The 67,014-nt window shown below is 44.7% G+C and overlaps 1 protein-coding gene across 1 annotated transcript; it reads right to left on the bottom strand.

Moving 5' to 3' along the window:
• Window positions 1-37,701: 37,701 nt before the first annotated feature.
• CKB (creatine kinase B) lies at window positions 37,702-64,479 on the bottom strand. Its single transcript, XM_030214256.1, has 8 exons — window positions 64,373-64,479; window positions 62,704-62,918; window positions 61,364-61,518; window positions 60,624-60,756; window positions 60,240-60,411; window positions 43,900-44,023; window positions 40,378-40,567; window positions 37,702-38,069 (listed from the first exon to the last, which is right to left on the bottom strand). Exons 2-8 carry the CDS (start codon window positions 62,894-62,896, stop codon window positions 37,891-37,893), a joined length of 1,146 nt encoding a protein of 381 aa, XP_030070116.1. The 5' UTR covers window positions 62,897-62,918; window positions 64,373-64,479; the 3' UTR covers window positions 37,702-37,890.
• Window positions 64,480-67,014: the final 2,535 nt, after the last annotated feature.

Below are 67,014 nucleotides of genomic sequence, written 5' to 3'. Positions count from 1 at the left end.
TTCATAATAATAATAATACACATGTCACAAAACACACCCAAATCTCCTGTATTTGTTACAGGTAAAAGACTTCAGCTTTTATGATTTTAATTTTAGCTTTATGTTCTCAGTATATTACACTCCAAGCAGTGTTTGGAAAGTAAAATATAGATAGCAAATTTAAGTTAAGGGTGACATCTAGTGGCTGGTTTGAGAGTCCAGTTGTAGGGTTGTGAAAGAAGGCTGTGTGTGTTCCCAAGCTAAGGCCTCTCACTGCATGGCCGAAATAGATACGAGGGAGATGTTTTAACAGGACACTTATGTCAAAGTTGGAAAAAAGACAGCTATATGCCTTTATAAAATGGCTAACCAGAGCCATAGAGATCTGTCTCTTCTCCCCAGGCTCTGTGCTTTGTCCACCAGCCAACAGGAGGAGTCAGTGCGCAGGGATTATTGGAAGCTCCGACATTTCAAGGGGAGCTTAATGTATTTGCTTGTCTAGTATCCACCAAAGGATTAATCTTGCCCTGAACAAAAGCAATGCTTATAGAGGCTTTGGTAAGACATCTGCCCGAAGGGAAGTCACTATATTATACGCAATGAAGGTTTATTGGATATATATTGCTATAATTATGAGAAAAAGTAGACTTGAGTTTGTACAACTTCCATGTTTGTCACATGTGTTGTCAAGCATGATGTGTCATGTTTAACTCCAGTAAGTTGAGTCCACATTGTAGTATACCTTTGAGGTCACTCGCTTCAGGCCCGGCTTTCACATATTTTGAGCTATCTGTAGTGCTGCAACAGGCCAGCTACTGGAGTGTCTGGAGAGAATGAGATCACTCATCAGGGCCAGCTGGGTCAGGTTTCTCCTCTCCCGTCCCATCCCCCAGCACTTTAGAAAACCTTGCCCCCTGTGGAAGCCACACATCTCTGAAAGCTCATCATTGGCAGGGGTAGTTAAGCTGGCAGCAGTGTTGCCAGGTGGAAAATTTTTTTCCCACCCAAACGAGCCCAAATCCAGCCCAAAACCCGCCCAAACTCAAACCCCGCCCCTGACACCCCCACCCCCGCGTCATCGCCCCCGCTGTCATCAACCCCGCCCCCGCCGTCACCGGCCCCGCCTCCCCCGTCACCGGCCCCGCCCAACACGTCACTAACCCTCCCCAAAACGTCACTAACCCCGCCCAAAATGTCACTAACCCCGCCCCCTGCGGCCGAAAAAACCGCCCGAAAAACCGCGGAAAAGAAAAAAAAGAAGCCCAAAAAACCGCGACCCGCCGCGGGCAAAATTTTCCCGCGGTGGGTCGCGGAAAACCGCCCAATTGGGCGGTAAAACCGCCCACCTGGCAACACTGGCTGGCAGATAAGTGTGGGACCTGTCAGCCTGTGGCATGCTGGAGGCTTGCTGTGGCCCTGCCTACTCCATAACTGGAGATCTGCATCAGAGTATGTGAGGAGACACTGGCCTCCAGTGCAACCTAGGCTGAAAGGTCCTGTGTTTTCTTTCCCTCAAAGCTGTCCTGTGGCAAAGTAGAACTAGCAAGGAAGGTGGAGACTATGGGATGGGGAAGAGGGGGCAGGAAAATGCTAGACTGTAGCAGCAAAGGGGGAGGGGGAAGGAGAAGGGTGAAGAGACATGCTGGGCAACAGTGTACAGGGGGTTTCTGGACTATTGAAGGGGCTGAGCAGAAATGCCAAGGGAAAGTAATTCTTGAGAAGAGACTTTAAGTCCTACCCTGCCCTCTAGCTCTGTCCCCACCAACACTTCAACCCCACCACGGTCATTCCAGAAAATACCTTCTTTACACCAGTGACAACAGGCATGGACAAAAACTAAATAACCATTTTCCCTAGGCTTCCTGTCACCTTCTTTCTTCTTTGACCTTAGCTTCCCTATCAGTCACTTTCCTTGTCAAATATTATACTAGGCCCTAGATTACCAGCTACTACTGGGAAACTGGAACAAGCTGGACTGGTACAGAAGGAACTACACCCTTAACAGAATCCTTTTACTTCTGTCACACATGCAGAACATAGACAGACCCTTATCCAATACAGAATAAGAAACCATAAGTTAGAAAGAAACAGACACAAACTGAAATGGAAATCTCTAAGAAAGTCAGACATTATGGGGGTCTTTTACGAAAGCTTAGCTTGAGTTATCTGCAGCAGGGCCCATTAGAATAAAATGGACCCTGCTGCAGATAACTTGAGCTAAGTGTTAGTAAAAGACCCCTTATAAGTATGGTACCAGTAAATAAGAAACAAAAATGCATTTCCTTCTATATGTTACAAAATACAAAAATAGAAAGATGCATTTTCCCCAAATTGACACATCCCTGTTCCTAATTTAAAATTAACATTTTTTTTCCTACTTTTGTCATGTCCTTCTATTTTTGTAGCAATCCAGCAAAGGCTAATGTGAATAATACAGCAGTCACTTCACTGGCTTCCGATCAGGTACCGCATACAGTTCAAGCTTCTCCTACTAACCTACAAATGCACTCGATCTGCAGCCCCTCCTTACCTCTCTACCCTCATCTCCCCTTACGTTCCTACCCGCAACCTCCGCTCTCAAGCCAAATCCCTCCCTTCAGTACCCTTCTCCACCACTGCCAACTCCAGGCTCCGCCCTTTCTGCCTTGCCTCACCCCATGCTTGGAATAAACTCCCTGAGCCCATTCGCCAGGCCCCCTCCCTGCCCATCTTCAAATCCTTGCTCAAAGCCCACCTCTTCAATGTCGCCTTCGGCACCTAACCACCACACCTCTACTCAAGAAATCTAGACTGCCCCAACTTGACATTTCGTCCTTTAGATTGTAAGCTCCTTCGAGCAGGGACTGTCCTTCTTTGTTAAACTGTACAGCGCTGCGTAACCCTAGTAGCGCTCTAGAAATGTTAAGTAGTAGTAGTAGGTATTAATTCCAGAAAACACAATAAGCAGCTCCTGCTATTATAATTTCAACATATATTTATATAAAGATGTATTTATGAAACATTTGAGGTAGTACTTCACTGGGAGACACGTTTCACCACTAGATTAGTGGTTTCAAGAAACTCCACCTTTTCTCTTCATCATTGGTCCAATTTTTTTAACAATTATATAGAAATATTTATATATTCTTGATATACAAGATATGAGTACTTATCTGAATAGATGGTTTCAGGGGACTTAAAAATTAGTCTCAGGGGAAACTGTGCCAACATGTGTTTCGCTCAATGCTTTCTCAAGGCAAGCCCCTAAAACAAGAAAATCAAATAAAAAGTCTCCAAAAAATTAGAATACATCACACCAAAAGATGTTCCTTATAGTTCAGGATTCCGTCAAGATTTACAATGGAGAGTTTTATAGATGCAGTGCTCATTGGGTGGAAGGGTGGAAATCTTGAAGAAATAATCCTGAACTGTAAGAAACTTTTCTATGTAGATAACTTAATCGTGTTTAATCTTGAACACTGTTATTCTACAAATCAGTTAAGTTTCTCATTGTGCTTCTTTGTCCCATTATTTTCTATTATATTGTTTTTACTCGCATTGTATTTTCTAGGAAATTGTCCTACTTCTTTTTATTCTAAAGCCACTTTGATCTACTCTTGGCTTGAGCAGCATATAAGTAACAAATGTAACGTAAAAATAAAATTGTCAAAAGAGGGGAGCTCAGAGGGACCCCACAAAATAAATGTCAGGGACGTTACTTTCATTTCATGAAGCCACAGAAAATCTGCACACCAACTAAGAATCAGGCCATCAATCCGCATAAGGGGTTCTTTTACAAAGGCCAGCTGAAAAATGGCTTGCAGTAGCGTAGGCGCGGGTTTTGGGCACGCGCTGATCCATTTTTTAGCGTGCCTGTAAAAAAGGCCCTTTAAACATTTTTGTTGAAAATGGACGTGCGGCAAAATGAAAATTGCTGCGCGTCCATTTTGGGTCTGAGACATTACCGCCAGCCATTAACCTAGTGGTAAAGACTTATGCGGTAACCAGGCGGTAATGACCTACGCGTGCCTGAAAATAAAAAAATATTTTTCAGACACGTGTATCACACGCGTACCAAAAATTAAATTATCGCAAGAGCCACATGATAGTCGGGTGGTAACTCCATTTTGGCATGTGTTGGGCACACTTAGATGCTTACATGGCTTACTAAAAGGGCCCCTTAATTCTGCAAGCAGAATATCATGCTTTATCAGGCTAAATGCAGCGGTAAGATCCAGCTGCATCACAAAACCCTGTTGTCGCTTATCTAAATGAATTGCTAATTCCAGTAGGAGGTGGGGGGGGGGGGGGGGGCAAAAGGGTTTCTGTGCTGTGTTGACTCCAGAAGTCAGATTGGGCAGAATCTAAGAGCTCAAATTTCATAATGTTGCTGAAGTTTGTCTGCTACAACTGCTTCTGACACTTTTGCCACAATAGGAATCGTAATCTGTGCCTCGGGCCTATAGTTGATACAACAACAAGGGTCAGTCTCCTGAGATTTCTACAGTGGTGTGACTAGACTATCTCCAAAATCTTAGGGTACCAACCTTCCTTAAATAATGAATGTACCATCCTGGTCAACCACAGTAAGATCTCCTCTGGAGACAATTTCCTTTCCCAAATGTTTTTAATGAGCTGTGCAATTTTAGATGAAGAAACTACATCAAAAATATCCCAAAGGCAGCCAACCAATACTGAAGTTATATCCTCCTCTGCCAATGCATATTCTCCCAGCATAGCCTCTGAAGGCCAACATTTAGCCACCTCCTCCTGTGAACTGGCAGCTGCCACAATCACCCTGTCCTCAAAATGTGCAAAATCATCAGCCCTCAAAGCCCCTTGCTGTGAATCTGCTAGGGAAGATGTTTTTGCCGTCCACTGCTCAACCAACTTAAATAAACCTCTAGACAGGTTCTCATCTTTCAAATGTTTTTGCCAAGAACCCTCTGCCTTTTGAGAGATAACATGAAGCTGAAGGCATGAGGATGCATGGAGTAACAGCGATGTCTGCAGAGTATATTTTTGTGTTAGTTGGAGCGTGAAAACATGTGCACTGCTTGTGAAGGATCAATGTTGTACACACACGAGAGATGACAGTTCCAGAGAAACGTCATGCATTATATTTTAAGTGAATGGATAGATGTGGACTGGAAAGAAAATTTTTTAAAAATGCAGAAATGTATCTGAAATAAGTGAGATGGTAAAAGTAAGATTTGAACAAGTAGAAGAGTAATGGGAGAGGATTGAGGGGTCCTTTTACTAAGGTGCCCTGAAAAATGGCCTGCGGTAGTGTAGGTGTGGGTTTGGAGCATGCGCAGAATCCTTTTTCAGCGCACCTGTAAATAATGGCCTCTCTTATTTTTGCCAAAAATGGACATGTGGCAAAATGAAAATTGCCGTGCGTCCATTGTGGGTCTGAGACCTTACTGCCAGCCATTGACCTCGTGGTAACTGAGTGGTAATGACCTACATGCGCCAAATGCCACTTGGCGTACGTCCGATATGTGTGGCAGAAAATACTAATTATTTTTCGGCCGTGCGGCAAAAATGAAATTACCACAAGAGCCACGTGGTAACTCCATTTTGGCGCGCGTAGTCATGCGGCTTAGTAAAAGGGCTCCTGAATTTCTTAGGACTATTTCTTCCAATATGTAGTGTTGGATCACTTGGTAGACCACTTGGTGAGGAAGTAAGGTCTTTCATGGGAAATGCAGGGAATGATTGGATAATAAATTTCTCATACAGGTCTTCTGAATGTAACTCATGGGGACCCAAATATTTGTTCTGGGGTAATTTTACAGTTTTGAGAGGATTCTGTTGCAAAAATTGTAAAATGTGTAGTGTCTGTTGGCTGCTGATACTAAAACGATGTTGCATGGACTTATTCAAAATAAATATTCCAGATCATAAAAAACATGTTTGGAAACTTAATCTTTGTGGGAATAATGTCTGAGTCTAAAAATTAAAAGCTGAGACTCTGAATGTGAATGGAATGAATCTCCCCAACAGAAAAGAATTTGTGTTAATAAGGAGAATTGTGACAGTAGTATTATGAAAAGGAAGGGAGAGGGTCATGAAAAGTGACTATGAGCATAGGAGCTGGCTCTGTGGGTGCTTGGGCACCCCCCAATATTGAGAAAATTCCTTGTATGTATTCAGGGAGGGGTTTTTAGCACACCCAATCATTTTGAAAAGTACAGAACCAAGATGGCTGCTGACCTGTGTGCTGACAAGCTCTTCACTCACCTGTGGTGGTGAAGCAGAAGGGCCAATTTCAGGGTGTTTTGTCTTCAACTCCTGCCCCATGGACCTTGCAGATGGTGCAGACTAACATCTCCTTGCATGTGGTATCTTATCAGCATGCCAATAGTGATTAAACCACTCACAGAGGCTGAGCTGGGAGAGGGTGTTTCCTTCAGCAGCTGAGATTCTTCTTTGTCTAGTCAGGGCTGTCGAGCTCCCCCAATGGAGCAGGCCTCACGGATTAGTGCACTTAGGCTTCAGACCGGTTTAATCCGTACTGATCAGGTTAATTCCCCAGTCATAGGGCTGAACCTGAGCCTTGGAATATCACTCCCAGCTGGGTTCGTCAATGCCAATGGACAGGAAGGCATTTGCACTACGAGTCCTGGAGCAATAGCTCAGAGAGCAAAGGCGTCAAACTTTGGAGCAACTCCAGTAAGTAAACCTAAAAATGGATGCCGTATGAGACACTCTAGTGGGGCTGGAGGCATCCCTGATGAAACATGCGGATAACGTTCTAGCCCCCATGTTGTCAGTGCAGGCTCAGAAGGAGAAATTTCAGAGTGAAAACAACAGAAGACTCTTTAACTAAGCATATGGACAGTGTTGAGAAATGTGAATCTATTTTGTTGAAGTACTTGGAAGGAATAAAGAAAAGACAGGAAATCTTTGAAAATTATACTAAAAGGCTGAATCTGAGATCTGTTAACCATATGGATCTGGGGAAAAAAAAAAGCTATCACCTTTAGATATGCTGAAGAAATATTGTTTGGAGATGTTGAAAATTCCAAATGAGACTATGCCATCTATTACCAGAGTCTTTTGTATTCCAATTGGAGGCCAGGCTCAAAGTAGGGCGTTTGAATGTAACAGCACTGTTAGAAGATTCAAATCTAGAAGTATCTAGCTGAGGGACCCTCCTGGTGACATATGACCTGGACCACGATAAAATCTGGATGTTCGAACTATTTTTAAGTTTAGAAATGAGTTTTTTCTGGGGTCAAGAATATTTGTTTTTCCAGATATTTCCAAAGTCTCTCATGAAAGACGCTAGTCTTGCCTAGCTATGAGACAGAAGGTTATTTCTTCTAGATTTCCAAGCTTGTATATAATTAATTATACTAACACTCAACATTATTATATATATATAATGCTTTAATCATGTTAACATACATAGTAACATAGTAGATGACGGCAGAAAAAGACCTGCACGGTCCATCCAGTCTGCCCAAGAAGATAAATTCATGTGCTACTTTTTTATTTGTACTGTCCTCTTCAGGGCACAGACCATATAAGTCTGACCAGCCCTATCCCTGCCTCCCAACCACCAACCCCGCCTCCCACCACCAGCTCTGGCACAGACCGTATAAGTCTGCCCAGCACTATCCCTGCCTCCCACCACCGGCTCTGGTACAGACTGTATAAGTCTGCCCAGCACTAGCTCCGCCTCCCAACCACCAGCTCTGCCACCCATGTTCAATTGAAGAATGTCCTTTATCCTAATATCCTATTTCTGTTGCATCCATAGTTTTGGGTGGAGAAGAGGGTTAAGGATCAAGAGGTCCTTTTACTAAGGTGTGCTAAATAAGATGCCCATTATATTCCTAAATCTGTTGGCACACCTTATTTATTTATTTGGATTTATTTACCACCTGTTTGAAGGAATTCACTCAAGGCGGCGTACAATAAGAAGACATCAAACATGAGCAATAGACAATTACAGCAATAAAAATATTCAAATAACAATACAAAGTACGGCATAGCATACTTAGTAAAAGGACCTCATAGGGAACTTGAGCTTTCCTATTGTTTAATTTCCTTATTTTGTTTTTGAAGTTCTTCCCAGATTTACTGTGTTCTGCCTCCCTCTATTGGGGTCTTCTACAAGCTAGTTTTCCTGATTGGAAGTTTTGAGGAGTCTCTCCTCTTTTGTATTGTAGTATTGCCCTATATATATATATATTTTGTTATATTACCTTAACAAGAAGGGGATTTATTTCTTGTATTGTTAATTTAAAATTGCATAAACGTAAACAAAAAAAAAAAGGAAGAAAATAAAAATGGCTATTTGGTAGCAGTAGAAGAAAGAATTAAGGGGTTGTCTTGCTTTAAAAACAAATCTTCAGACATAAACTGATTTCTCAGATGTGGATACTAAAAAAAAAAAGTGGATTATGTATGTCCCATCTCTGGACACAGTAGAAAAATATCATACACATGCACACACACACACATTTTGTAAGTATATTTAGTAAATGACATTTATATCCCACATTATCCCAGACAAGTTTGAGTTCAATGTGGCTTTACAATAAACAGTATTGGATACATAACAAAGAATAATGCATAAGAAGGTAATTTGTTGTAAGAATCCACTTTTACAACACAGTATTATAAACATACTGGGATAACTATGGATGTTTAACATTTAGAAAACCTATTATGAATTTAGAAATTGCACATGAAGCAAAGAGAAAGTTAGTGGTAAATAGAGTAATAACCAATTCAGGTAATAATTAATTGTTTGAGATATGGTTGTTCTTTGCGAGGGTTTGTTTGAATAGGAACGATTTGAGGATTTTGCGGAATCTAGTATATTCCTGTATATTTCTTATTTTGGGTGGTAAGGAGTTTGTTCCAACGGTAGATTCTTCCGAATTCGGTTTAGCAAATGCAATATTTCTTCTTTATGAGATTACCTATTAAAGGGAGAGGGAGGGACTCGGGGGGGGGCCCTTTATTAAGCCGCGGTAGGGCTAACGTGGGTAGCGCACGCCAAATCAACACTACTGCCAGGGTAGCGCGGGCGCCAGAATGTAATTTTGAAGTTGGCGCACGGGGTTTCCAACGGTAGAAAATAATTTCCTATTTTCTATCGTGGGGGGGGGGGGGGGCGTTCCTGGCGGTGGAGGAGTGGCCTAGTGGTTAAGGTGGTGGACTTTGGTCCTGGGGAGCTGAGGAACTGAGTTCAATTCCCACTTCAGGCACAGGCAGCTCCTTGTGACTCTGGGCAAGTCACTTAACCCTCCATTGCCCCATGTAAGCCGCATTGAGCCTGCCATGAGTGGGAAAGCGCAGGGTACAAATGTAACAAAATAGATACTATTGGAGATTCTACATGGAATGTTGCTATTCCACTAGCAACATTCCATATAGAAGGCTGCGCAGGCTTCTGTTTCTGTGAGTCTGACGTCCTGCACATACGTGCAGGACGTCAGACTCACAGAAGCAGAAGCCTGCACGGCCACATTGGTGATCTGCAAGGGCTGACTTCTACATGGAATGTTGCTAGTGGAATAGCAACATTCCATGTAGAATCTCAAATAGTAGCAACAGTGGAGGAGTGGCCTAGTGGTTAGGGCGGTGGATTTTGGTCCTGAGGAACTGAGCTCAATTCCCACTTCAGGCACAGGCAGCTCCTTGTGACTCTGGGCAAGTCACTTAACCCTCCTTTGCCCCATGTAAGCCGCTTTGAGCCTGCCATGAGTGGGAAAGCGCGGGGTACAAATGTAACAAAAATAAATTAAATAATCGGCAATGTGGCCATATTGGCATGCACTGTCTGATTACTGCACAAATAGCATATGAGCCATTTCCGCCAAGTAATTAGGTGGCGTTAAAGGCTCAGGCAGGAAATAGCAACGTGCTACTTTTCATATTAGCACACGGCCATTTACTGCCCCATTTTTTAAAAAAAGGCCTTTTTCCAAGCAGCAGTAAAAAAAAAAAAATGGCCCAGCATGTGCCAATTTCACGCATCCAAACTAGCGTAGGTCACTTTTTACTGTAGCTTAGTTAAAAGGCCCATCGATTTGCTGTTAAGTCCGTGGCCTTTTTGTATGTTTTCACTTTTAGATTCCTGCAAAACTGCAAATGGCTGTGCAATTCAAACATGACTCAGCACCTTTAAATAGCAAATTGCTCAAGCAATCGCATTTGAGCTTTTGTGCATTCTAATTGCCAGTTTAATACACTAAATTTTGTGTTTGTGAAGCTGATTGCACAACTTATACATAGGGGGGTCCTATTAAGTGAATGTGGTAAGATTTTGCAGCTACCACACATTAATTGCCAAAATTAAAAGAGGTCTTCCAGTTACCTCATGTTAACTGAGGACGGTGTTCCCAGTAGCTTTGTATCAATAATGCAGAGGAGGAGTCATTACTAATGCATTAATTGCATTGCAGGTCGTGCAGTGCATTTAGCTATAGTACACCTATTGAGGTGAACTTAACTGTGAGCTGGTTTATAATGAACCCTGTTCTAAACTTATTGTCCTTTATCTATGACTAGCCGTTAAGCCCGTAACAATGGGCTAGTTTTTTTGTTTTCCTATGGCCTCCCCCACACCCCCCCCCCCCCCCGTCCACCAACCCTGCTCTCTCCCCAGCGTCTGTTTCCCTCAGTTCCGCCCCCTCCTTCCCTCCCTCCTCCTCCTCCGATTTCCACGCCCATGTCCAAGCCCTCCTCTATTGGGCTGTACTGCTGGTGGAGGTGGGGCTTGGATTTCTACACTCTCAGCGTTCCGACTCTACTGCGCATTTGCAGGTGAGTCGGTCACTTCCCGTTTATATGTTTGATATGGTGAAAGCTAGCTTAGAATTGGTTACAGTCCCAGGACCTGGAAACAATTTAAAACTCATCCTTTGTTGGATGAGAGGGGGAGGAAACATTGTCCGGCCCATGCTTTTTCTTCAAACTTTCATCCTGTATCTAACCAATCATTTCTGGCTAAAATAGTGGAGAAAACTGTGGCAAAATCAACTGGTAGATTTCCTGTTTAAGACAAATGTCTCCTCTTCTAAATAATCTGGCTTCAGAAAGGTATAGCTCCAAAACTGCACTAGTGGGAATGGTCATTGAGAGTGGCATCCATATGGATAAAGGTAGAGAAGTGCTGCTCACTCTATTGCATGTGTCTGCTGATTTTGGTCTTGTAGACTACACTCCCCTTCTTGATATGCTTAGAAATGTTGGCCTTGTTGGTGTGGCTCTCCAATGATTCACTTCCTATCTTACCCAGTGTATCATTCTATCCTAATCTGAGGAAGGGGGTGTTAGCTCCCAAGAAGCTAGTTCAGAAATGTGTTAAGTTAGATGAAGAAAAATATATTGCCTTATTTATAAGTCTTGTATTAACATTTTCTGTGAAACCAAGATGGCCGCTGCTGTGTGAGATACATGAGGACTTGCTCTGACCTTTTTCACCTTTTCCTCTGGAATCAAACCACCCATTCAACCTGCTTGTCAGGTGATTTTTCTCCAGTTGTAGCAGGCAGAAATCACGGTGTATGCAAGTGCTGTTCTGGGTGAACCAGCTGCTCAGGCACAAGAGAAGAGCCCGAGCCATGGGAGCAAGGTTTCGCTTAGTCCCATGGAATCTGTTATTCCCCCACCTCCAAAGAAAGACTCTCAGTTGAGGTCCTAGGGGCGTGCTGCAGTTGTTGGCATTCTCTCCAGGTGTGAGTGGGCCATGCTCTGAGACTCCCCCTGGTGTAATGTCATCACAGAGGCTCTTGTGTGCCCTGTTGGCAGGGGTGAAGCTGGAGGATCAGGTTGCATCTCCCGCAGAGATTTTGCCACCATTGATCAAGCCAGTAGCAATAACCCTGGAATCAATCTGGCTATTGCTGGAAGCTCTCTAAAATGTTTCTTCGAAGATCCTTCCAGTGGTCTCACAGAGTGTGGGTAAGATCCAGGTTTTGGAGGCGAAAACTGCAGCTTTGGATACTAAGGCTGGGAATTTAGAGCTTCAAATACAGCAGAATAAAACTACTCAAGTCACTGTGTTACAGGATTAGACGGTTCTTTGTCGACAGATTGAGAACTTTGAGAGGTATATTAAATTACTGAATCTGAGACTGTTGAATTTTCCACAAGTGATTACATTTACTCCTAAAGATATATTTTATAAATTCTTAAAGGAGGTGTTTAATTATGAAGAAGTGGCTCTACCACCCTTGAATAAGATATACTTTATTTTTGCACTTTCTAAGAAGTTCTCTGGAAAAACCTGATCAAGGAGACTTATCTTCTAATATTCTAGAGACGTCTACTGAAGAGAGAATTTCTCGGGCAACCTTTTTGTTGTCCTTTGTTATTTTGGGGTTGTTTTTTTTGTTTGTTTTGTGTTTTTTTGCAGGATAAGGAAGCTTTGTTACATTTATTCTTTCTGATGAAGGACTGCAACTTTATGGAGGGTAAAATTCTTATTTTTCCTGATGTTTTTAAATAGATCCAGTTGAGGCATAAAAAGTTTCTGGCTGTTCGTCGGAAGATGCTTGATTTAGGTGCAACTTTTCAATTGCAGTTTCCGTGCAAATGCCTTATTTCTTTGAATAATGTTAAATACGTTTTCTTTGACCCTGTTCAGAGGCAGTTCTATTTAGAGGAGAAAGGGTTTTGATATCATTGCATACAGGTTGTATGTATTAAAGGCCCTGTTTACTAAGCAGCGTTATAGGCGCGTTAATGTTTTTAACATACATTAACCATGTATGTGCCTACAATATACCTATAGGAGCCTACAAGGTTAGCGCACATGCTAAGTGTAGGCATGCTAAAAACACTAACGCACCTTATTAATCAGGGCTCTTAGGGGCCCTTTTACTAAGCCGTATAGGCGCCTATGTGCGCCCAACATGTACGGAGTTACTGCCAAGTTACCATGTGGCCCTTGCAGTTATTTCAATTTTGGTGCACATCCACTACGTGTGTCCGAAAAATATTTTTTTATTTTCTGACGTGCGGCAGCTACGTACGTAGACCATTACCATCTGGTTACCGAATGAGACCATACCTCTACGTCAACGGCTTGCCGCATGTCCATTTATGGCAAAAATTTTAAAAAGGCATTTTTTGTTGGTGCGCTGAAAAAATAATTCTGCGTGCGCCCAAAACACGCGTTTACACTACCGCAGGCCATTTTTCAGTGCATCTTAGTAAAAGACCCCTTAGAGCACTTCTCCGCATAGTTCTTATAGTATATTTTTGATTATGTGTCTAGTCTTCTCTTAGATTTATCCACTTGGTTTCTCCTTCTTGTGGACTATTATTCCAGAATTGTTACTATTGAGGGTATATGTTGACTTTGGACCATGTTTACTAAGGTGCGTTAAATGCTAGAGACGCCCATATAATCCTATGGCCATCTCTAGCATTAGCATATGCTAAAAACGTTAACACGGTTTAGTAAACAGGGCCATTTTTTTCTTCAATATTTGTTTTTTTTGGTTTCTTATGCAAAGATTGTCTTTGTATTATATATTGAAATTAATAATTAAAAAAAACATTTTCTGTGAATTCAAATGGACTAATATGGCGATCACAATATTTTCTCTGTCACACACACTGAGCTAGATTCTCTAAAGTTTGCTAATTCCATTATTGTGGTTTAGTAAATAAGTTCTATTGCATAAAATGGGACCTACAGTAAATAACATGTTACTGCATTGTCATCACATTTTAGTAAATCTAGCACCCCTCCTCTCTCTCTCTCTCTCTCTCTCTTGCTTCCCCTGGGACCCCCCCCCCCCCCCCCCACCCCACACCTGTTTTAACCATTCCACAAGTTCGTTGCAGCAGTTCAGTAAAATATTTTTAAACCTTCTTCATCCTTGCTTTGTTTCTTTCCTGGTGTATTTCTCTAGGTTTTATTCTATTTTTCTTTCTTCATTTTCCTCTCCACCTTTGATGGTTTCTTTCTTCTGTTCTCTCAGGCTTTTCCACCCTGCTACCATCTTTCTTTTTTTGTTTTGTTTTCTTTTTTGCTTATTTCATTACTAGGTCCCATTTATTTATTTTTTCTCTTTTGTATGTCCTTATCTTGCCTGTACTCTTCCATTTTCCTCTTCCATCTTTCTCTTATACCCCTTTGCTTCTATCCGCCTCACATATACATCTCTTCCCTTCCCACCCAGCAATCACCCTTCCCCCTCCCCACTTCTTTCTCACTGCTCTCCTCGTTCCTATTCCTCATCCCTCATGTCTCTCCTCACCACCCTCCTTCCTCATCTTCTGCTTCTTCCTCATCTCTACCTCCTTTCCAGTCTCACCTCTCTTTTCCCCTCCTCCTCCTCATTATCTTCCAACCTCTTCCTTCCTTCTTGACTTTTCCATCTCTTCCTGCCCAGCACTCCCCTTCCCCCTACTTCTCACTTACCGCTCTCTTCTTGCTGATATTACACATCCCTCATCTCTCTCTGTCACCTTCCTTCCTCCCTCATCTTTCACTTCTCCCTCCTTTTCAGTCTCTTACCTCTCTTTTCCCTTCCTCCATTATCCTCATTATCTTCCACACCCTACCTTTCCTCATCTCTTCCCCACCCCTTCCCTTTTCCACCTCTTCTTCTACCCCATAGCCATCAGTGTAGACCAGACACACTCAATACATATATACAGCTTCTAGTCCAGCTGCCCTCCTCCTCTCCCCCCACATCTTTCAGAAGAAGGGTTACCTTCGAAAGCTAATCAAAAAGTGTATTGTTAGTCTAATAAAAAAAGGAATCTTCTTATTTTCTTGCTCTGTGTTTTGATTTGTTTCTATTTATTGCTTTGAAACAGGAAGCATGGCACTAGAGGGAGAGTATGATAGCATTGTATTCATGCAGGTCTCCCTGTAGGACATTGACTCAGTCAGGCCCCTTCCTATAACCTCCACCTATGAGTACCAGCCAACCAGAACCAATAGCTGTGGCTCCCTTAAGTAGCAAACTGCTTCTATTGGTGGGTGGGCTGGCCTTCCTTAACACTGAGCTGTGGTGGCACACCTCTAGGGTTCTGCTGTTTCTGCGTTGCCTCTGCCTCACCAAAAGCAAAGGGCAGGCGGGTCCTGTAACCTGTTGTCTTCTAGAAAGTTAACTATCCTTTCTTTCAGCAGCGACTCCATTATTTTTCCTACCACCGACATGAGACTTACCGGTCTGTAGTTTCCCACTTCTTCCCTTTCTCCACTTTTGTGAAGAGGGACCACATCCGCTCGTCTCCAATCTCGCGGAACCTCTCCCGTCTCTAAAGATCTATTAAATAAATCTTTAAGAGGTCCCGCCAGGACCTCCCTGAGCTCCCTCAGTATCCTGGGATGTGTATCCCATCCGGCCCCATAGCTTTGTCCACCTTCAGATTCTCCAGCTGTTGGATATTTAATGCTGGGCCACATCTGGGCTTTGGCACTGAATATCCAATTAATTTATTTATTTGGATTTTGTTCATACCTTTTTTAGTAGTAGCTCAAGGTCAGTTATATTCAGGCACACTGGGTATTTACTATTACTAATCATTTCTATAGCGCTACTAGATGTATGCAGCGCTGTACACATATGCAGGTACTTTCTCTGTCCCTAGGGGACTCACAATATAAGTTTTTTGCACCTGGGGCAATGGAGGGTTTAGGGACCCTTTTACTAAGCCGCATAGGACCCTATGCGCACCCAATGTGCACCAATTTGGAACTCCCGCCCAGCTACCACGTGTCCACTATGCATGCTGGAAAATTTCCAGTGTGTGGCGCAAACCAGGCAGTAATTGGCAGTGTGCGTGCGCTAATTATTGCCCAGTTAAAATGTGAGACTTTACCACTAAGTCAATGGGTGGCGGTAAGGTCTCAGGGCCAAAATGGATGCACACCAATTTTCATTTAGCCACACGTCCATTTTTGGCCCAAAAAAGGCCTTTTTTTTTTTACAGGTGCACTGAAAAATGGACTTGCGCATGTCTAATATATATGTCTACACCAGCGCAGGCCATTTTTCAGCGCTAGGATCAAAGCCCACTGCACTAACCATTAGGCTTCTCTTCTACTCTCTGTCCCTGGAGGGCTCAAATCTAATTTTCTACCTGAGGCAATGGAGGGTTAAGTGACTTGCCCAAAGATCACAAGGACCAGCAGTGGGATTTGAACTGGTTTATGTGGCATCAGCTAACACATCGCTGGTTAAACTGATATTCAGAACAAGCAGCTACAGGTTGCCATATAAAGATAGGACTGTGTTTTATGGAGTCCCATTTATGCAGGTATCCTGACCTGTTAAGTGCTGAATATCAGCACTTAATAGGCCAAGTGCCAACTCTGCCCCTGGAATGCCTCCAAAATAGCCAGATTTCACTTAGGCGCTAATCAGTAATTTTCAGTGACACTAAACTGCTTAAGTGGCACTGAAAGTTAGCGGATAGCCCCAAACAAGCAATTTAACCAGTCAGTGGCCGTTTCTGACTGGTTAAATTGCTTTCAATATTGGCCAATTAGACTGTGAAGAAACAGTGTGTTTTAAGCCTGTAAAATGTATTGGATATTTTCCTGTAATAATTATGTCTTGAAGTGTATTTCTCCTATTTGGCCAGCAGGTGGTGTTTCTCTGCTGTAAAGCTGTTACAGAGAATGAATGCTCTTTTCTTTAGTTTAACACAAACAGGAAGCAAGATACAGTATATGTTTGAAATATATTCTGGGCTCTGATTGACCTGCAGTTTGAAGCTAACTAGCAGTTACTGGTTTTGAGTTCAGTCCTAGCCAAGAAGAAAAGAGAGCAGAATCTCTTTGCTGAGGTTCAGTGAACAATTATTTATTTATTTTATTTTATTTATTTGTTACATTTGTATCCCACATATTGTAGGCTCAATATGGCTTACATAGTACCGGAGAGGCTCCGGTGAGAACAAATACAAAGTGATGTGGTAGGATAAAGATCATGTGGCACAGGTACTGTTTAGAAAGTAAACAAATGTTTAGTTAGTTTTCTAATTGATCCATTTTTTAGTTACCTGTTATTGTTTGCTGATTGCACATTTTCTGTCCACTGTTCAAGTTCTGAGAATAAACACATTTGTTTCTTTGCTCTGCCCGTCTGGACTCATAAAGAATCCTGGTGGTTTGTGAGTTGGGTCTGTGAGTGCTTTCTGGGAACTGTGGGACCACTGGGAGTGTGGTTCCAGTAACCTAGAAATCACTGAGGATAATTTGAGATCGGGAGGCTCACCCAGAGGCAGTTGTGACCCAGTCGATGGGAAGAGGGTGCTAGTGCAGAGCACAAGCGGTAGGTGCAGGTGGACGTGAGCTGTACTGGGGATAGACCCTCTAAATGGCCACAGGGTAACCCCAGACAGGTGGTTAGGCGTTTCATGACAGACTTTAAGAGAGGTCAATATTCAAAAACACCTGCTATCCGGATAGTGGCGATATTCTACTTGTTATCTTAGAACAGAATTCTGTCTTGTTATCTGGGCATCAGACGTACACATTGCCACTGTCCGGATAAGTTCTGGCACCGAGTGTCTTATCTGGATATTCAGCACCTGCTGCTGTCCACATAATGACACTGAATATTCGGATATCTTTTGACCACTGTAGCGGGTGTTAAAAAAAAACATAGGGGCAGAATTTTGACCCGTATTCAGTTAATGGCTGCCTCTTGTCTTGACTTTAGGAGTCGCGCTTTTGAATTGGCTCGTGGACTTGTTCTCTCTGACTTGCTTCTTTTACGGTAGTACCATTCTTTGCTTTTTCCTGCCATTTATGGTGTTCATTTTGCTCCCTGGTTAGATCTGGCTAGCTGTGGTGCCTTTGTGTCAGTCTGTGCTTTGCATATCATTGCCACAGTTTGCAATGATATGCTGTGGGGGGGGGGGGGGGTCCTTTCTGCTCCTGAGAGCACTGACATGCTAAACATAATCTGCAGAGAAAACTGTCAGAGGGTTGAATAAACATCAACAGGTGAATGAAACAAATTCACTGCAGTGTTTTTCAAAAGACTGATCTTTTAGGGATGCAATGCTGTTGCTGTAGAAACCAGAGAAAGAAAGTCTTCCTGGGTAGAAATAAATTTACAAAATGCTACGCTGCATTTCCTCTCTGATGGTAGGTAGCACTGTGCAATTCTTTTCCAGACTTCTCCTCTATTGTTTTTCATGTGACCATGGACAGGCTCAGGCTGTGTGGAGCTAGGTAGCTGACAGTCCAAAGGAGACGCACATACAACCACACTCCTCTGACTCCAAGGGTAGTGCAAACTGTTAGCTATATCATCTTTTGTTCAGGGGCCAATTCCTGAGAGTATAGAGCAGGGATGGGTATATGAAGGTCAGTATTAACTCTAGCAGGCTGCAACATTACATGACATCGGAACCAGAAATGGTCAGAGCTCCATAGACCACCTGTGATAGATTAAGTAGGTAAAAATTTAACTAAAAACAGTGGCTATTCTAAACATATTTGTGAAATACAGTATTTAAAATTGCCAGAGGAGAGATCCAAGATGGCGTCATGCAGACTTACCATGCCTACAGCTCTCTGAGAGTGCCTTGACTCGGGCGTTTTTCAGGCAGCTCTTCCCTAGCTGAGCATGGGAAAGAGAAGAGGAAAGGTGCGGGAGACTCCTTCGACTCCTGCTGCGGGCTCCGGTCCAGAAACAGAAGACTCTCGACGACTTCAGAATCCTGGCGGGGCCCATGCAGTTTTCCTCCCCTTCTGCCGGAGCCAGCGCGTGGTCGTAGGTGAGCAGCATAGATGGGGGCTTCCTTGAGCCCCGTGGAGCGGCCAGCTCCCCCATAGCCAGGAAGTAGTGCTGCTTTGGATTGTCCTGACCCCGGTTCTGCTGCGAGTGACAACCTGGGAGCTCAGGGAGGGCACTTATCCACAGCATTGGGAAGCTTGCATTTTTCGCAGGATTTGCTACAAAACGCAGCCTCAATTTTGCCTCAGCAAACTGTGAGTACTCTTTCTCAAGTTTCCAACTTGCCTACCTACTCCTGCTTTAACTTTGCGGGTTTTTGTTAAACCAGTTGTCATGACATAGGAGTCAATATGGGACCTTGCATTTGACATGCATTCCTCTTTGCAAACTTTGACATTGGAAAATGCTAAAGATATTAAAGTTTTATCGGAGGCTGCTCTTCTTCAAGCACAAGCATCTGCTCAGCAGTCCTCTAGATTGGATTCCTGAGCGCTCTACCTGAAATAGACGGAATAGTTGAGATATTAAGATAAGATGACTTTAATTCATAAAAAGCCCTATGAGCTAAAACAAGAATCTTAAAATTTGAGATTCTGTTTTTTTTATAGGTCACCAAGATAATGAATAAAAGGGTAACATACTTACGCTTATTTCCTAAGAATACTTACGCTTATTTCCTAAGAATGTAATCGCAGCGTTTTGCAAGGTTTTGTAATCTTTTGAAATGCCTACCCATTAGCCCTATATAAAAATCATATTAGCATAATCTAACCTTGAAATCAACAATGCGTGTAAGAGAGTATGTAAAGCCTCTTCAGTAAACAAATATTTCACTGACCTTAATCTCTGTAGAATCATTAAACCCTCTTTTACTACATTATCAAATCTGATCTCCAGATGATAACTCTGTGTCAACAAGCACCCCAAATATCTAAAACATTCTATTTGGTTCACTGGGGTTCCGAAAATCGTGGCAGGCCTATCCTGATGTCCTGTGATCCAACAACCTCTAGTTTTTTTTGCTCATTTAGTACCAAGTGATGCTCAAACGGCCACTCTGATACAGCATTCAATCCATTTTGTAATCCAGATATGTCAAGAGTTCGCGGATTTATCCATGCTATTATTAAAATATCAGTGTAACAAAATTCGCTCAAACCAAAACGTTGGATTATGGTCAATAGAATGTATTAAACAGCACTGGGGATAATGCGAAGCCTTGTGGTACTCCGCAGTCCTGCTGGTATTCTGAGGAAAAAGAAAGTGCCCAACAATTCCCCAACTCAGGAACGACATAACCCACTTTAATACCTTTCCTGTAATACCTATCTCTTCCAAGCATTGCAATAATAATAATAATGGATCTATCAAGTCAAACGCTGAAGATAAGTCTAGTGATACAGCAAGAACAACATTACCACTATCTAATGCTCATAAACCCTTTGGTTTACAAATCTTGCCCTCAAGACGATTTCTGTGAAGAAGATATGCAAACCATTATGTCCCCTTATTATCTCACTGATTCATGGATATAGTTTAAAGAAATGCTTTTGTGATGTAGTAAGTGGGTTTATATATTAAAGCACCTATGGAACCTTTTACAAAGGTGTGCTAGCATTTTTAGTGTGCACTAAATGCTAGAGACACCCATATATTCCTATGGGTGTCTCTAGTATTTCGTGCGTGCTAATCATTAGCACGCACTAAAAAAACACTACCGTGCCTTTGTGAAAGACCCCCCCACAATAAAGATGAGTCAAATCTACCCCACTTAGACCAGGACCTGTGAACTAATGGGTAGGCTGCAAAAAATAAAATAAAATAAAGATTTGTGGCTCAAGTTTCATTCTGCCAAACTCGCCATTGGATAAGGTTGCTATAGATGATATTTTGAAAGTTCCAGCCTTGTATTCACTGTATCTCCACTTAAACCCACCTTTTCATGGCTGCTTTTGGCTCCTAGCCACTACTCATTTGCCTCCCCCCTTGTTCCTTCTCGCCCAGTACTCCCCTCGCCCTTAATTGTCTGTATTGTTTTAGATTGTAAGCTCTATTGAGCAGGGACTGTCTCTCTGTGTCAGGTGTTCAGCGCTGCGTGCATCTGGTAGAGCTATACAAATGTTAATAATAATAATAAAGTGTGGAATATTAATCATGCAATACTCCCTGAAATGACATGTTGTGCAGTACAGACTGAAATAATTTAAAACTTTTATAATGGATTATTTAGGTGATTCAACTACGTCTGCAGCATGGACACCAGAATGTGGAGTACCGCAAGGATCACCCCTATCACCAACCATTTTCAACCTAATGATGATTCCCTTGGCAAAACTTTTATCAAGCCATAACCTCAACCCATATATATACGCCGACGATGTAACAATATATATCCCTTTCAAACAAGACATTAAAGAAATCTTCAGCGAAATCAACCAAAGCTTACACATCATGAACACCTGGGCAGATGCATTTTGATTGAAACTGAATGCAGAAAAAACTCAATGCCTGATACTCACCTCCCAATACAACACGAATGAATTCACCGCTATAAACACACCAAAACTAACTCTTCCTTTTTCAGATACTCTAAAAATCCTTGGAGTTACTGTTGACCGCCACCTAACACTCGAAACTCACGCAAACAACACAACCAAAAAGATGTTCTATAGCATGTGGAAACTGAAAAGAATAAGACCATTCTTCCCAAGATCCGTCTTCCGCAGCCTAGTGCAATCACTTGTACTCAGCCATCTGGATTACTGCAACTCACTGTACGCAGGTTGTAAAGAACAAATACTGAAGAAACTTCAAACAGCCCAGAACACAGCTGCCAGACTCATCTTCGGGAAACCAAAATACGAAAGTGCGAAACCCTTACGAAAGATGCTACACTGGCTCCCACTCAAGGAACAAATTACTTTTAAAGTATGCACACTAGTTCATAAAATTATTCACGGTGAAGCCCCAGCCTACATGTCTGACTTAATAGACTTACCACCCAGAAATGCTAAAAGATCATCCCAAACTTTCCTTAACCTCCACTTCCCAAATTGCAAAGGCATAAAATACAAAGTGCTACACGCATCAACCTTCTCTTATATGAGCACGCAATTCTGGAAAAAACTACCACGCAACCTGAAGACGACTTACAAGCTGACCGACTTCCGCAAATCGTTGAAGACTTATCTCTTGGAAGAAATCTATCGAAAGGATTAAAACACATGAAACCCACGCATACTGTTAATACTGCATCAATACATACTCATTTATACTCTTATCCCCCGAAATTCTAACACACTCAAACTTTAACCTACTGGTAATAATGTAACAACCAAACGTTCTCTAGCTATTGTTCTGTAATCCTATCAGTATCCATTGTTCTTCCACTATTCCATTGTTCTGTTCCATTGTCCTAATCCCCTTGCGATACAAAGACTTTGTTTTCACTTTACTCCTCACAATGTAACCATAATCGAGTTGTAACAAACTGTACTTCCATCAATACAATGTATTGTAAGCCACACTGAACCCGCAAATAGGTGGGAAAATGTGGGATACAAATGCAATAAATAAATAAATCCTATCTGGAAAAAAAAATGCATGGGGGGAAGTTCTGGCACCCTGCCCCTGAGAGGAACACTAATTAAGAGTATTTAAGCAGCCACCTTGGGGGGTAGATAGCAATCAGGATTTAATTTTATTACTCTGCTGAAAGTTGAACCAGTGCTCATGCTGAGATATACAGACAAGAAAGGGCATGTTGAGATTTATAGAGCAAGACGAAAACATTGTGGTTTACTTATTACTTCACAGCAGCCTGGCCTTGGTCAGTGCTAACTGACCCACCTACGGATATTGAGAGAGGTTCTGAAAGTTTAAGAAATTCCTGAGCTTGACCGTAGTAGAAAACACAGGCGTTAATGGTAACTGAACTATTTCTCCCTTTCCCTCATGTTTTATGCTCCGAAATGATAATCTGACTAGCTTTGTCAAAATCTAAGAAACAGAGTAGGACTCAAGTCTATTTTTTCTAATCGGAGAAAGGTAAATAGTGGTGCACCCTGTTGGGATTAGGGCTTCCTAACACATCTATAAATTATTTGCAAGGTGAGCAACAAGCAAGATGATTAAAATTGTGAATGACACAAAATTATTCTAAATTGTTAAATAATAAGCAGATTATGAGTTGCAAGGTGACCTGGCTGGCTAAAATGGCAGATGGAATCTTTAATGTGGACGAATGCAAAGGGATGCTTAACTCCAGACTTCGCGCCTTCTGTCTCGCTGTACCCTACGCCTGGAATAAACTTCCTGAGCCCCTACGTCTTGCCCCATCCTTGGCCACCTTTAAATCTAGACTGAAAGTCCACCTCTTTAACATTGCTTTTGACTCGTAATCACTTGTAACCACTCGCCTCCACCTACCCTCCTCTCTTCCTTCCCGTTCACATTAATTGATTTGATTTGCTTACTTTATTTATTTTTTGTCTATTAGATTGTAAGCTCTTTGAGCAGGGACTGTCTTTCTTTTATGTTTGTGCAGCGCTGAGTACGCTTTGTAGCGCTATAGAAATGCTAAATAGTAGTAGTAGTAGTAGATGTCATGGACAGTAGGTTGATACCTCCAGCTCAGTGTATCATAGCAGTCAAAAAAACAAAATCAAATAAAGTCTGTAACTATTCAGAAAGGAATGGAAAATTAAACAGCCTATCCTTATGCCTCTGTGTTGAGCCATGGTGCAACCATGCCTTGAGTGCCATGTGAAGTTCTGGTCAACCCATCTCGAGAAGATATAGTGGAATTAGAAAGTTACAAAGAAGGGCAACCACTATGCTGAAAGGGATAGAATTGCTCCCCTATGAAGAACAGGATAAGGCTCTTTAGTTTGAAAAAGAGATGCCTGAGAGGAGTCATGAAGTGGGATGGAAGAGATAAATAGGAATCAGTCACTTACCTCTTAAATAGTACCAAGACAAGGAGACACTCCATTAAACTGATAAGCGCACTTACAACAAGTAAGCTGTGACAGTTGTTGATGAAAGATGCAGTCAAGGCATTTGGCATAGCTACCTTTAAAAAAGGGTTTATGCACATTCCCAGAGGAAAAGTCCATAAACCATTATTTATGGGTGAGCAATAAAAAATGAATCTTCTCCTTGGGATCAAGCCAGCTTGAGAGGAGGTGGATTCAGAGTCAAATTTTGCAGTTACCCCCCTCCACCTGCCCTAACCCTATACAATCTCAGAAATTATGCCATGATTGGTCCCACACTAGAAGGTACCTTTGTTGTCTGATCATTGTTTTGCCAGGTAGGAGAAAACCAACAAGTGGAAGTGATAGATAAAGACCAGGACCAACCCAAATCCTCCTTTCCATTTTTAGTTTCTTCAATGTCCCCATTTTCTTCCCTTCATGTATCTTTGACCTTGAACGTTTCAGATTTGTTTTCTCCATTTCTTCAGCTCGATTTCATTCATTGTTGTCCTGCTTCAGTCTTCGGTCTCTCTCTCTCTTTTTACCTTTCACCTACTTACTAACTTTACATTTCCTATTCTTATGTCCCTAGTTCTCTTATTACCCACCTATGTCTCTCATGCCTTCCACGGCCTCTTTTCTCCCTTCATTTTCACCCACTTTCTAGTTCCCCCCCTTTGTACTTATTTCCTCCCTAGCCTTAAGTAGTACCTTCCTCTGCCTCTCAATCCCTTACCAACCCTAAGTACCTCCTTGTTATTCACTCCCCTTTCCACCTCCAGTCTTTTTCTTATCTCTTTTACACATCCAGACTCCCATTCCTTCCTCTTTCACCTCCTTCAAAGCCCAGTTCCCTTCCATGGCCCTATCTTTGAACTGCCTCCCAACACCTCCAGGTCCTTCAGACCTTTTTGCTGCACTCAGTCTCGTAGCCCTATTTATGTACTTACCCATACACCTAGCCCCCAGTGTCCCTCCCCAATCCTTGCTCACTTTATTAGCCCCCCCCCCCCCACTATCTTTCCACCCCATCCAATCCTGACTCCTCATTCACAACCCCATCCAAGCCCCAAGTTCCCACTTACTCTCCCAATACTCAGTCTTCCTGCCCCATTATCCCCTTTCCTAGGCCAGGGGCGTAGCCAGACGCCCAACTTTGGGTGGGCCTGGACTCAAGATAGGTGGGCAGAAGAACCCCTCCCTGTCCCAGAGGTGATTTGGTCTCTCCTTGTCTCACCTGCATGCCATCTGCTATTTACAAGGTATGCAGGAAGGACAGTAGTTGGGAGTGTTCAGCTGGTGGGGCTAGAGAATCAGCATAGGTGTGCTGCTACTGCCCACCCAGGCCCACCCTTGGCTACGCCACTGTCCTAGGCTGTGCCTTTTTACACCATCTCCTCTCATTCTATAATCTTGTGTGCACAATTTTACACTTAGTGCACAAACCTGCACACAGCTTATAGAACGCCTACAGTTAGCATCTAATTTGTCAGTGAAGTTACACATGTAAAAATTATTGGTGTTTCTTGGCACTAATTTGGAGTTACACACATAACTGCACTTAGTCGGTATTCCATAACCTTTGTATGCAAATTCTGTAATATGTAACTGCAAGGAAGTGTGGATATGGGAGGGGCCTGGGTGGGTCAGGATCATGCCCAGAACTTATATGCACAGTTACATGTGCAGATGAAAACATTTAATCATGGACATTTACACCAGCTATTGACATGGTGTAAACAGCCACACCTAATGGTTAGTGCAGCGGGCTTTGAGCCTGGCAACCTGGGTTTGATTCCCACTGAAGCTCCTTGTGACCTGGGTAAAGTCACTTAACCCTCCATTGTCCCAGGTACAATAACTTAGATTGTGAGTCCTCTAGGGACAAAGTACTTGCATATAATGTGTACAGCCCTACATACGCCTAGTAGTGCTATAGAAATTAGTAGTACTATGCACTTAATTGCCAATCTAGAGCTTTCACTTGGTGTACAGTATCCCAGTGCCTAACATTTGGTTACCTGTAGAGTAACACCCCATACCTATTTCTCTCTTCCCCTCACTGAATCTGTCCTCCTATCCCCCAGCATCATCCCCGTTTCCTTCTTTTTTTTTCTCCAAGCAACTTGTCCCCTCCTCCAGCATCAGACTCCACTGTCCAGTTCCAGCTCTTACCAGAGTAAGAATAGAAGCAGCGTAGTGGCCAGAGACACATACTCCCACTACTGTGAAAGCGGTTAGCTTAGCGGAGTTAAAAAAAAAAAGGTTTGGATGGCTTCCTAAAGGAAAAGGCCATAGACCATTATTAAATGGACTTGGGGGAAAATCCACTATTTATGGGATAAGCAGTATAAAATGTTTTGTACTTTTTGGGGGATCGTGCCAGGTATTTGTGACCTGGATTGGCCACTGTTGGAAACAGGATGCTGGGCTTGATGGACCTTTGCAATACTTATGCACTTATGACCGAGTGAAGGCTTTTGGCACCCTGAGCCAGTGCCTATCCCCCCCCCCCTCTCTCCCTGGTTCTAAGCATGACACACCCATGGTCTGACCTAGTGTCATAAGTCTTGTTATTCTATCAGTTTTGCTTCACACTTAAAATTATTTAAAGTATTTAGGTGCTAGTTGTGTAACAACTTCCCACTAGTTACAGTAGGTATTTCTCTGGCTTCAGCATCCTTACAATATATCTGTACCTGAGGCAAATGGAGGGTGAACTGACCTGTTACTGGTTCTCAGTCAGGGCTGGCAAACCGCAATTGCAGAAGGCCACTACCAAGCAGTCTGGTTTTTAGGCTATCCCTACTTAATATTCATAAGGGCTCTGCATACAATAGAAGCAGTAAATGGAGCTACTACTTACTACTACTACTACTACTTAACATTTCTAAAGCGCTACTAGGGTTACGCAGCGCTGTACAATTTAACATAGAAGGACAGACCCTGCTCAAAGGAGCTTACAATCTAAAGGACACGTGAACAGTCAGTCTGATAGGGGCAGTCAAATTGGGGCAGTCTGGATTTCCTGAAAGGTAAGAGTTAGGTGCCGAACGCAGCATTGAAGAGGTGGGTTTTAAGCAAAGCCTTGAAGATGGGCAGGGAGGGGGCTTGGCGTAAGGGCTCGGGAAGGCTGTTCCAAGCATAGGGTGAGGCGAACTCTGATGCATGTTCCTTAGGCAGATCCTGAAAATATGGCTGGCTGTAGTGCTGCATACTGGCAGTGAAAACAGTCCTGTTCTAACCCTTAGGCTGCCCGGTCTAGATATTTTAAGTAGCAGCCACCCACTGTATCCCAACCTCAAAACAAATAAATTGGGTGCACCATTAGGGCCAGGTCTTCTGCTTTTTAAAAAGCTACTTCTTTCCTCTCACACTGCCCCTCTGTTTTTTTGAGTTGTGTTTATGCAGCAGCGTAGAGACAGCTCAGGCTATTAATAACCCATCAGCATCAACCCTACATTTCTGATGATCAGGAGGTGGTTTCCTACCCCCATCACTAAATAGGGACCTTGTAAATGAAGACCACAATGAGGATCCAAGACTCTGCAGCTATGGCAACGAGGTATTTGAGAAGGCAGGTTGTCAAGATTTCCACAATGAATATGCATGAGATCTATTTACATACAATGGGAGCAGTACATGGAAACCCAGTATCGTGCACATTCATTATGGAACTCTTGAAAAGCCGACTGGGTCGTGGCTCTCAAGGACTTTGGTTGCCCATCCCTATGCTAAAGGCACGCTTAGAATAGGACACTAAGCAGAACCCTACTGTTACCATGAGGTGTATACACATTACTGAGTACAGAATGCAGAAAGGGGTTCAGCTCAGGAGGGAAATTCATGAGCACACAGTTTATTAAAATGCATGGTAATGAGGCCTTTGGGTATTCTACTGCAACGCACAGAAACAAACAAGGGATTTAACGCACGCATGCGCACTGAGAAATTCACCAGCAGGTCTAAGGCAGTGTTTCCTAAGTCCAGTCCTGGAGTACTACTACTACTACTACTATAAATCACTTCTATAGCGCTACCAGTCGTACGTAGCGCTTTACCATTGAACATGAAGAAGACAGTCCCTGCTCAAAAGAGCTTACAATCTAAATCAGGACAAACAGACAGGACCAAAAAGAATAAGGGAAGGACAGACAGACAGAAGGACACATAAGGATAAGATTAAAGTTACAAGTCAGGAGTCGAAAGCAGCAACAAACAGGTAGGCCTTTAGCCCGGATTTGAAGGCAGCCAGGGATGGAGCTAGACTTAACGGCTCAGGAAGCCTATTCCAGGCATAAGGTGCGGCGAGATAGAAGGAGCGGAGTCTGGCGTTAGCGATGGAGGAGAAGGGTGCAATTAGGAGAGATTTGCCTAGAGAACGGAGTTCTAAGGAAGGAGTGTAGGGAGAGATGAGTACCCCTTGCCAGTCAGGTTTTCAGCATATCCATAATAAATATGCATGTAGCAGATTTGCCTATAATGGAGACAACACATGCAAATCAAATTAATGCATATTCATTGTGGAGATCCTGAAAACTTGAGTAGCAAGGGGTAGTCCAGCACCGGACTTGGGGAAACACTGGTTTAAGGCATGAAGAAGGGTTTGTTGAGAAGATTGTATGCCAGTTTGAGATTTACTATACACTATGGCAAGTACCTGCAACTTGTAGAATGGAAGTGACAGCTGCTGCAGTCTGCAGGTGCCTGAGGAAAACCAAAGTACCAGCAAACAGCTGTGCACCTTGTCCTGCACATAAATATTAGCCTCACCAAAGCTTTATGTGCAAGAAACTGCAAGGCTAACATCTATGAACAGAATATCATTCTCAGATGTGCAGGCACTTGTTTTCTTCAGTCCCACACAGTGAAACCTCCCTTACCACAGCAGCTTCGTGTGTACGTGTCAGGCAGGCTGTCCCTGTTTAGCATGCGGTTCTGCATCACTGTGGATGATTCTCTTGTCACAAGGTAGAAGCCACGCTCGGGACATCGGTACACAGCTCAAGTACCAGGTTGCAGCAGACAGCCTTTCAATGTATATGCTGCAAACACTTACCCCACTACAGCACATTGCTGCCCCATTATTTAAAAAACGGGTGCTGATAGAGCCCGTGCATACTGCTACAGTAACATGCCACAGTTTACTCATCAAATATTCTATAGAATTTGCTGGGAATTATATTCAAAAAGAACAGATCTTCAGAGGTGAACTTCCACTTAAGCACAAGGGGTTTTTTTTTTTTTCCTCTTCCTGTCAGCATCACTTATTCAGTACAGTGAATGGGGTTGGCTCACATCCTTACTGCGGAAAAGTAGAGAGGAAATTACTCCCCCCACCACCACCACCACCAAAGCTATAATGGCAAGGGTGAGCCAGGGTACCTCCTCCCCTAACGGTTGACAACACTGATCTAGATCCAGGGAGGGGGGCAGCAGGGTATCAGGTATCACCAGTGCTTGCTTTTTTTTTTTTTTTGTAGGAAAATAGAAATGGTACTCATACAGGGCCAACCTTTACACCATGGCTCCACCCCAGTATCCACACCCGTTTTACCGGCCATGGAGCATATAAAAAGGTATCAATGCAAATAAGACACAAGTTTCCAGGTCCAACAAAAGAACCCCTAAGAGTGACCATCAAACATATAAACGGCGAGTGACCGTACTCACTCGCAAATGCGCAGTAGAGACCTTCTCTGCCCCGCCCCCACGTCAATACGTGATGACGGGGGGGGGCGGAACACAGAGGGTCTGTACTGCGCATTGCTGAGGGAGGGACACCGCCGTCTAACGCTCCCCCCACCCGAGTCACCGCCGCCACCCACCTTCCACCCAGTCGGGCCCTCGCTCCGCTATTGAAACAGCGAGGGCACGCAGCACACAGCTCTGCTGCTGAGCTGCCGTGGCCTTCCTTCTTCTTCTCTGCCTCTGTCTCGCCCTCAACGACGTTACGTCACACGAGGGCGGGACAGGCAGAGAAGAAGAACGAAGGCCGACATCGGCAGCTCAGCAGAGCTCAGTGCTGCGTTCCCGGACCCTCGCTGTTTCAATAGCGGAGCGAGGGCCCGGCTGGGTGGAAGGTGGGTGGTGACGGCTCGGTGGGGGGGGGGGGGGAGGTGGGGGGGGGGGCGGCGAACTCGGCGGTGGGGGCGGGCCTTTCAACCCCCCCTTTCCTATAATAGCCAGTTTTTACGGACTCAAAGTCTAGTCAAATACATAAAATGTGTAGAGAAAAATTCAGCTGAAACCCCTGCTATGCAGGATAACATCAGAAAATTCTTTTTTTTTTTTCTACCTTTGTTGTCTGGCCGTGTACTTTTTGTTTCAGTGGTGTTGGTACCAGTTTCTGGTTTCTACTTTCCTCATATTCTCTTAATCCTATGACCAGGATTTTCTGTTTGTCATTTTTCTCTCCTCCTTTTTCTTTCAGCTTTCTTTGATTTTATTATTTCTGCCTCTGTCCACATTTAGTTCTTTCCAGTGTGTTTCTTCTAGCAAAAAAAGTTGCCGGTACTCAAATGTCAGGCCACCCTTCAGGGATGAGGTGATCACTTAGGGACTCACCCCACAATAGCCAGGACCCCTGCAACCAGTCACAAAATCTATGACAAGGCAGAATTGGTGGGTAGAACCTGAGCTCTTTCATTAAACCTTGGTGACCATGGGCCAATTTCAGCACACAATAGAAAAGGTGCCGGTACTCAGTACCCCCAAGTACCCCCTCAAAAAAAGCCCTGGTTCTTTCTTACTATCCAATTTCCCTCTTTGCTTGCCCTTCTCCTTTCACTTCCATCCAGCGTCCCCCCCCCCCTCTCTACTCCCCACTTCATCATCTACAACTCCCCACTTAAATCCAACATGGTCTCTCCTTTCCTCCCCATATCCATCCAGCATTTACCCCCTCTTTCTCACCTCCCCTTCCCCCCCTCTCTCCCCACTTCCATCTAGCATATCTCCCCATCCAGCATCTCTCCTGTGGCCACTGCTGCTCCCGGGCAGCAGGCAAATTGAGGGGTAGAAGGCACGGGGACACAGTGCTCAGATGAACAGTCAGTTGTGCTGCTCCCCTGCCCCTCTGACATCAACTTTCTGTTCCAGGTCAGGGGGTCTCCTTGCATTGCTCACTGCTGCTGCTTATTGGGGGGAAAAAAGCAGCAGTGGCTGTGGGAGATTGTGAACAGAGAAGAGGGCCAGCAACGAGTAGCACAAGAAAAAGCCCTGTGTACCATCTTGGAAAAATTGTTACCAATAGCACCTGACCCCTAGTGGAACATCAGAGCCCCCTCTTATGGTTTGAGCTGAGCATTTCAGAGCATCGAGGGTCAGGTATTATTTTTCAGTAGGGCAGCACCAGAGCCAAGCAGAAGCAGACATTTCTGCCTCCTGCCCCCCCCCCCCCCGAAGGTGGCCTAGGGGAGAGACAGGCTTCTGGCTCCTGCCCCAAAGGTGGCCTATAGGCTTCTGAACACGCATAGGGAAGCAGAATCTGTTTACCTAGAGCCGAGTGGAAGTCCTGTACACCACGGCCTCTAACGCTTTATTCCTTCTCCCCACCCCACCCCACCCCCAAGAATCTTTTCAGCAGTGCTGGGCTGGAGCAGATTAATTACTACAAAAGGGCTATTATTAAACTGGTAGTGGGGGGAGGGGGGAGGTTTCCCCTGCACAATGGGAATACTTTCAGATGTGGCCCTTGGGAGCTTTTTGTGTTAAGTTTTATTGCCAATTTGTTTTAAGAAATTCTTTTGTAAGGCATAAGATTGGAGTAGGAAAACAAACTAGCATAAGGAGGTATGGAGGAGTGGCCGAGTGGTTAGGGTGGTGGACTCTGGTCCTGGGGAACTGAGTTCGATTCCCCTCACAGGCAGCTCCTTGTGAGTCGGGGCAAGTCACTTAACCCTCCATTGCCCCATGTAAGCCGCATTGAGCCTGCCATGAGTGGGAAAGCGCGGGGTACAAATGTAACAAAAATAAAATAGATACTATTGGAGATTCTACATGGAATGGTGCTACTATTGGAGATTCTACATGGAATGTTGCTATTCCACTAGCAACATTCCATGTAGAAGCCTGCGCGGCCACATTGGCGATCTGCAAGGGCCGACTTCTAGTGGAATAGCAACATTCCATGTAGAATCTCAAATAGTAGCAAAAGTGGAGGAGTGGCCTAGTGATTAGGGTGGTGGACTCTGGTCCTGGGGAACTGAGTTCGATTCCCCTCACAGGCAGCTCCTTGTGAGTCTGGGCAAGTCACTTAACCCTCCATTGCCCCATGTAAGCTGCATTGAGCCTGCCATGAGTGGGAAAGCGCAGGGTACAAATGTATCAAAAATAAAATAGATACTATTGGACATTCTACATGGAATGTTGCTACTATTGGAGATTCTACATGGAATGTTAATGTTGCTATTCCACTAGCAGCAACATTCCATGTAGAAGCCTGCCCTTCCAGCCGCGCAGGCTTCTGTTTCTGTGAGTCTGACGTCCTGCACATACGTGCAGGACGTCAGACTCACAGAAGCAGAAGCCTGCGCAGCCACATTGGTGATCTGCAAGGGCCGACTTCTAGTGGAATAGCAACATTCCATGTAGAATCTCAAATAGTAGCAAAAGTGGAGGAGTGGCCTAGTGATTAGGGTGGTGGACTCTGGTCCTGGGGAACTGAGTTCGATTCCCCTCACAGGCAGCTCCTTGTGAGTCTGGGCAAGTCACTTAACCCTCCATTGCCCCATGTAAGCTGCATTGAGCCTGCCATGAGTGGGAAAGCGCAGGGTACAAATGTATCAAAAATAAAATAGATACTATTGGACATTCTACATGGAATGTTGCTACTATTGGAGATTCTACATGGAATGTTAATGTTGCTATTCCACTAGCAGCAACATTCCATGTAGAAGCCTGCCCTTCCAGCCGCGCAGGCTTCTGTTTCTGTGAGTCTGACGTCCTGCACATACGTGCAGGACGTCAGACTCACAGAAGCAGAAGCCTGCGCAGCCACATTGGTGATCTGCAAGGGCCGACTTCTAGTGGAATAGCAACATTCCATGTAGAATCTCAAATAGTAGCAAAAGTGGAGGAGTGGCCTAGTGCATAAGTACATAAGTACATAAGTAGTGCCATACTGGGAAAGACCAAAGGTCCATCTAGCCCAGCATCCTGTCACCGACAGTGGCCAATCCAGGTCAAGGGCACCTGGCACGCTCCCCAAACGTAAAAACATTCCAGACAAGTTATACCTAAAAATGAGGAATTTTTCCAGTCCATTTAATAGCGGTCTATGGACTTGTCCTTTAGGAATCTATCTAACCCCTTTTTAAACTCCGTGATTAGTGATTAGGGTGGTGGACTCTGGTCCTGGGGAACTGAGGAACTGAGTTCGATTCCCCTCACAGGCAGCTCCTTGTGAGTCTGGGCAAGTCACTTAACCCTCCATTGCCCCATGTAAGCCGCATTGAGCCTGCCATGAGTGGGAAAGCGCAGGGTACAAATGTATCAAAAATAAATAAAAATAGAGTAGCAGGTTTAAAAGGCATATTTTGGTTCAACAGCCCTTCACTGAATACAAACACACATTAGTTAAAATGGAAGTTGAGGCAGACATAAATTTGTGTTTACAACTTCCTCTGGCACAAGTCTTTATCCCAACATACAAGCAGAAAGCATGCACTAGGGTTAACAGAAAGATCATTACTAGAATGTTTAACCGTAGCGTGGTGGAAGCAACTGCCATCATCAAGTTATAAAACTTCCTGTCAGAACTATTTGCTTGTAACTAAAAGTGCTTCAGATGAGGTTAAAGAAAAGAAAAAAAAAAAAAAAGGGACTGCCTTAGAGAGGGCCACAGAAGGTAAGGTTAGCAGCCAGACTACCCTAACTCAGGCAACAGGAGAATGCAGCATGCCCACTTTTGCCTCACACTTCAGCACCATCCATTTCATTCACAGTTGCTGGTTAGTTTTTCTAATGCTGCACAGACTTCAGCGGGAGGGGGGTGTCCAGAGCCCGAGGTGAGAGGGCACATTTTAGCCTTGCGCCGGAAGAAGAGGGCCTCGGCTGGCAGGGGTTGGGGTCCCCTGCCAGCAAAGGTAGGCAACGGTGGGTTGGCAGCGGGGGGGGGGGGGGGGGGTCGAGAGGGTCATCGGCAGGGGAGCCCAGGGCCAAATCTACGGGGGCCCAGGCCCCGTGTAAACTGCTGCACAGTAGGCACCCCGAGACCTGCTACCAGCTTCCCCAGTAAGGGCCTCGTGGGTTGGAGCAGGCTTTGGGTGATCTCATTAACATTCAGTAGAGCTAACCTATCACAGCACCAGCCCACCTCCTTACCTTGAAAAGTAAGGTTACCCATGTTCCAAACCAAAAAGCCAAAAGGCATTAGGGCACAGAAAAATATAACAGCAGGTATTCTCTTACATCAGTTATTTATTAATTTGTTACATTTGTATCCCACATTTTCCCACCTTTTTGCAGGCTCAATGTGGCTTACATAGTACTGTGAACGGCGTTAGCCGATTCCGATATGAACAAATACAAGGTGATATTATTGTAGAATGAGGTACATGTATGGTAAATACAATTGGGGGGGACTTAGAGAGGGAGAGGATATGTCCATTATGGTCTTTGCTTACCTTATGTCACAGGTATCCAGGTTTTTTATGTTGGATTGGTGGGGTATGCTTTTCTGAACAGATCTGTTTTTAGTGCTTTCCAGAAATTTAGGTGGTCGAGCGTAGTTTTTACTGCTTTTGGCAATGCGTTCCATAGTTGTGCACTTAAGTAGGAAAAGCTGAATGCATAAGTGGATTTGTATTTGAGTCCTTTGCTGCTTGGGTAGTGGAGGTTTAGGTATGATCGTGCTGATTTTATGGTGTTTCTGCTTGGCAGGTCGATGAGGTCTATCATTCATCCCGGTGCCTTGCCGTAAATAATTTTATGAACTGTCATGCAGATTTTGAAAGCGATACGTTCCTTAATTGGAAGCTAGTGCAGTTTTTCTCAGAGTGGTTTGGCGCTGTCAAAACGCATTTTTCCAAATATAAGCCTAGCTGCTGTTTTTCGGACGGGCTGAAGTTTCTTTATAATTTGTTTGCATCCCACATAGATTCCAATACAGTAGTCTGTGTGGCTTAGTACCATTGACTGTACCAGGTTGCGAAATATTTCCCTCAGGGAAGAATGGTTTCACATGAGTTTCCACATTGAGAGAAACATTTTCTTTATGGTGGATTTAGCTTGGGTCTCTAGTGATAGATTACTGTCGATTGTTACTGTGAGAATTTTCAGGCTGTCTGAAATAGGGAGGGTGGATCCTGGCGTGTTAATGTTTGTGGGTTTGTATGTATTTAGTTGGAATGCATTTGCCCATGAGTTCATGATGTTTAAGCTTAGCTTGATTTCGTTGGTGATTTCCGCCAGATCGTGTTTGTAGGGGGATGTATAATGTAACATCATCAGCGTAGACAAATGGGATAAGGCCTTGGCTAGTGGGACCACCATGAGGTTGAAAAGGATCAGCGATAGTGGTGATCCTTGCGGTACTCCGCAATCTAGTTGCGAGGGTGACGATATGTTTGTGCTTGATTTTACTTAGTATGTTCTGGTGGTTAGAAAACCCTTGATCCAATTGACAGTGTTACCAGCGATTCCGAAGTAATCTAAGAGTCTTAGCAGTATGTTATGGTTAACCATGTCAAATTGGAGGAGGAGAATGCTTTTGCTTATTGCTAGCTCCTGCTTGAATTTAGTAAGGGGAACGTAGTACTGTTTTGGTGCTGTGTAGGGGGTCAAAATCCTGATTGTGACTCATATAGTATAGTGAATTTGTTTATGTAGTCAGTGAGTTGTTTGGTCACCAGTCCTTCCATTAGTTTGACTAGTAATGGGATAGATGCTACTGAGCAGTAGTTGGTGATAAAGTTTTTTTTTTTTTTTTCCTTGGTGTTGGGGTGAGCAGGATGTTGCATTTTTCTTTAGGGGAAAACACCCTGCTGTGTTGAAGCATGAAGTTTAAGTGGGATATGACATCTGTTATGAAGTGGTGGGGGGCAGATTGTATTAGGTAGCTGGGGCAGATGTCCAATTGACAGTGGCTGGTGCAGTATTTTTTTTTTTTTAATCGCCTGCATTAACTGTGTCAGCGCCCAGGAGAGCAAAATTTGACCATATTCGGGCTGCCGGGTATTCACCAGGGGTTGGGTCTAGCCCATTAATGAAGTTTTTTTGTGTCCGTGTTGTCCAGAGGTAGGGTTTTGCATAGGTTTACAATCACACTGGCCAAGTCCATACCTTCACACTTAAATTTCTGTCTGGCAGAGTTGTGATTACTAACTATTAGCATTTTCCAATTAGTGACATTGTCTGTGCAAGGAAACCCCCCCCCCCCCCCCCAAAAACAAACAAACCCGGTAGTGATTTGTGATCAGCACTTAGCATGCCCTCAGTCCTTCAGCATTGGGGGGCTCAGTATTTAAAAACCATTTAAACAGGCAGGAGAGACTCCTAGAATAGAAACAGCTGTCCATGACTAACTGACTTTCAGCAGAAAAAGGCCTGATCAGTACCAAGCTTAAACCAGTTACTGTGGACATCACAGGGGAGGAGTTATTAAAATACAGTCCTATCCAGTTCAGGGCTAGCTGTCACGCTACCTGAGTACACAAAAACTTCGACTGGATCCTGGTAGCCCAGCATTGACAGGCAGATGCTCAAAATGCCATGGCTGTTCAGAAAAGCGCTAGAAAAATACTACCATAACAAAGTTACCCAATGCTCACAACTAATCATTTACAAATTAAGGCACAATGTCAGTGCTGAGCATTAGGGAACTGCTTTCCAGTTCTACAGGAGAACTGGAGCCGGGTGCAGCTCTTGCGTACATGCCCAGGAACAAAGCTCTGGCCTGTCAAACTAGTCAGACCTCCTATCCCCTGGTAGTCCTGTATACTCCAGACCAACCTCTCAAAAATAAACCATGGTGGTCAAGTGGGACCCCTGGCCATGTCCCCCCCCCCCCCCCCAAGACTGGTCCTGTTGGTCTAGCAGTGTCCACCCCCCCCCCCCCCCCCCTTCATGGACAAATCCTAGTCCCTGCTGCTTTCAAATTGCAGCACCTTGGGATGACTGGGTAGAACTTAACCATATAAAGGGAGTTTCTTCCTTATGTGTAGTAAACAAACCTACTGCATCCCAGGATGCACTAGGAAGGGCACTGCCATTTTGATGGCATGCCCAGCAGGAGGAGGGCCTAGAACTCTAAGGTCAGCGCGGGGGTGGCTACTGCTAGGCCAGTCTGTGGGATAGATGGGTGGGTGCATGGCCACAGGTCCCACTAGACCACCATGGTTTTATTTAGAGGTGGGAGGGGTCTGGGGTCAACTGGCCTACAAGTCAGAGTTCCCTATTTGTCCCCTGCTCAAAACACAACCTTAACACCAGCTCTGAGCTAGAGTAGGAGTTGCTGGGGGATGAGTGCCTGTGTTTGGCATGCCAGAGGCCCACTTTTGCATGCACCCACAGCAGGCAAGCATAGTGTTTCATGCACTTGATAGCTCCAAGCATTTGGCAGGAGCAAATATGGGCACTGGTCCAGCTCTAATGTCCTCTAGCACCTGCATTTGCTTCTGCGCATTGGGACCTGAAATTGCCAAGATAATGCAGTCAGCCAGCAAGATGATCACTGCTGGCTGAACACTAGGAAGAGAGTTGAAATGAGCTAGAGGTACAACAGATGCATCTGAAGGGTGCAAGACCATCAATGGGCACAGATAACCTGAAAGTCAGGAGCCCTAGGTGCATATTACTGACCCATGTCATGAAGCAGAGTTCCAAACACTGAACAGGCCACATACCTAACTGAAAAGCTCAGACAACTTGTTATATGGTATGTCACAAGACATTATGGCTTCCCCCTTTGTATAGTACCTAGTTCTACATAACAAACCTCTACAGATCACATTAAATTCCCTTCAACTCAGAAATCTACCCGACATAAGGTTACTTTAACAGCTGATTTAAGGAATTTTCTAGTTTTCAGATTCTCCATATTAGTAAATACCATGTTTCATTGACCACCACACTTCACATCAACAGAATAGTTTATTTCTGGTTTTTCAAGCATATTATTTCAGCCATCAAAAAATAAAACTCTAAAAGCACAGATGGAAGACTTCTACAGTAATACTATGGTGGGTTCCTGACACCCCCAGGTCTCACTTTTGGAGTGTTATTCTTCATCCAATAAGTTAAGCAGCATGGATTAAAGTGCTTTATTTCTGAGCAGGAATGATATCATCAATACATTTGCCTTTCTCCAGACGCTTCTCCATTTCAATCAGTAACTTTACCCCATCAACCATCATCTGCACAAGCTCCACTTCAGAGAAGCCCAGACGATCAGCATTGGAAACATCGAATACACCACCTACTGCAGCTGTGTCAACACCACCTGACGAGGGAAGAAGTTTCAGTCACAGAACAGTTCAACATTTACTGAATCTTAGAATTTGTAGCTTCTCCCTAACCTACATAGGTCGGGCACCTGCTTAGAGGAATGTGTCCCTTTATATTGACACAGTGGCAAGGACATGAAAGGAATAAACTTAGTATCTGTCTTCTGAGAAGTTCTTGTACCAACTGATGTAAATGTGACCTGTTGATCCTTTAAGCTTGCTCCACCCATGCTGCAGCCCTCTCAACACTGCCCCTGGCAGCTACAGGGTCAAGGCCTCCTTCATTCCAGCACTAGGAACCAAGCTACCAGGGTAAGTGTGGGACAGGTAATTTAAATCCTTCAGTAGAGGCCCTACCCCACTGCTAGGCGGCTACAGGGTCAAGGCCGCCTTCATTCCAGCGCTAGGAACCAAGCTACCAGGGTAAGTGTGGGACAGGTAATTTAAATCCCTCAGTAGAGGCCCTACCCCACTGTCATTTGCTACCCCCAGTCTTGGCAGCCTAGACTACCACCTAGTTTGTCTAATGAAGTGCCAGCCCTGGTTAACAGCATAATGTGGGCTGCAGAAACAAAGCACCGGTACTACCAACCGACAACACTTGTAAAATGATAGGCCTTTATTGCCAACTGTGTTATCCAGCTTCCTTCATAACTTCTGTCTCCAACCCACCCTGGAAAGCCATTATGTAGGGGAAAAGTGGTTCTAGCAACAGATTAAAAAAAGTTTTAATTCTCTCCCTCCACTGATTTTGTGGTTGTTGGGTAGGTCACCTCTTTCCTTTCTCTACCTCCTAAACCATTCAGATGAGGGGCCACTTGACAGAGTGAAAACCTGCATTCCAAAGAGTTTGTGCTCTGCCTCTAAGTGGCCATGTTGCCTCTCCCATGGTTTCATCTCTGTGGCCCAGAATGCAGCCGCCAACACTTACAAACTTCTGGTACCAGGCAGAAGAGCAGGAGTTGAAAGAAAAAAAAAAAAGCCAGGGAGAAGGCAGGCAGCCCTGAATTTTATTTAAAAGCATAAAGCTAGTGTTCTCTATGCTGGGCCCTTTGACTTGCCCCATCTCCTCACACACACACTAGAGGGGAGGAGCTTAGGTGAATTTACACCATTAAGACACTTTGAGCATCATTTAGAACTCAACCATTCACTCCATTATATTCAATAGGAAGATGTAGACTGTTCCTAAGGGGTACTTACATATACCACCTTTTTAAAGGAATTCACTCAAGGCAGTGTACAGAATAGATCAAACATAAGCAATAGGCAATTACAGAAGTAAAAATATTCAATACAAAGTATAGCATGGTATACTACTTGCAATGTCAACACAATACGTAATAGAACATTATAATTAACAGTGAAGGGTAAGGCAGAGTTGTAACATTTATATGGATTAGAAAGTAGGAAGAGTTAGAAAGTAAGGTGACTGATTTGAAGGAAGTTGCACAAGATGGTTAAATATTATCTCAGCTAGGGTAGGAGAGGATAAACATGTCCCAGTGCAGTAAGTGCTGTACAGTTCGGATCAGGATTGTTATCAATCCTGATCCAAACTGTACAACACTCAACTGGCCAATATACTTACAATATTTTACTAACTATTAAGATATTAGCAATATTTAATGAGAAAACTTTGCAGGGTGTGTAAATGTTTCTCTTTGGAGCAGTTTAGGTTATTAATTCAAGCATTACTATTGTCCGAGATCCACAACCCAATTGTGGTTTTAGACTTCCAATAAAAAAATGCAAGAGACCTATTTGCATAGAAAAAGACCTCAGGCATATTCATTGTGGAAATCCTGAAAACCTCACTGGGATATGGCCCTTGAGGACCCAACATTGAACAGCCCTAGTTTACATGATATGCATTGTGATCAGGAGTGAGAAAACATAGTAGATGACGGCAGAAAAAGACCTGCACGGTCCATCCAGTCTGCCCAACAAGATAACTCATATTTGCTGCTTTTTGTGTATACCCTACTTTGATTTGTACCTGTCCTCTTCAGGGCACAGACCGTATATGTCTGTCCAGCACTATCCTCACCTCCCAACCACCGGCTCTGGCACAGACCGTACAAGTCTGTCCAGCACTATCCCCGCCTCCCAACCACCAGCCCTGCCTCCCACCACTGGCTCAGACCGTATAAGTCTGCCCAGCACTATCCCCGCCTCGCCTCACACCACCGGTTCTGGCACAGAACAAGTAAAGATGGAGAGCCCCCCCCCCCCCCCCACAAGACTAAGGCTTAAAATCTTTGCACCCTTTGAGTCCAAATGCCAAAAAGGAGGCAGTCTTACCTGTTCCCCGTTTCTGAAGCCGAAGCCGTTTCAGAATCTCGCCAAACTTCTCATGTTTGCCAAGGTTTGGCAGTTTAATGTGAACCCCACCACGCAGACCTGTCCCAAGGTTGGAAGGGCAGGTCAGGATATAACCAAGGTGTTGGTTCCACATGAACTGGAAACCCTTTCCCTTGAAGAGTTTTTCAATCTAGAATAAAAAAAAAAAGTGTTTAGAATGTGCTCAGTACAGGATTAATCAACAAGAAACCCAACAAATTTGATATATTTTGCAACTTACAAATCACTTCACAGCTAATCAAATTAGAAAAAGCAGTCAAATAGGGGGCTGGGGAGCCCATAAGCAGGTGTGCTGTTCTAAAAATGCTTTTTCACTCTTTACAGTGTGCTTCTACCCACTTTGGGTGGGGGGGGAAGAGGATTTTTATAACAGGGCCCTTAACACTGTTAGGATAGAGAGACACGTTACCAACTGAGGGGGAGGGGGAACAGCAGCCCTCCCTCAGCAGTGGTGATACCACCAGAAAAGAAGATGCACAGGTGCAACTGGGGGCTTATGACCACAAAGATGTGCAGATTAAGCGTCACTGTTCCTGGAACATCCACATGTATATCAGGTGGAAAAATGGACTATGGGCCCATTACTCAACCTTATGCTCTCTGAACGTTTACTAGGACTGAGGCCCCGATGCATCAACCATACGTTAAAAAAATCAAAAACGTAAAAGTCCTTACCAAAGTTGAAAAAACGAAGAATGCATTAAAAACAGAAGTCCCACATGTTCGGTTCGGTATTTGAAAGTCGAATGCATTACAGAAATGTAATCACCGTCGTTAATCTGCCCGTAAAGCATGCGCAGAGCAGCCAAGCGTTATGCCGGCTGCTCTGCGCGTGCCACAAACGTCAAAACCCCAAACAAAAAAAACACGTTGAACATAAAAGGGGCAAAGGCGCTCGTCAGGAGTGTCCTGTATGGACACCCTTGCCCCCCCCCCCCCACCCGAGGTCGCCGCTGCTCCCTGCTTCCGCATGTATTAAATAAAAAATAAAAACAAAACCAAAGTTTAGCAGCCCCGGTCCCCCTCCCTTCCTCTGTTTCTCCTTCTCCCACAGCTCCGCCTCCCGCCATCCTCCACCTCCCCTGAGCTAGTCGCCGCTGCTCCCCCCCCCTCCGCTTTACCAGCCCGCGCAGCGCCTCTCCTGTGTGAAGGCGCTGCACGGGCAAGAACAGCTGATCGGCGATCAGTGCTGCCTTCTCAGACGTCCCTCTAGCGGGGGGGGGGGGGGGGGGGGGGAGGGCGGGTCCGGGGCTGCTAAACTGTTTTTTTTTTTTTTTTTTTTTTTTTTAATTTAATACATGCAGAAGCGGGGAACAGCAGCGACCTCGGGGGGGGGGGGGGCGGAGGCAAGGCCGTCCATACAGGACGCTCCTGACGAGCGCCCTTGCCCCCTCCTGGTCCTTTTTTGATTTTGTTTCATTTCTATTGTATGCAGAGGGAAATGGGGAGCCACATGTTTGTGTTTATTTTGTTTTTCAACATGCCAGCTTGGAATTTTAAGGAGCAGGGGGATGACAGCTCAGGCCTTGACAGGTCTGACCTTACGTTAAATTTATCGCGGTAAATGATTTGTTGCAGTCGTCGGTATGGTTAGTGCATTCCAAATTGTCCACATTTCAATGGTAGTTACTCGTTTGCATTCCGTTTTCGTTAGCTGCTAGCATCGTCGGAAAATGGCCTTTAATGCATGCTATGGTTGAAAATTTCTTCGTTAAAGGGTCAGTGCATCTAGCCCCAAGTCACTAATCTTGTAGCCAAAATACTAAGGGGTTGGCAGGCAACTAAGCTATACCAATCAAGACAAATGAATGGGAGGCCTAAAAAAAAAAAAAAAAAAGCAAGCAACTTTATAACTTAAGGTTTGACTGAAAGCCAGGACTAAGATTAGGAGCTCATTTTCCACCCCGATCTTTGAGCCCTATCATTCCAGTGCCCCACTCCAGTAACCACCTGGTCTCACAGGATTACCCCATAGTGGACTTGTTTAAGCTATTTAACTGTGTCCAAACCAGAGGTATACATGCAAGTTTACCGGGGTGGGGGGTGGGGGGGGGGGGGGGTAAGAGTGTGATTTTATACCACTAGGCATCCTGCACATTTGTAAAAGATGAACTCAATTAAGAAGAGACATTCCTGTGATCATAAGCTGCTCTGTGCAAGTATGTCAACTCGAAAGTGAAAAAAAAAAAAAAAAAAGTGTTTTTTTTTTAAACCAGACTGATATCATGGTCACCACAAAAAGGTGGTGTGTCCTGACAGTTAAACAAATACTGGGAAAAAGGCAAAATGCACGTTCTGGGCCCATGAGAAACTCAGTATATTGGTCTAGTAACTTAATTACATACTGCATAGTAAGATCATGTTTTTACCAAGACCACATTTGGGTAATAACTGGTTGTGTTTGTTGGTGCTTTACAAGTTTGTACATACAAAATTTAATAAAAAAAAAAAAAAAAAAAGTGTCAATTTTAACAGATTTAGATTTTTGGTAATATGCTTTTTATTAATCCACAGCTCTTGCATGCACACCTCTGTAACTGGAAGAGGTTCACTCGAGGCTTCATAATCTACAGGGTAGCGACTGAATTTTGCATTATGAACTCTCATCACCAGATATGGGCCAAGTCACTATAGCCATGTGTGATTTGAGATACAAAGTCCTTCACTACATCAGGTCCTATGTCAGGCTATATTTAAAAAAAAAAAAAAAAAAGGGATGCAAGCCAAAATAAGTAAAACAGCAATTTTGGGCTCTCAGATGGGGTGGGGGGTGGGGGGGGGAGCAAGTTGAGGAGGAAGGTATACAACGGTTAGTGACTACAATAACGGGAGAAGTTATAGATGATATATTTCTGTTGTAAGCTGAGGGTGTAGTTCTGGTTTCTGTGATATGTAACGGTAACGGATATACACAAGAAGTTATGTGTTGTAAGAGGGAGGATGGGAGGGTGGGGGGAGAAACTAGAAAGTTTGATGGTAGATAAGTTACACTGTATAAGGAATTATACATATACACCTTGTATTATAGATTTGTTTGTTGTCTGCAATAAGCACATAATTACGATCAATAAAATGTTGATATATAAACCAAAAGGAAGGGAGGGCGGGGGGAGGGGGGGTCGGGGATAAAAGAAGAAAATGATTTGATGTATGTGGACGGATTGCAAGCTGACTGTTGTAGTTGAAGGTTATTTGTTGGATATTATGTATACATGTTTTATATACTACATCAATAAACAGATTTAAATATAAAAAAAAAAAAAAAAAAACACACACACCAGAGTCTGTGGGAAACTTACTGCTGCAAATCAACACCCAACCTGAAGGTTCCCCTTTTAGGTAAGTGCCAGAAATGCTAGAAAAACCCTCGTGCATTACAACCGATTGGCCCATTCAGCATCCCTGAAACTCAAATTCCTTTCCCAATTTTTACATGAGGGACTCTAGGCACAGTAACATTACCTTTGTGAGTCCATTACAGAAACGTGTGAACACTTCCTTCATGTTTCCACCTTTCTGCATAGAGATTACTCGGAGATGATCCTCCTCATTGAGCCAGACAAGGAAGGTTTTGTTATCATTATGCCTAAGTGAAGAAAAGCAAAAGCAGAATAGGCCAGTCAGTCGTTCATTAATACAACTGCTCTATAGCAGGTACAGAGTGATTTACAGCCAATAAGAGATGAAGGACCCAATTGTCTTTACTACTTTAGTTAATACACCCAGTTCCAGGAGAGAGACTTCCAACAAACCTGGTTTAAACACATCAAGCTAGTGTAGGAGGATTTGTAGTCCCATATCAGTTCAAGAATTGGTACCACAGATCCCATAATGCACGAGGATGAGGCCATCAGGAATCAGGTAAGTGTGGTCCAGCTTTCATTTCTGTGAATATTACTATTAACTATATCTTCTCTGTGCATGTTATCACAGCCAGTGCAGCTTGAACCTATGAGGTCCCCAGCACATCTTCCTTATCCTCCCCTCCACCCCCACCACACACAGCAGCCAAGCACCAGTGAAATAAAAAGCACAAGGAGCTGTTGTCTAGGCCACATTGCTGCCTGTCCCTTCCGACATGATTTCCTGTTTTGAGGTGCAGAACCAAAGGCAGTACAGCCTAGACCAGCTATTTTCAACCAGTGTGCCGAGGCTCTGGCTGCGGTGGCAGGTAGGGCTCCCAAAAGCCCCATCAGGTAGGATGTCCCTGAACGTGCCCAGAAGCTCTTAAGCACAGTTCGGCAGTCAGCAGCTACGCCCTGATCCACTGATAACGGTACTCTGGTATGCTTAATTTTTTTGCCAAAAATTGTTTCCTTTTACTCCTGCAACTGACTGCTGGATTTTTCTTCCTTCCTCCCCCCCTCATGGTGTGCCTTGACAATTTTAGTGCCTTGTCTGTGTGCTGTGATATGGAACAGGTTGACAATCTGTGGCCTAGATGGCAGCTCTGCACCTTTAAATCAGTGGGGCAGAGTGGGCACAGTGTACCTTTCACCTATAGACCCCCTATTAAGCTGGGCCTGGGGCAGCTGCCCTGATCTCAGCCTTCTGAAAAAGCTGTAGCTGTACTGATGTCAGTAACTGTTACTGTACAGGCTACCTACTCCTAGTCATTCTAGAAAGTTACAGCCAGGGGCGTATCTGAACTGCGGCGGTAGGGGGGCCAGGGCCAGAGTGAGGGGGCACATTATAGCCCCCCCCCCAGCTGATTCCTCCTCCCTCCAGCCGCTGCCATTGCCAATCTCCCCCCGCCGTTGCTGTCGCCTACCTTCGCTGGCGGGGGACCCCAACCCCCGCCAGCCGAGGTCCGCGTCCTCCTGCCGCTGCCAGCTGACGGAATTTTACAGGCAGCGGCAGGAGGATGCGGACCTCGGCTGGCGAGGGTTGGGGTCCCCCGCCAGCGAAGGTGGGCGACAGCAACAGAGGGGGAGGGTTGGCAGCGGTAGGGGGGTCCAGGGCGAAATCTGCGGGGGCCCAGGCCCCTGAGGCCCCACGCAGATACGCCCCTGGTTACAGCATGGCCTTGTAGAGGGGAGAAAGATTCCCCCCTTCTACAGGACGAGAGCTGCCTTGTGTGCTTATAAGTGATCTGTGCAAGACTGGCTGCAGAACCCCAGGAAAATTAGGATAGGGTAAAAGTGTGTGGGGCCACAGGGACTGAGTCCAGGCTGCATCCCTGTCACCTTGCATTTGTTTGCCACTTCTCTGTGCTTGATTTACAACAGGTAGAAGTGCTGTAGCTGCCTTGCATACACCTGGTGTTTCAAGGAGAGGGCACAGATAAGTATGTCCACTTTACTCAGGCAGGTTACATGCATTACAGATGTTCAACTACCTCAATCCATTTGGCTTGCATGCTGCCAAGTTCTCCAAAATTGAGAACTCAAATCCCCTCCATTCCTTCTATCACTCTACATCTGCCCTTACCACTGTGCTGTCTCCCATTATGAGAAAAAATGTTGAGTTTTTAAAACTCATCCCCACCTTCAATGACAAAAGGTGTCAATTTAACCAGTGCTGTCCACAGGCAATACTAGTGACATTCAGATCTCACATTCCTCTCACTCTAGCAAGCACCATCATGCTGTGATCAATATCAGCTTCATTGGCTGAATGTTTGCTCTTGTAATCAAGTACTTACAGCTCTTACAACTGAAATATAGCTGCTAAATTGCCTTGTTCATATTTCAGTTTGTGAAGTGTGGGTTCTAACTTGATTCTGTAGTTAAGGCTTTTTCTTATAGTTCATATGAACTGGCAGGGCCTATCCTGCATGCCTCACTCATGCGATGTGGTACAGCTCTAGCCATAGCACTTGTGCATCTCAGAAAAAGAGTATAGACTTCAGCATTAGACCTGAAAATTTGGTCTTGGAGACCCCTGAAGTTTAACTAGAGAAGCCTTCTAAACTAGCAAAAAAAAACCACCCACAACACACACAACCTTGCCAGCAATGCTTTCCCTTCACCTCTTGGCACAGGGGCTCCTAGCCTGACATGCACTAGAAACAACATTAGCCATGTTCTGGTAGCCTTACATAAAGAGTATGCCATTCCAGGCTAAAGCCTTTTCTTCCCTAAGGGGTGTAGTAAAGACACAGACAGAACACCATGAGCACATGTAGACTAGGCTGCGGTCTTAATCCGTGGTACAAGTTTTTTTTTTTTTTTTTTTAAATGTAAACAGATTCATCTTTCCACATGCTTTACTGCTACGCCAAAAAAAAAAATTCTGCAGTTTTCTAATTTTTTTGCAACCCTTCCCCCCCCCCCCCCCCCACAGCATTTGGTAAAATGGGGGGGGGGGGGTGCATTTAGATGTGCAAGAGTGGCCTCAGGAGACAAAGGTGGAGTGGAGGAGTGGCCTAGTGGTTAGGGTGGTGGACTTTGGTCCTGGGGAACCGAGGAACCAAGTTCCAATTCCCACTTCAGGCACAGGCATCTCCTTGTGACTCTGAGCAAGCCACTTAACCCTCCATTGCCCCATGCAAGCTGCATTGAGCCTGCCATGAGTGGGAAAGCGCGGGGTACAAATGTAACCAAAATAAAATAGATACTATTGGAGATTCTACATGGAATGTTGCTATTCCACTAGCAACATTCCATGTAGAAGGCCGCGCAGGCTTCTATTTCTGTGAGTCTGACGTCCTGCAGGACGTCAGACTCACAGAAGCAGAAGCCTGCGCGGCCACACTGGTGATCTGCAAGGGCCGACTTCTAGTGGAATAGTAACATTCCATGTAGAATCTCAAATAGTAGCAACAGTGGAGGAGTGGCCTAGTGGTTAGGGTGGTGGACTTTGGTCCTGGGAACTGAGTTGGATTCCCACTTCAGGCACAGGCAGCTCCTTGTGACTCTGGGCAAGTCACTTAACCCTCCATTGCCCCATGCAAGCCACATTGAACCTGCCATGAGTGGGAAAGCGCAGGGTACAAATGTAACAAAACGAAAAAAAAAAGGTGAAGGGGAGAAGTGTATAAATTGAACAGGATAATTGGAAATCTCACTCACAGAACCCAGTAGGAAAGGAAGAAAGGTAACCAATTCGGAGAACCATTTGTGAGAAGTTAAAACTAAAGATGGACAAAGAGGTGTGTGGCTGATGTAAATTTCCTTCCGTACACTGATTGTATGTATGCCATTTTGGTGGTTCTGCTGGCTTGACCTTTTCAATGCTTCTTTAGAGGCAGGAGTGGACTTGGGAAAGATATGGTCCCTTTTGGAGAAGTTCTGGCAGCTCCGAGATCTGACCTACTCTGCTTCCTTAGAGTATGGCGTGGGCACAGGCTGAAGGTTGGATGTGGTCCCTCCGCACAAGAGCAGGAGGAGGTTGCAAATTACAGAGCAGTCAAGTCTAACCTCACTGGTTTAAGTAAAACTAATGGAAACTTCTAAAAGCAGAGGCTTGAGGTTTCTTGAAATGAATGGACGTGTAGCGCTGCCTAGGCCTTTTGTTTCTCTGCAGTAGCAGAATCAGTGTTGGAGGAAGATGTTTTTCCTGAAACCTTGGCACCCGTACCGCTAAAATAAACCAGCAATGATTTGCCAAGTGCGACTTCTGTACAAGTGACTGTAAAAGAGGCTTCTGCAAGCTTTACAGGTAAACAAAGGTTTTTATTGCACATAATTTTTCAAACATAAGTGTTGAAAACTTAGCTAAAACAATTAAGTGCATGCAACATTAGACTTTTACCCTTTAAGCTCAGCTGTAGATTAATATTGCATGTTAAAATTTTTTGCAGCTATGTGTTATGTATCTTATTCCCTTTCACAGGATGTATATGCTAAGATTCTCTCCCCCCCCCCTCCACAGACGCAGTAGATACTGTGGTAGGTATTTAACAGCTTTCTCCCTAACCGTCTGTAGCTTATGTTAACCAGTTTGTATCTTCTGGCAGGAACTACTCGGCTACAGGCTTTTCAGGTAAGTGATGCCTCTGCTCTTGCCCCCGTGTCCATTTATGATGCATTACTGGCATCAGTAAATAAAAATAAACACATCTTCACCAGCTCTGCCACTTTCTTGTGACAAGTACCACTGGGGCTCCAGCTCTCCTCCTTAGTGAAGCTGTTCTGGACAGGTTATTAGACCTATCCTTCACAACTAAAAGGAGCAAAACCTTAACTCCCTGGGCCAGATACACTAAACTTTACGAGCCCCCATTGTAAACCCAGGCATGCACTGAAGACTTTTTCTGACAGTAGCAGCTAATGAAAACGGAATGCAGATGAGCAAATTGTGTAGAAACCCTATTGTAATGAGATGCACTAACCTTTTCCGATTGCCTTAACGCTGGAAAATCTAACAAGAGGTCTGTACCTCTCGTTAAGTATGCACACAAGCCAGACAAAAAATGCTTTAAAAAAAGAGAAAGACAAGTGTAAAATGGAGCAGTGAGGAGGCAGAGCAGAAGGAAAAAAAAAAAAAAATCACGTTTCTCAAGAATCAGACTGAAAAGCTGCACAGCCACAGCAAGAGAGGGCTCAGCAGTTCCCCACAGGCTCCCTCCCTCCGTGTGTGATCAGGATCAAGGCGGCACAGCTCCCTCCCCCAGATCTATCTCAGCCAATCACAGCGCATTTAGCTCTGCTAAACGCGTTTGATTGGCTCAGGGACTTCCAGGTCGCAGACTGAGTGAAGCACTGCCAAAAAAAGACATTATTATTGCGGTGGGTGGGGGGGAATGACAGCCAAAATGGACGCCCATCCAAAAAAGTGTCCATTTTGGCTGTCATTTCCCCCCCCCTCCCCCCTCAATAATAAAAGTGTCTTTTTTTTTTGGCACTGCTTCACTCAGTTGAGACCTGGAAGTCCCTGAGCCAATCACAATGCGTTTAGCCAAGCTAAATGCACTGTGATTGGCTGAGATAGACCTGGAGGCGGGAGCTATGCCTTCTTCTTGATCCCGATCACACATGGAGGAAGGGAGGGAGCCTGTGAAAGGGGAACTGCTGAGCCCTCTCTTGCTGTGGGGGTGGGGGGGCGCTGAGCTGATCTAAATGGTTTTTTTTTTTTTTAAAGTAAAGGACGTTCTTGGCATGCGCACAGCAGCCAGCATAACGCTTGGCTGCTCTGCGCATGCTCCATGGACCAACTGTTTACCGATGGAATAGAGAATGCAAGTGAGCTACAACATGCAGCTCATTTGCATTCCTATTCCTTCATTAAGGAAATGAGGCCCAGATGCATTAAACCTTTAACGACCCTTAACGAAGAAATTTTCAACTGCAGCATGCATCAAAGGCCATTTTCCGACAACGCTAGCGAAAACGGAATGCAAACGAGAAACTACCATTGAAATGTGGACAATTCGGAATGAACTAACCATACCGATGTTTGCAACGAATCATTTAACATCAGAAATTTAACATGAGCTCAGACCCGTCGTTAAGGCCTGAGCTGTCATCGCCCCGCTGCGCCATAAAAATCATCCAAGCTGCCATGTTGAAACAGAAAAAAATAAAAATAAAAAACACACACCACAAACACGTGGCTCCCTGCTTTCCCCTGCATAAAATATATAAAAGCTTTACAAACATAAAAAGGATCGGGAGGGGGCAAAGGCGCTCATCAGGAGAGTCCTGTATGGACGGCCTTGCCCCCACCCCAGGTCCGCCACTGCTCCCCGCTTCTCCCTGTATGAAATAAAAACTCAACTTTTGCAGCACCAGGCCCCCCCTCCGTTCCTGTCTCTTCTCCCACCACTGCTCCGTCTCCTGCCATCCTCCGCCCCCGTGCCACGCCCCAAGTTAGTCGTCCCAGCTCCCCCCCTCCGCCTTAATGGCCAGTGAAGCGCCTCTCACTTGTGTGTGAAGGCGCTGCACGGGATGGAACAGCTGATCGAGAGCTTCTGCCTTCACCGACATCTCTCCTTCTTCCTGTGCCCGCCCTCCTGACGTAGGTTACAGGAAGAAGGATAGACGTCGGTGAAGGCAGAAGCGCTGCACCAGCCATTAAGGCGGAGGGGGGAGCTGCGGCGACAAACTCAGGGGGCGTGGCACGAGAAGGAGAAGAGAGACAGGAAGGGAGGGGGGCCCGGCCCTGCAAAAGTTTGATTTTTATGAGTTTGTTGCATACAGAGAGAAGCGGCGACCTGGGGCGGGGGGGCAAGGCCGTCCATACAGGAAGCTCCTCATGAGCGCCTTTGCCCCCTCCTGATCCTTTTTTGATGTTTGAGATATTTTATGCAGGGGAAAGCGGGGAGCCACGTGTTTGTGGTTTTGACGTTTGTGGCATGCACAGAGCAGCCAGCATAACGCTTGGCTACTCTGCGCATGGTTTAGGGGCCGATTACCGACAGGGATTACGAATCTTTGACACATTGTACTTTTCAATACCACACCGAACATGTGCGACTTTTTTGCTGCATGCTTCGTTTTTTCAAATTTGTTAAGGACCAACATTCTAGATTTTTTTTTACGTATGGTTGATGCATCTGGGCCTCAGTAAGGGAAGGGCTCTAACGATCTTGTAGTGCATCTGGGCCAAGCTATTAAGGTTTGCTTTAGACTTGTTCTAGCCAGGCCAAAGCAAATGTTTACGTAACTAGTAATGCACAAAGGGGTTTTCCATGGCTCTAGTGTGTGCTAACAGCTACCAAGAACCCCATGCAAATGTTTTACAAGCTCATTAGTATTCTAATGATCTCATTCACAGTCTAATGTGTATTCCAGGGGCTGCACAGCTCCAGAGCAGCCCTACTTTAATGAGCAAAGTTTACAGCTGATCTGGAGCTGTCAGAAGAGAAGCACAAGTAGGAAGCTATAAAGTCTGCTTGTGCTTCCTGATCTCACCTCCCAGCAACCCCCCCCCCCCCCCCCCCGAATTTCTTCTCTTCAAATTCCCAGCATCCCACTGCATCTTTGTTTTATATCCTTGGTGGTCAAGTGGACCCGGAACCCCCCCCCCCCCACAAATGACCCCAGAACCTAATTTTCCCTGGTGGTCCAGTGGACCAAACCCCTTCCCCTGTGCACACACACACCGCCACCTGCACCTAACCCACACCCCTGCCCCTCCACAAGGTGGATGCAGAAGGGCAGGAGCAATGGCTCTTTGCTCCTGTTGCCCTGGAACAAAATGGCAGCACTCAGGCCTTGCCTAGTGCATTAAGGGCAGGGCTAGACACCATATAAGGAAAAACCTCATATGGTGTTTAGCCCTGACAAGTGCATTCCAGAATGCACTGGGCAGGGCCTGGATGCCACCCTTTTGTTCTGGGCAGGTCTGAGGCTGGAGCCATTGCTCCTGCCCTCACCTTGTTGTAAAGGGGCAGGTACAGGAGGGGATATATGTGTGCACACACACAAGGGAAGGTGTTCTGTCTACTGGACCACCATGAAAATTGAAGGGAAAGAAAAAAAAAAAAAGTTTGTGGGTCACAGGGGAGGTTGTAGTCCACTGTACCACCAGGGGTAAAGAGTGTGGGGTTGGGGAAGTCCAGAGCATCAGAGCTGTCAAAACTTTGACAGCAGTATCAAATCCATTTGACAGCTCAAATTCACAAACAGCAAGGATGCACAAAGGGGGGATCCATGCAGCTCATTTGCATGTGACCCCCCTGTGTATTGCTGGCTGTTTAGCAATTCGATAAAATTTAGTGAGGCAGCCGTATTTTACAACTACCTTTGTGCATCGGGGCCTCAGTGTCTTAGGCAGTAAGATCATGAACTGCTATTTTAGAAAACAGAAAAAAAAAAAGTCACTATACTAAATTCCCAAAATAACCAGATAAAAGTCTTCAGGTGAACTGAGCACATTTCCTCCAACAGTGCTCAGCTTTCATTCTCTCCCTGAGAAAACCATTAAATGAACCCTGCTTCAGCATAAAGTGACAAAGTCACCTTCAACCCCTAAACAGTTAAGCTACTTTAGCACTGCCAGAACGTTCCAAGCTGCTTTCAGTTCCTTAAGAAATCCAGGGTAATCATGAATTTCTTTTAATCAGTTTCTTCTTGAAATTACACTTCCCCAGAAACAAGCTTGGGCTCTTCTTATGACACAACCTCTCCAAACTGCCAGTTTCCCTCTAGTATAGAATCATAGAATAACTCTTCCAAATAATCCCCATGTTTAATCCCTCAATGGAATAAAGTTTCTCTGAGCTTTTCAGGCCTTTTTCAGCCATCAGCAGAAGTTGACCTTCCAGTTTAATGTTTCTCACTCACAAGAGACAAAAAGTCTTCCTTTCACCCAGAACCTGTTCCCTTAATCTCCAAAGCTACTTTAGTCTTTTTTTTATATAAAATTTAAACCATTACTTCCTTAAATTCTGTCACCCAAGCTGCACTCACATAAGCTTCTGTCCCTCTGCAGGTCTCTCCCACTGCTTAACGGCCATTTTGTAGACATCACATGCTCTAAACACCACAGAAGTAATCACATTCTTACCACAACCACACTTAGAGCTCCAACTTGTATACTCAAGATACATATACATTCAATGCTCTAGGCCTTTAGTCCTGCAGCACACATGCCATCAGCTACACAAATCTTAATTTCCTCCAACACTGCATCAAAAATGCCTTCCCAGCCATTTCTTACCTCTCCGCCAGCCACTGATTACCAAGCGTGGGGGGCAGCCGGCAGCAAAGCTCAGGGGATTTGAAAGATTCAATTGCAGCTCAGCCATGATTCATGTTGGCAACCCCTTCCCTTGCAACTGGTACTCTGGCTTGGTCTTCTGTACACATACATGGCACTGCTATTAGTGGGTGCACTTGTGCCATCAGCAGCCACCTTTTATTGGCGCTTTCCTGCTCTAAATTTACATCCAGGGACTTTTAACTCTGCCCAGCAGCCAGAGCTGCTCCCTCACTGGCACTTTTGTGCCACTAACATCCATGGCCTTTGCTGTGCTTCTCCCCTCTTGGGGACCTCCCTCCCAATCTCATGCGTGTCTGCTAATTGCACATGTGCAAGTGGCATCTCTCCCATGGCCCTGCCATGGAAACCCACTGCAGCACTGTTCGGGCACCAAACTGCTCCCCAGTAGTCCTGTGAACCACAGAGCACCTCCCTTGGCACGGGAGCGCTTCTAGGGTTGTGGGCCCCCAACTCTGCTCAGCCCTGGTATTTTTAATTAATTTAACACCCCATTGCAGCATAGTTTCACTAAAGGCAGGTCTTGCCAGAAACTCGATATCTTTGGGTGATCCAATAGCTGGATATAGGAGGGGCACTAGATGGTGTACTTGGATTTTAGCAAAGCCCATCATGGTTTTGCACAGGCAGCTGACTGTCCTCGGTCAGTACGAGACCTAAAGTGATTGACTTGGGTTAAGCCACAGAGGGTAGTGGTAAATGGAGTTTGCTTGCTTATCTGTGATGAATTGCAGGGATTGGTCCTTGGACAGGCTCTAAGATCTTTGCGAGTGATATTGCAGAAGAACGGTCTGGTAAATTTATCTTTGTAGATGATACAAATAGGGGGGACAGACTCGAGGGTGTGGCTAACATGAGGAAGACCTAGTAAAGCTTGAAGAATGGTCCAATAATTTGCAACTAAGATTTAATGCTAAGAAATGCAGGGTCATGCGCTTGGATTACAAAAATCCAAGGGAATGGTATAGTATAGGAGGTGAAGCACTTCCATGTATGAAAGAACAATGGGACTTGGGGCGATTAGATCGGATACAAGGTGGCTAATCAGGTAAAGATGGTCAAAGCCAGAAGAAGGCTTGGGTACACAAGTCTCTGCTGAGGCCCCATGTAGAGTATTGTGTGCAATTCTGGAAACTACACCTACAGAAAGATATAAATAGGATGGAGTCAGTCCAGAGGGTGGCTACAAAATTGGGCAGCAGTCATAAAAATATAGGGACAGGCTTATGAGCTTCAATACACTGGAAGAGGCAAAGAGGTGGGATACAAGATGTTTAAATACCTCAATGACAATGTACAGGAGAGTCTTTTAATGAAGTAAAACTCTGGAATGAGGGCATAGGATGAAGTTAATAGGGAGGATCTAATAAAGTCCTCTCATGGAAAGGGTAGAGATGCATAGAATGGCCTCCCAGTGGCAGTTGAAGACTAGGGCTGTCAGAATTTAAGAATGGGAAATCTTGGGATCAGGAGTTAGTGGTTACTGAGGATAAGCAGACTGGATGGGCCATTTGGCCCTTACCTGCTCATGTTTTTCCTCAAAGGAGAGTTGGAAACTACAGGCCAGCTAGTCTGCCCCTCAGTATGGGCCGTAAAAGCAACAAATGGGTTGGGAACTGGTCCAGTGGAAGGCGATATTAAATGGGTTAATTCTGAGGAAGGGATGTCCGTGGTGTGCTGCACAGGCAGCTTCTTTATCTCCCTAAGCTTGCCTATGTTGATATCAAAATTTGGGCCAAAGATTTAGTGCTAAAAAAGAATGAGTCATACATTTCAGCTACAAAAACCCAAATAGGACAGAAGGGAGTGAAGTACTTCTGTGCATGAAAGTGACTTTTGGGGGTGATCAACAGATGGCCAAAAGAGGTAGAAAAAGCAACTGTGAAAGCCAAAAAGAATGCCTGGATGCACAGAGACTCGGCTGAAAAAGGCTATTAATGTATTTGGAGTCCTGTGTACAATTCTGGAGACCATCCTAGTTTATAACTTTTGAAGGTGCCGAATCAGTCCACAAGGCAGCCACTAACATGGTGGGTTGATCTTCACCATGTAGTTTTGTTGCCAGAGAATGTGGTACAAGTGGATAGTATAAAATGTGTTGAACATTTTTGGGATCTTGCCAGGTATTTATGACCTGGATTGGCCACTGTTGGAAACAGGATGCTGGGCTTGATGGACCTTTGGTCTGTCCCAGTATGGCAATACGTATGTACTTTAGAAATCTCCATGTATACTTGGAGGAAAGTCAGAAGATTTTTTTTGGGGGGGTGGATACAAGATACATTTAAATACCTCTGACATTAGGGGGCAAAGTATGAAGGTGAAACACTCTTATGGAAATGGTAGTGGATACATGAAGAGCCGCACTGCACAGGGGAGATGGTAAGAAGATCCAAGGATAACAGATAGACTATGTTCCAATTTTTTTCCCCATTATAGGAATGAATTTACACTATATTTGGTTTAGAATACACACTAATTACTATCAAAAACTGTAGCATTAAAATTCTAAAAAGGCATCAGGATGTCCCCTTTAAAATCATGCAACAAGCAAGCTCCTTTTTGCATTATCACCGTACTGTGACAAAGACGTAGGGTTTATGTCAGCTAACATTCTTTGTTATGGGAGCCATCTTCCCTCGTGAGAACTTTTGAGGTTTTGCCAATTAGTGGATTGTACATTTGCACAGTTTAGCCCCAAGTAACATCAGTAACCCACAGACGTCTTAATACTAGTATATTGGGGAGTTTGGCAAGTTGGAAACCAGAAGGGAATACCATGGACAGCCACCTAAAGCAAGTTAAGCAGGAAGCCTGTCGGTAGGCAAGATGTCTGGCCACATTGATGCTTTTCTGGCAACATGAACGGGCACTAAGCACCCCATTCCCTTTGCCTTCCCCCATCCCCCTACCAAACTCACAGATACGTTTAACTGATGTAAATCCTGCCAGCTAAAGAAAATTGAGCACAGGTCAGTTAGTTCTGCAGTCAGCAGTGGCACTGCGTGTTCAGTTCATACATACTCAAAACAAAACCAGTTAAGAACTAGTGTTTCAAGGAGGAAAAAGATAAAGCTGCAGCAATCAAAAAAAAAAAAATCAAAGAAAACATTGCTTTTTATTTTTCGTGATTCTTCTGCCCACAGAGCAACATGTAATCATAGATCAAAAACCTCCTAGAAAACTTCTGAAAAAATTTTTTTGAATTTTTATAGTATAATTTTTCAACGGCACCTCCCAAACGCTACCACATTGTTTCAAGTGCTAATAGCGCACAGAAAAAGCTAGAAACTTGAGCAGTGCAGTTTGGGTAATCAGTGGTTCCACCCCAGCAGACTGGCTAAAAACTGTGCGGTCCCTACAGACCCATTTCCCCCCCCCCCCCCCCCCCAGCTTCTTCAGGAAACCACACAAGTACCCAATGTAGTGATCTTCAGAGCAGCTGAAAAAAAATGAAGCCCTTCATGTGATGGTGCGGTAGCCGGTATTTACATGGCCCCCATGGCTCGAATTTGAGGTCCCCTGGTGCCTCAGGTTCTTTGATTTTGATTGCCAAAGCTTTATGAGATTTGTCGTCCTCTTCACTGGTTTTGTTTTGAGTAATTTCACAGCCCTTTTCAGTGAAGCTGATCTGTGTTTATTGGTGTATACAGTTCATACATTACCCACATACTGGGCAGGGCTGAGGCAACAGGTGGAGGAGCTCACACCTAACTGCAGTGAAAGAGAATGAGCACAGCCCAAGCCAGTGATTGGCAGAATCCCCCAGTAACATAGTAAATAATGGTCCATCCAGTCTGCCCAACAAGATAAACTCGTTTTACATGGTGATAACTTTATACCCCCGTTTGATTTGTCCTTGCCATTCTCGGGGCACAGACAGTACAAGTCTGCCCACCACTCTTCTTGTACTAAGTTCTGAAGCCAACGTCGAAGCCCCTTAAAATTTACACTCCAGCCACGATCACGGCGTAGACTGTAGAAGTCTGCCCAGCACCGGTTTTGTTTCCCCAATTACCGGCGTTTTGTCACCTTAATCTCTGCTAAGATTCTGCAGATCCGTTCCTTCAAAACGGGATTCCTTTATGTTTATCCCACACGTTTGAATTCCATTACCGTTTTCGTCTCCACCACCCCCCCTGTGAAAAAAACACTTCATGTCCTCTACTTCTACCGCCTTCCCGACTCCAGAAAAGGTTCATTTGTGGATTAATACCTTTCAAATATTTGAACGTCTATCATGTCACCCGTTTCTCCTTTCCTCCAAGGTATACATGTTCAGGTCAGCAAGCCTCTCCTCGTATGGTTTGCAACACAAATCCCATACCATTTTTGTTGCTTTTCTTTGCACCGCTTCCAGTCTTTTTACATCTTTAGCAGTAAACATTTACTAACTGACCACCCACTCTGGAACATGCTGCCTGCAGACTAATGGGCATATGATCAAAAGCCCTGCGCTGTTCCAAACAGCGCCCTAAAAATAGCGCCGGGACAGCGCAGGGCTTTTCTGCATCGATGATCAAAGAATGCATGCAAATCTAAGCAGCACTATTAGCTTTGATCATCATGTTTTAGTGCGGGAGAATTGTGCCGAGCATGCGCTCAGCACAATCGTCCCGCACTTGTTTGACAGGTCTGGGCTGTCAAAAGCCCAAACCTGTCAGCCTGCCCCGAGGCCCCCCCCCCCCCAAACCCCCAGAAAACGTTGTGGCCGCCGCCGGCCAAACCCTCTCCCACCCACCGATGAGGGGGGGGGCTGGAGGATCGGTGGGTCTCCAGACCCCAAAACCCCCAGAAATCATTGATTGGCCGCCTCCGGCCAAAGGATCGCTCACTGTGATCCATCGACGAGGGGGGGTGGGGGCTGGAGGTCCGGTGGACCTCCAGCCCACCCCAAATTCTCCCCCCAGCGTTGTCCTTACATTCCCTCCGTGGTGTGCTGTGGTGTCGTGACACCCCCCTGGCCCCCTCCCGGCCCCCCTACCTTTTGTTGGAGGAGGGACGCAGCCTGCCTGCCTCCCTCCTCTGCCAGTCAGTCGACACCCAAAATGGCGGCGCCCAGCCCCACCAATTGCATCCTGGGATGCGCTGGGCTCCGCCATTTTGGGCGTCGACTGACTGGCAGAGGAGGGAGGCAGGCAGGCTGCGTCCCTCCTCCAACAAAAGGTAGGGGGGCCGGCCCAACATGGACCACCAGGGAATCTAAGGACAACGCTGGGGGGGGGGGGGGGGGAAGGATTTGGGGTGGGCTGGAGGTCCACCGGACCTCCAGCCCCCACCCCACCCCCCTCATCGATGGATCACAGTGAGAGATCCTTTGGCCGGAGGCGGCCAATCAACGATTTCTGGTGGTTTCGGGGTCTGGAGACCCACCGGATCTCCAGCCCTCCGTGAACATGGGGGGGGGGATCGTCGGGGGGGACCGGAGGTCCACCAGACCTCCAGCCCCCCGTTCGCGTTTGCCTTGGGAGGGGGGGGGGAAGGGGGCCTGCCAGCATGCAACTGCATGCTGACCAGGGCTCACCATTCCTCCCCAATGATCGGCAAAATCTAACGCCAGCTCGGAGCTGGCGTTGATTTTGCTGCGGCCAGCGACCCAATCTTTGGCGCGCTGGTCGCTGATCATTGGGGATGAATGCTTTAAGCGCCAATTAGCATGCATTTGCAAGCTAATTGCGCTAGAAGCCCTGTTTAGCATGCATTTGCATGCTACTTGCGCTGAGAGCCCTCGAGTGCGCTGTTTCAGGCGCTCGAGAGCTCTGATCATGGGTCGGCTGCAAACTCTGGCGCTAGTATGGCGTTAACAGCCTCTAGCGCCAGAGTTTGCTTTTGATCATGAGGGCCTAAGAGCTTCTACTCCAAACCTTTCCCCCCCCCCCCCCCCCCCCCCCCCCGAGTGCCTGAGGAAATTTTAAAACAGAGGACTTGCAGTAATATCACTAATCCTTCCATTTCTCTGATATCCTAGGGAGAATAGGGAACAAGGGTATGTTTGTTTTCCAGTATTTGTGACTCCTTTGTAGTAAGCTGTCAGGTAGATTACAATATAAAGGCTATGGATAATTTAATAGTTGGCTACTTGCTTGTACAATTTATGAATCTGTAATTTGCTTTATATATCAGGGATGAGCAACCCATAGGCCATATGCAGCTCGCCATTGATTTTATGTGGCCTGCAAGACCATAGAAGTATACACGGAAAATGCCTGCACAAACGTTAACCAGAGTTGACAATATTAAGTATCTTCAGAACAGCAGCAGAGATCTCATTAAACTTTTAAAGTAATGACAGGAGTACATGTGCTCGCTGCTGGGGTGGTGTCTTGGGAGGGTCATAAGAGTCCGGACCCTGCGAGGCTAATTTATTATAAATAGAATCAGGAGGGCGGTAGATTCAGTAGTATGCCGGATCCCTTAAGGGAGTGCAGTATGCTCGGAGTTAAGAACATTGGTTTGTGGGATGTTTCAGTTGATATTGTTCATTGTAGTGCTTTTTGTATTGGGCACGAGTTTCCGATTGGGAAGAGAGGGAATATGGGGGGGGGGGGGGGGGGGGGGAATGCAAACAAATTGATGTGCATTGCTGTGATCCCACTCAAGTTATTTAATCTCTTATGCATAACAATGAGCAAGTTGTCTACTCTGTTGAATCAATAAAAATAATTTTTGTTCATTCAGTCATCACATTTGAGTTTTGTTGGCAGTGATCATGTTGCCCACTCCTGGTAGAAATGCTTGAGGAAACTGGTCTAGCAGATTCAAATAAACTAAGCTTTATGTTAAGTCAGAAGATGGCTAGACATGAGAGAAAGAACCTACCTTATACTGAGCAAATTCTAGTTCTGGCTGGGATCCATCACCAAAAGCTTCCTGGTTCAGAGTCCATACGCGCTTTTTTCCCTGCTTATTTTTCATAAATCACTCTTGGATCAACTATTTCTGAACAGGTGTCGGAGGTAACAACCTCATACATGTGACCAAACACACTGGGAAACATTGCTGTAAATCCAGTGTTTCCCCCAAGTACCCCCCCTTGCCAGTCAGGTTTTCAGGATATCCACAAAAAAAGTGTGAAATATTTACATACAATGGAGACCATGTAGGCAAGTCTCATAGCATGTTTGAATATTCTGAAAAATGTAACCCGATTTGTAAATCCAGGGTTTCCTAGCATTTACAGTTCCATTGCAACTTACCAAATGCCTCTAGCATCAGGCCAATCTCGTGCCATACCAGAAGCCAGCAAGAGAGGAGATACAGGTTTGTCAAACAGAAAGTGGTCGTCAATGAGTTGCTGCTGCTCTTGTTCGCTCATGTTCTTCAGAGCATAGTATTTGCCTTTCAAGTCCCCGTCCAGGCTGGCCAAAGCTGAAGGCAAATGAAAATAAGTGTTTCTTTGCTTTTCAACCCATTCCCAGATTCTAAATATATCCACATATGCTTTCTTAAGGTACAATTTTCCTTCTAGCTGGCACTATACAAATTCACTCATAAAAGGTACAAATAAAAACACTGACCGTGGCTGTAGCTTGAAAAAAAGTTAGTTAATCTACAAGCACCCAACATTTGCGTTAATTTACCTTCTACAGAAAGCTTTTCGATTGCCCTTCTCTCTCCTCTGCTACAATGAGGTGGCAGGCAGAAGCCCCGGATGCTCCTGCCAGTTCGGACACGGGAACTTAGCACATAATTTGGGTCCAGATCATCACCACCCTACAAAAGTAAGAATTGTTACAATTTAACAAAGCTAGTACAGCATTTTTATCCCACATTTTCCCACCTTTTTGCGGGCTCAGTGCGGCTTACAGTATATTATGAATAGTGGAAATACAATTTGTTGAAAAATTCAGGTTATGGATTACATTAGGGAGCGTTGACGAAAAGAAATCAAAATCATAAGGAATCAATCAATTGGGAAGAACAATGGGACAGTAGGAGGAGAGAAACAGGAAATTAGAGGCATTACACAAAGCATGTGGTGTACATTTTTTCTGTGAGTAGAGGTGCGAGTGTGGTGAGATTAAGGGTTAAGAGTTCATAAGTGGATGTATTAATGTGTTTCTGAACAGTGATATTGCATTCACTTTGCAATATTAGATTAGTTGCATAAAATGCTTTTTAAAATGAATATTGGAATTCCATTTTGCAAAAATGGAACCTGGAATCATTCTGTGTATTTATAGACTAGGAAGCGTTTGTTTGCACCAGTTACGGAGAAGGAAGCTAAAAATTAAAGTTTACAAAATCCAAAGTTAACTAATGAAAAAATGAGGATCTGAGTTTGTGGCCTTCCTGTACAAAAGTAGAACTGGGAAACCACCTTCAGGTTCTCAGGGTTCAAATCAGTCTTGTGCTGGTCAGTTGCCTTGTAACCGCCATGTCTGTCTTCAATAATCGGATTGAAGATATCCCCAAATACATCGTACGATTCTTCATCACCAGCTACACATCCTACTGTCAAGATGAAAGGATGACCTACATGCAGAAGTATGAAAATGCATTAAGTATTGAAACATGCTCTGCAGATCCATGCAGAATATCCGGCATTGTAGCCTGCACTATGCAAATCAACTAAGATCCCTTACACTAAGGGACGAAATCAAGACTCCAACCGTATCTGGTAGCAAGTTACACACCTAGTTCCTAAGCAGATAGTGTTCTGAAGCAAATAAGAGTTTGCATATTTGATTTCCAAGACGCATTAAGGATACAAGTCCTTTACCACAGAAGGAAAGCCTTGGTAAGTTAGGGGATAGACCCACAGAGGGGTTCAAGGTCAATGAAGTCAGTTGCATTTTCACAGCTTGTACTAAAAATTGAAAATGCCACACAAGTGTAGGCTTATCAAGCTCTAGCTGGTTATATAATAGTCAGTATTTTGTGTCATTGAAGTCTGGATGGCATTCAGGGAAAAGCTATTGGGGGAGGGAGGGAGGAGGGCAGAGAGAAGGAATTGTCTTTTATACAAGTCCAGGATTAGGACCTTCACCATGGGTTGTACATCCATACTTGGTGCCCTTAAAGACTCAAAAGTTGTGTTACATGAGTAAACAAATGCAAAAAAAAAGTTTAAAAAACCCTAAGCCCAGTATTGAGGGCTACATAATACAATATGGATACCAGGGCCACCAAGAGAAAGCTAGGCCTCCTGCAAATACCCTCTCACCCCCCAGGTCTGCTTACTTGCATAATATTTGTCTCCTGCTCCTGTGTGCTGGGACCTCATTAACTCTGTTGCGTCCCCTCCAGTGTTGGCGGAAACAGGAAATACTTCACAAAGGAGGCGGGACAAGGGAGAAGGACCTATGGCTGGTAGGGCAGAGTTAATGTGATAACCTGGTACTGCAGCACACAGGAGACCAATCAGGCATGCTGATGGCAGGCAGCCCCCCCCCCCCTCAGGGATCTCCCCCTCCCCAACAGCCTTGATGCATACACCTGGTGAACCAGCTTTACCATGTTCATGTGTTGCAAAGATTTGCAACAGAGATCTTGAACAATAATAGCACAACCCTGTATTACTTCTTTACAAATGCTAGGATAGCAACACCCATAGTAAATAGACCACAAAAAAAAAAAACTCCTGGTGCTACTGTAAAAAGCTCTTCACAGTAAGAAGGGTGAACCGATAGCGAACTGGATCAAGAGTTTGTCTTTTACCTGGATTGTCCACCCCAGTCTGGATAACATCATCCACAGTAAATCCACTAGGAGTTTGTTTATCCCTCAGCTTCCTGTACAGGTCCACAGTCAGCACCTTGGCCATGTGGTTGTTGTGTTCACTGAGATCTGGAAATTCATCTTCCACACAGTATTTCATCTTCAGTGCATTGTGGGTGTTACTAAAGGGCATGATTATACGTCACTGCAAGATCCTGGGATGGGGAAGGAGGAAAAGAAAGTGAGATACGATCACCTGCCTCAGACCTCGATGCGTTCCTAAGCACCAGCCGGTCAGACCTTGGTGCGTTGCTACCAAGCACAACCAGGCTATGGCGCGCGAAGGTGCCTCATTCTGATGGCTGAAGAGCTCCCATGGCATATGGCTGGCTACCTACTTTCAGGATCTTTCAGGGGACTGATCCAAACCCACAGACATCTGCCATATGTTATATGCATTTACTATACATGTAGTAGCCCAAACCACCATAGCCCTCAGAGCAGTTCCTATAGGGTATTAGGATGCTGGCACCAAGCTCACAGCAAGGCGGATTTCTTGCCAGTCTGGCCACCTACTGGTACAGATTGTTTCAAGGTATGGTGCAGAGACCCACGGGAAGCCTCGTCCTAGCTGGAGATCAGAAGCCAGCAACCATCAAGTGTGTACTTTTACCTACAGAAGGGTGGGTTAATTTTCAAGTAGTCCCTTCACCATGCACAAAAATAAAACGTTTACCTTGCAAGCATGATGCCTTGGGGGGGGGGGGGGTAGCTAGGTTGTCTAGGGCTCACAATACCTTTGCGCCAGTCCTGGAGTCAGCTGTATGGTGCAGAGCACCCCCCCCCCACACACACACACTAAGCTACCTTCATTTATACCCAGGCCAGGGAGGATTAGTTCGTATTGCGTTTAGCACCCCTAAATCACGTTGGCCTGCTATTAGACTAGAGGCGACGCAGTAAGGAACTGCTCTGCGATCCTTGGTAATCATTTGATATACCGCCTGTAGTAGCGCATCGAGTTCCTGTACGAGTCACAACCCCCCCACCCCACCCCCACCCCAGGCGAAAGACAAAAGCTAAAGCCCAGCTATTAAGCAGGTGTACGAAGGCAGGCAGTATGCAAGCGCAATACCCCCCTCCCCTCCCACAGAACAGCAGCTAAGGAGTTGCGCTGAATCAGGATCATTAATCTTGTGTCTGCAGTAAATCCAGCATCGACCAGCAGCAGCAGCAAGGTGACGGCAGAGGACGCGGGATGCATCATCCCGGGCTCCGTCGGTACCAGCTCGCGCCCAGATTCTGCAGGCAGTCGCATGAAGATCAGATCTAACACCGCAAGCAAAACAACAAGAAGCAGCAGCTCCCCTCACCAGGAAGGTCCGAGCCTTACAACGTTTTTCCTCCTTTTCGTAGCTACACAGCGGAGAATTTCCCAGCATTAGCCTAACCCACCATACGCCTCTCCCTGGTTCTGAGCCGGATGAACAAGCACCTCCTCAGACACGAATTCTATAATCATGAACTATTAACCCAGAAAACCACATATTAAGATTTAAAAAAAAGGTCGTTTACCTTTGTAATAAATGGTTTTATATATCGTGCTTTTTGTCCCGACCCAATATCATCTATTCCTAATTAGTAGTAGAACCATTTAATTGCAACTTACCTAGGAATTACTTTTGAATGATATGTGATGAATACTGATGAACAGCCAGGCACCTGCTTCCACCCTTATCTATTACCCACTATACCTTAAGCAGCGACTGTCTGAAAGAGAGCGAAGGTCCGTCTTTATACCGAGCCAGAGCCGCGCTCCCATTGGCTCCTATTTATATTCCATTCATTCGATTGGACACTTTTAAAGAGGCCGTACACAATTTCTCAGGCCCTGATTGAATGGCTTCGTTGCCTGTTAGTCCACTCCACTCAGAAAGGTAGAAATAAAGGTCACCTACAGCTTGTTGGTTGACCTTTATTCCTAGGTATCAGCCCGGTATAAATCAATGTGATTCAAGATGACCGTGATCTCAGCCTTTTTTTTCTCTCTCTTTTTTTTTTTTTTTTTTGGTGTGCCTATCACTGATTTCTGTTCCCATGTTCTCTCTTTGGTCATAGACTGCAATTATTTGAAATGTGTTTCAGGGGAAACTTTGAGAGTCTCTTCTTAGTAACTTAAACTTCAGCTTAGTTGTAGTCTGAAGCTTGACATCCTGGTTTATCAATGCAAAATTCAGTACTAGAAATGCTTAGATACTTGGAACTGAGCAATGAACACATACTACTACTACTCAGTGGTCATTTTCTGTTTAAAAAACAAATATCTAGTTGGAGCTGGAATGTAATGACTCCTTTCCAAATCTGAGCTTAAGGTGCATTGCAGTAGGTATTACCCTGCCGGAGATGAGTTACAATGGAAGTTTGTAATAGAAGGTTAAGTGACCTGTTCAAGGTCACAAGATATATCTGTGGGAAAAGGATTTGACACCCCCCCCCCCCCCCGGCTTGTGGCCTGCTGCTTTAACCACTAAGCTAACACTTTCCATGCCAGCTGCAAAGGGGAAAAGGAAGCAAGTTCCAAAACTGATTCCAGGTCAGTGACCCAGTGGAAAACATTTCTGAGGATGATTCTGAAGCCCTCGATAACCTGCAGTTAGCTGGGAGCTCTCTTTATGGTTCTGACCCTGTGCATGGACAAAATCAGGAAGGCTGTCAGCCCAGATGATAATCAAGTTCATGAGTTCAACTTCCTTCAACAAAGTTGTATTGCTATATAAACTAGAAATACATGTTTACATTGACACATATTTTTAAAATGCAGCAGCAGCGTGATCTCAAGAGGTTACCCTTTCCCTGAAAGTCATTGATTAACATGAACATAGCCAAGGATATACAGTTAAGCTATGGAACTCATTGGCAGAGCAAATTGTAAAAGCAATTAATGCAGCTGGGTTTAACAAGTTTGGACAAATTCCTGGAGGAAAAATCCATAAACCGTTATTAAGGGGATAGCCAAAGTTTATCCCTGGAATCTTCCTGTTTTGGGGGACTCTTCCAGGATCTTGTAACCTGGACAGGCCACTGGGCTAGATGGATGCTTGGTCTGACCCATTATGGTAATTCTTATGTTTGTGGGTTTTTTAAGTCAGATTATCTGTCACTGGACTAATGAAGCTACCTGTTGGTTAACCTACTTAAAATTGTGGTTTGGATCTTAATAATACAAAGAGTTTCTGCAGCTCAGAAACCAGCTGTAACAACAACCTGCATGCCTTCTAGTACCGCAGTTTGCACCTTCTGCATTGGGGTCTCTGCTGGGAGCCTTTGACTAGTGCTCAGTTCACCATAACACTATACCAAAGCACTATGGACTAGATTCTATATATGGTACCTAAAACAATCAGCACTGAAAAAAACTGCGCTTAGCACTAGTCTATTCGCCTCACCTACAGTTAGGTGCAGTTTTTAGGATATGCGTAGCACCCATTCCTGTGACTAAATTAGTTGTGGCCATTTACACCACTTAAAACCTGGTGTAAAAACACAAAACTAATTTAGGTGCAAATTTTAGGAATGCCCATGATCCACCCATGCCCCCTTTTGAAATCTGTGTGGTCTGATCTAGATTGTAAGCTCTCTTGGGCAGGGACTGTCTTTCTTCATGTTCAATTGTGAAGTGCTGTGTATGACTGGTAGTGCTGTAGAAATGATTTGTAGTAGTAGTATTTACATGCATTTATTTTATTTCCATTTTGCTCACACCTTTTTCAGTAGTAGCTCAAGGTGAGTTACATTCAGGTATACTGGATATTTCTCTGTCCCAGGAGGGCTCACAATCTAAGTTTGTACCTGAGGCAATGGAGGGTTAAGTGACTTGTCCAAGATGACAAGGAGCAGCAGTGGGATTTGAACTGGCCACCTCTGGATTGCAAGACCACTGCTCTAACCACTAGGCCACTCCTCCTCTGCTTTATAGAATATGTTTATCCCCCTGTTTACTAAGCCACACTAGCAGCTGCCGATTACTAATGCTGACACAGCCCATTCACTTTGAATGGGCTGTGTTGGCATTGCCGCATGCCTTAGTAAACGGGGGGGGGGGGGGGGGGGGTTACTGAGCTATGAGCATAAATCCTAATTAGTGCCAATTAGTACCAATACCTGCTCAATAGCATCCAATTTGCGATTTGCACATGGAACTCTAGTTGCCATTTATAGAATCCAGGATATACCCCTTTTCCAGACAAAATAACTTATTACAGTGTTGTCCTCCAAGGGGAGCAAAGCAGACTGTGAGCTCTCCAGGGACAG

The sequence above is a fragment of the Microcaecilia unicolor genome, chromosome 9 (genome assembly GCF_901765095.1).
Source record: "Microcaecilia unicolor chromosome 9, aMicUni1.1, whole genome shotgun sequence".
Classification (NCBI taxonomy): Eukaryota; Metazoa; Chordata; class Amphibia; order Gymnophiona; family Siphonopidae; genus Microcaecilia; species Microcaecilia unicolor.
This window is presented reverse-complemented; position numbering and strand designations above follow the sequence as displayed.

Bases quoted from the DNA above. Each gene is read 5' to 3' on its own strand.
- CKB (XM_030214256.1), bottom strand. From the start codon at position 62,896: ATGCCCTTTAGTAACACCCACAATGCACTGAAGATGAAATACTGTGTG. The intron at 60,412-60,623 runs GTAAATTAACGC...ATTTGCCTTCAG, and splicing joins CGAAAAGCTTTCTGTAGAAG to CTTTGGCCAGCCTGGACGGG. The intron at 44,024-60,239 runs GTAAGTTGCAAT...TTCTTCACTTAG, and splicing joins CCTGATGCTAGAGGCATTTG to GCATAATGATAACAAAACCT.